Below are 60,358 nucleotides of genomic sequence, written 5' to 3'. Positions count from 1 at the left end.
AAGTTCATAGAATAAAAATTTATTTTACTTATAGGCTCGACCGAAGGACACGACATTGATATTAATTTTTAATATCAATCCAAATCTTAACCGTTTATTTGGAATGAGAGAAAAAAATAAGATTTGAAGGGATTTAGAATTAGAAATTTCATTTCGAGTGTTTCTCCCCCTATTTCAATACCATTAAATCACGTATAACCCTTATATTTTTATGAAAATTGACATGTGTGTTAATGATCCAATGATTGACATTTGACCACATCATGGGGGGAGAAGTACTCCAGGTGTAACATAGAATAATCCATTTTTGTAAATGAGATTGATATTGGTGATATTTTTTTAACTAAATGAAATCTTTGTCAAATTGAAGAGATTTCATGGATTTCAAATGTAGATAACATAAAAATAATATTTAAATATTAATTTTATATACATAAATCATAATTTATTTTTTTTGAAACCAAATCTTAAATTTTTTAAAACTTAATAAAATGTGATATTGCTAAAATTATTTTTAAAATTCATTTAGTGACTAGTGATATACAATTTTTTGATAAATTTATATAAAAATCAAATAAAAATATTGTATACTTAAAAATTTCTATTAATATTAAAAAAACTTCGTTGTTTTAATGTAAAGTTTAATTTATTAAATTTTAATAAAAATTCCTTAATAATATTTTTTCAATTATAAAAAATACTATTATTTTTAATACAAAAGTTTTATTAAAGTTTGATCGAAATTTCATAATGATTTTTTCCATTCTTAAAAATAATATTTAATAACGATATGAGTTTTTTTTTGTTATTTTAAATATAATTTTTTCTTTATTATGAAAATTAAATGAATGTTTATAAAAATGTTATTGATGAAATATATTTAAAATAAGTGAAGTATAATATTTTTATATTAAATAATATCATATTTATCTGTCAAATCCAATTTTTAAATCACATTTTAGCAATACAATTATCCAAACATCACAATGGAATTCTAATACATGATTTAAAATCTACTTCCAATTCCAAATTTTATTCCAAACATCACAATGGAATTCTAATACATGATTTAAAATCTACTTCCAATTCCAAATTTTATTTTCAATTCAACCATGTTAATTTATTTTTATTTATGTTTATGTTTATATTTATATTTATTTAAATTATAATATAAAATAAATGAAATATAACACGTGTGGGTTGTGTATTGCTGCTTCAGCAAAGAGCTTGTTAGGGTTGAGTCGATGCTACCCGTAGGATAGTGCCCTGCGTAGGATAGTGCCCTGCGGATGATGTGACGGTTCATGCTTGGTTAAAATCAGTGGGCTCAACGTGGGATTCATTGATTTTGACCAATTATGGGGTTAAATGTCATCCGACGAATAATGCCCTGCGGGTAACATGAACTACTGCGGGTAACATGAACTAAACCGCCTGTTAGTTCGACAAAGGACGGGCCCAATCCACATGACCCAAGTGATAGGCCCGATTTACTTTGTTTCTCTAAACGACGTCGTGCGATGAATTTATCTCACTGCAGAAGAGAGAAGTAACAAGAAAACATCAATTGAAAAGGAAAGCAAGACAACTATCTCCGTTGCCGCCGATCTTTTCTCGATGCACAAGCGCTCAGCAATTCTCCCATGTCACCCGATCGCGTATGCGTACAGCTGTATGTCCCCTCTAATTAGGTCTTTGTTTTCGACGATTTGGAACGGATTGAGAGAAATCAAGGCGTAGTATTTCCAATTTTTGTTCTTTGCACTTCTGAGTTTTTTCTTTTTATTTTTTTGGCGGGGTGTTAAATTATTTGTGGTTGACGTACGTGACATTGTTACCTTGAGTTAGTGAAAAATTCCGGGGTCTTTTTTTCGGTGTATGAAGATTTGGTGTTTTCCTTTTAAATGCTTTGGAGTAGAAGACGAAGAGGATAATCAAATTGATGCTGCTACGAATACGATATACTTTTTTGGTGTTGAAAAGGGGACAGGGCCGATGAAGGAGAACTGGAACGAGCAAATGGCGAACGATGACTCTGAATTAGGGTTTTGGCCACCTTTAGGGAATGTCGGTGATGGTGACGAGGGAGAGGGGTTAGGGCTAGGGTTACGGGTGACCGATGCCATAGGAAGAGAGAATAATGGCATGTTACATCTCGAAGGTGATATCGGTGAGAGAGGTGAAGATTTCTTTAAGTGGGTGAACGATATGGAGTCGAGATATACTTCTAGTGGTGGCATCGGAAGTCAAGTGGACGTTAATTTGAAATTAGGGTTTAATGGCGAGCCTTCTTCTTCTTCATCTTCAGCTGCGGATATGGGCACAGAGAAATATAATCGCGATTTGCCAAATAAACGGCCAAAATTTCATTCTTTTGCTCTGTGAGACCTCTCTCTCTCTCTCTCTCTCTCTCTCTCTCTCTCTACATGTGTGTGTTCGCCTGTGCCTGTGTTTTCAATACTGAATAGTATTATGTTTTTCGATCACCTTTGATTAGCTTGTCTGCGCATGGTAATTACTAATTTTTTACATTTTTTAAAATTTTAATACAATATTTTGTGACCGTTTTTGTATTAGGTTGTAAACTCCCTCTACAGATGTAAATTTTGGTCCCAATTAAAAAGAGATTCCTACAAATAACTCAGTTGTGTGATCTTTGTACACGCAGATTTGAATCTTTAGCAGCCGTTACCTTATTGAGAATGTCATTGGTTTGCTCTTACTTAGTCTGTATTAGGCATGGCGAGGACATGCAGGAATAGAAGCCTTTTAATTGTTCTGCAGTTTGGCTACTATATGTTTTTGGTTGCTTCATAAGATATCAGTGATTTTTTACTCATGGTCTGTGTCCTTGTACGGACTGTGTCCTCATCCACACTTTTCTTGTTAAAATTTAAATTTTCTTTTATCACAGTTATCTGTGTCTACAATCCTTTTTCAGTATATTTTATGTATTAACTTGTAGCCACCTGATTGTGAGACAGCAAGTTTAAAATATTTCTGTGATACAAGTAGCTGCCATTCTGTGTTGGATATCTGGGCATATCTGAGTACACATTTTTTTCTGAATTATTAAATTTCTTGTCAACGGTTGGCGTCATTCTGTCTTCCACGTGGATCATCTACTTTCTGATTTTTTTAATAAGCATTGATTGTTCATGAATTTCTTTGTTCCTTTTTCAATTTTTGCACGGTTTATCTGGAGTCGATGCGAGTGGCGAATCAATCATTTCCTGTCATCACTGTCCTTAGCTGGATCGTATTAGTCATTTCATGTGAATCATGTGATTCTGTATTAAGTTAACAATTTTAGTCCTACCATAAACTTTTGTCTTGCAGGGATTGGGACTCGAATTTGGGGAATGAAATGCATTACCTTGCTCCTGTGCATGAGAATGTTGGCGATGAAAATTTGTATGATTTAAGTGGTGCATCTGAGAACGCTGCAAATGATCTCGATCCCTTAAAAATGGATTATTTAGAGGTTCGAATGGATCTTACCGACGACTTACTGCATATGGTATGTATTATAAATGAACCGAAGGAAAGTAAATTTATTTTCCTCTGTTCTGAATGATGAGGTTTAAGTGTTAATGTTTTGTTTTAGGTTTTTTCTTTCTTGGACCAAATTGATCTTTGCCGAGCTGCAATGGTTTGTAGGCAGTGGAAGGATGCAAGTTCTCATGAAGATTTCTGGCGGTATTTGAATTTTGAGAATCAGTTCATATCATTACAACATTGTGAGTTTGTTCCTTATTCCCGTTCCTTATTTGTTAACAGCTTTCGTAAACAAATTTTGAGAAACAGACATATTGAATGATTTCGTGATACAGATCCTCGTAACCTGTTAGCTTAACTTGTTTGGATGTAGCTTTAAAAAATAAGGTTAATTTATTAAGTATGTCTGGTATCCCAATTGCCTGAAACGGCCTTTACAATTGCTCACGAACAATAATAATTATCCTTGTACACTTGATGGATTCTGCTCTGCCGCTCCATGTCTTAATTTTTTTTTATATCAAATGGAAATTGACTTGGATTAGTTTGACGTTTCAGTTGAAAAGATGTGTCAACGATATCCAAATGCTACTGCTGTAAATGTTTATGGTACTCCTGCAATCCATTCACTCGCAATGAAAGCAATCTCTTCATTAAGGTAATATCAATTTGATCATGTTGGATAATTCTTTAATTTTGAGTCCTATATTTTGTTTCCTGATATGATTTATGTGCCTCAGGAATCTTGAGATTTTAACTCTGGGTAAAGGCCAGTTAGGCGAGACTTTTTTCCAAGCCCTAACAGATTGCCACATGTTGAGGAGTTTGACTGTCAATGATACTACTTTGGGTAATGGTATTCAGGAAATACCCCTTTATCATGATACGTTGCTCGATCTTCAGATAGTGAAATGCCGCGTGCTTCGTGTTTCCATCAGGTGATTAAGCAGGGAAACAAATTTTAAATTTAATCGATCTTTTCTATATTATGAACCATGTTTCCTTGTCAGGTGCCCCCTGCTCGAAACCTTGTCTCTGAAACGCAGTAGTATGCCACAGGCTGTTCTCAATTGTCCCCTCTTACGCCAACTTGATATAGCTTCTTGTCACAAGCTCTCAGATGCTGCAATTCGTTCTGCTGCAACGTCATGCCCGCTCTTGGAATCCCTAGATATGTCTAATTGTTCATCTGTCAGTGATGAGACAATACTAGAAATATCTAGGTCCTGTGGGAATCTCCACATTCTTGATGCTTCATACTGCCCAAACATCTCGTTAGAAGTAATATATCTTTTTAAATTTTGTTTATCTATGTTGTGTTTTTTCATATATTTGTTTTCTAACGTTGTGATTCTCCCTGGAAGTCTGTAAGACTGACGATGTTAACAGTTCTTAAGCTTCATAGCTGTGAAGGTGTAACATCAGCTTCAATGGCTGCTATATCTGATTGTCATATGCTAGAGGTTTGACTTAACACTTGTCTTGCGCATTTCATCATTTGTTATTCCATGTTTTGTGAGTAAATTAATCATATATTATCATGTCTTCTGATAGGATTTATATATCCGTTTTAGGTTCTTGAACTTGATAACTGCAGTTTATTGACATCGGTATCTTTGGATCTTCTGCGGTTGCAAACCATAAGGCTTGTACACTGTCGCAAGTATGCCCTCTTGCGCTCTGAATATGAATATCCTTTTTCTCCCAAGATTAAAATTTACTTGCCTCCTTGCAGACTTGTTGATTTAAATTTGAGAAGCAGTGTATTGTCATCCATTACAGTTTCGAATTGCCCTTCTCTTCAGAGAATCAGCATTACCTCGAAGGCCCTTAAAGTATGTAGTTTATTCATGATTGCGGTACAACTTGTTAAATGTGTGCAAGGAAAGTGCCGTGTTCTTAAATATATGTAACTAAATACCTATGTGACAAAGTTTCCTGAATTTTTCTTGCAGAAGTTAGTTTTGCAAAAGCAAGAAAGCTTGACTAGTTTAGTGCTGGAATGCCCTTGCTTGCAAGATGTAGATCTTACTGAATGTGAATCTTTGACGAATTCTATTTGCGAAGTTTTTAGTAGCGGAGGAGGCTGCCCTATGTTGAGATCATTAGTGCTTGATAGCTGCGAGGTTCGTCATTGCAAATTTGCAATTTACTTTTTTCGTGGTTGTATATTTGTAAAACTTAACAATAATCAGCAATAACCTTATATATCAATAAGCTAGTCACACCCCCTTTTTGACAACTCCTCCCTGGTAGGACAACTTATATCATGCCATTCTTCTTACTTTTTGACTATATTTTTGGTTATCCGTGTGGAGCATCGCATGGGTCTGTCTGTCTATTATCAAATTCCCTAGTGTGGATGGATGTGGTAATCTATCTCTCTTTGCGTTTGAATAAGTGCTCAGCTATAATCTTGTCAGTTTTATTTTCAAATTTTATCTTATTTCGTCATCCCTCTTTCTGTAGTTTATGAAACATCCTTTTCAGATCGCCAATTTTTATCTTGTGAGATGTTACGTTTTCTGTATCATGTTACTTTATCTTCATAGTTTGATAAGGTTTTTGTTGTAAACATGATGATCATGTCCAATTGCAACTATTGCTCTGTGCAGAGTTTGACAGCTGTGAGTTTCTACAGTACATCTTTAATCAGTCTTTCGCTTGGTGGTTGCCGATCAATAACCTCTCTTGAACTTAGATGCCCTTGTCTTGAACATGTCTCTTTGGATGGTTGCGATCATCTTGAAAGAGCTTCATTTTCACCTGTAAGTGAACATCTTCCTTATTTTAATCCTTTGTATTGGGCTTAACTCCAGTTTAACCGACTGCTGCTTGTAAGCATACATCTTCCGTACTTTAATCCATTGTATTGGGCTTAACTCCATTTTAACTGACTGCTGCCTGAAAGCATCCTGTGAATTTCCATGGAAAAAATTGATATAGGAAATAGTTTTATTTGTGTTTTATATCTTTTTGCCAGTTTGTCAAGATCTAATACTTATGATTGCTTGCTCAACCGTCTGTCCTGACAATTTTGAAAATTATGGCACTCTGTATTATTTTGCTTAGCATACTTTTGGATTTATCATGATTCTGTCACAGGTCGGTCTTCGGTCCCTGAATCTGGGCATTTGTCCTAAATTAAATGTACTATGTATTGGAGCGACACATATGGTTTCCCTTGAATTGAAGGGTTGTGGCGTGTTGTCTGAGGCATTAATCAATTGCCCTCTTTTGACATGTTTGGATGCATCTTTCTGCAGGTGATTCTACTTGTAATTGTTCAGCCTAGCAACTTTTACCACAACATTGAACTTGATCTTCATGTGTCTTGACTGATTCTTCTTGTACCTGACATGTGCAGCCAACTTGAGGATGACTGCTTGTCTGCGACAGCATCTTCATGTCCTCTCATTGAATCATTGATATTGATGTCGTGTCCTTCTGTTGGCCCTGATGGACTGTTATCCTTGCGCCGCCTTCTAAATTTAACCTACCTAGATTTATCCTACACTTTTTTGGTTAACTTGCAGCCTGTTTTCGACTCCTGTTTGTATTTGAAGGTGATATTTTTCGTCCTATTATTTCTAGTATTTTTCACCATCCGAGAAGGCCCAGCGTCGTTGCTACCCATGCTTAGCCATGGTGCTGACTGATATTATGCTTTTTTCCTCATTGCTGTTGTTTGAAGTTAAGAGTGTTGTGTTTTTATCAATTATCTGAGGGAGTATATATGATCACATGAATTGTATCTGAACATGCTTTGTATTGTTGATTCCTGCTTTATCTAGGTTCTAAAACTGCAAGCCTGCAAGTATCTCGATAACTCATCACTGGAGCCTCTCTATAAAGGCAATGCCCTACCAGCTCTTTGTGAACTGGACTTGTCCTATGGAACGCTCTGCCAGTCAGCAATAGAAGAGCTGCTTGCTTGCTGTACACATTTGACACACATCAGCATGAATGGTTGTGTCAATATGCATGACCTGGATTGGGGCTTTCACAGTGATAAAAGATCTGTAGTTGACACTTTGTATGGGTCGTTTGAGACTCATTCAGAAAATGCCCCCTTCCAAAAAGATCAAACGAACCGTCTACTGCAGAACCTCAATTGCGTTGGTTGTCCAAATATAAGGAAGGTGGTTATTCCTCCTGCAGCTGGATGTTTCCATTTATCTTTGTTAAACCTATCCTTGTCATCAAACTTGAAGGAAGTTGACTTATCATGTTGCAATTTGTTCTTTCTCAACTTGAGGTAGGGTATCCAACTTTATTTTGTTGCGCCGGGTTTGACCCCAAACATCATTATCGCTTCGTTTGATAACTTTTGTCATCGTGTTTTCTTGTTCAGCAATTGTAACTCGTTGGAAATTTTGAAGCTCGACTGTCCTCGATTAACCAGTCTTTTTCTTCAGGTACATTTCATGTAATTCTACAGCCATTGTAATAAATATAGCTCAATGGCAGTTAACTAAGTTTATGCTTTGTTTGTGCATATAACATCGATTAGTCTTGTAACATTGACGAGGAAGCTGTTGAAGCTGCAATAAAACAGTGTATCATGCTGGAGACACTTGATGTCCGCTTCTGTTCCAAGGTTGGAGAATTTCATGCTTGATCATTTTGGTATTGTTATTTTCCATTTCCAGGTGAACTCTGAGATGATGATTTTTTTGTGCTCTCAACAGATATCTTCATCGAGCATGGGAACATTTCGTGCAGCATGCCCGAGTTTAAAACGAATCTTCAGCAGCTTAGCGACAATGTGATGATCATTCGATCATTATTTGCATTAGTAGGCAACAAATAGTGTTTGCATTGGTGAATTAACTTCCGCATGACTGTATGGAAGTATCAGATCTTGGTTGCAAGAAGTATTCTGACTTATTTTCTTGGATACATTTCCTTTTGATGTCAACCAAATGCATAATCATTAAAGGTTCCCAAATCTACTTCTTTGCTTAACCAACGTGTCTACAAATTGAAAATTTGATTTACCACAGTTTGAATGTGTTGTATGTTGATGGCGAACGAACGTGTTCGAAATAGTAGGTCATTAATCTTCGTTTATAAAATATTGTTGCCATGGTACGTGCTGATGAGTTTAATATCAATTTTAACCCGTTTGAATTGAACCGTGTGCTCGATTATTTTGTATTTTAAGGCCATATGTTATTATTTTATATCTCGTTTTTTTTATTTTTTAAAATGAAAGGGTTTTCGTTTACGTGACACAGATAACAAATCTGTTATGCCTTGTGAATGAATATGCAAACATCTCGGAATCATTCTCAGAATGGTTTTGTTGTTGTTTGGAAAGATGCTCTTCAAAGGAAATGTGCACTATCTCCATGATCCTATGGGGTATTTGGAAAAGCCGAAATGAGAAGCTATGGAACGGAATTGTTAACTCGGCAAGCGTCACCATCTCTTTAGCATATGATTTGCTCCAGCAATGGATAAATGTCCAATCATTTTCTCAAGACCCACAGGTTTCGTCCTATGCACCAAAGGAAGTCCTTAGTTGGCAACGTCCACCATCTGGATACTTGAAATGCAATATTGATGCTGCCATATTCAAGGAAGAAAATATATTTGGGGTTGCAGCAGTAATACGAGACTTAAATGGAGATTTTATGGTGTGTAGAATGCATAAATACAATGGACATATTGAGGTCCGAGAAGCTGAGGCGAAGACGCTGTATGACGTCTTAAATTGGGTCATCTCACTGGAATTGCAACGTATCATATTTGAATCAGATTCCAAATTTGTGGTAGATGCCACATTGTCAACAATTTGATGGATCGCAGCGAATTTGAAACAATTATTGAAGAATGTCAGCACCATCCTTTTACAGAAAAGAACTTATAAAGTTCAGTTTGACAAACGACAAGCGAATACGGTGGCTCATAAACTTGCTAGAGCGACCTATTCTTATGCTAGTCCTTGTGTTTCTTACAATGCTCCTGTTTTTATTTATGATGTCTTATTCCAAGATTGTAATGACTCTATTTTAATTCAATAATGATTTTCGTTGGTAAACTAAAAAAAAAAAAGAAAACTTAAAATATATTAAATTGTCATTTGTTGTCAAAATTTGGAGGGCAAAACTGTACTTTTCTTGAACTTGCGAACAAACAGAGACAAACGCAAACTACTCCTCAACTCAACTTGATTCCTTGCTGCAGCTAAATTTTCTCAGCTGTCTCTCTCTTTTTCGCTTCAATCACAGCAATGGTAAATACCGTACTCCTTCTTCTTCTTCTTTCACTTTTCTCCATCCCGGATTTTGCCGCTGTTCAAAGTAAGTTTCTTTGGTTCTTTTCTTATTGCTTTTTAAAAAAACAGTAATCTTGCTTCAGTTTTATCAATGCATGCCCAACTATATAATGATTCAAAAGGTGAAATTCGGCATGTTGTCTTTATCTTGGGTCTCTCTGTACTCGTTTGATGACTGGGGGAGTCGAATCCTTCTTTCTTGTTTTTTTTAGTGGCTCGCTTTCAATTTTCGAGAACGCATTGATAATGGGCTGATTTGATTGTTTCTACATTAGCTATAAACTAAGCAACGAAGTGGGTGGTAGTTGGTGTTTAGCTCAAATATGGTCTCTCTTTCGATTCATTTAAAATTTTTGGATTTAGATCTGTGGATAGATCGCTAGTAGACTGCTTGATTCTCTATGCTACTGCGAATGAGGATCTTGTTTTTCTCAAGGCTTCTGGGTTACTTCTATCACGGGCTGGGATCTCAAAACTTGGCCATTGAAAAATTTCAAGCTTCTTTGCTTCGCAAACTGCAAATCGTGAGGTTACCATGGGGGCCCGGACCTTTGATCTGTTTTTTTAGTAGATGATCTCCAAACTGCAGTATTTCTAGTCTCTAGAAAATAAGTGATTTATTAAACTGTTAAAAGTCTGCATCTGTAAAGTTTGAGGAACAAAAAATTTGGAAATTAGGAATGTCTCCAGTTTATCTAATTTCTATCTATTCTGATAGTTTCCAGAGTCATAGAGCAGGATTCATGATGATTTTCCTATTGAAACGCAGATAAAGTTACGGATAATCCTGCTGATGAGTTGGTGGCTGCAATCAACAACAATAGAACAGCTAGCAAATCGTCATCCTTATATAGCAACCCCGGCCTGGCCTGTATTGCCCTCCAATACATAAAAGCATATAGTGGTGACTGTAGTTCTGTGGGTGGGCCAAATGCCAAGAAACCATCTGACTCTAAGTTTGCTGAAACGTTTGCTCCCAACTGTGGTGTCGAAGCCTCGACTCTCACCCCAATTACTGGTCGTCTACTCGGATGCCAGTCGGAATATGTAGGTCCTGTACAAGCATTTTCGGGAATTCTGATGAATAACGATAAGAGCACAGGAATACTTCAAAGCAAGAATCACTCAGAAGTTGGTGCTGCCGTTAGCAGCTCGGATGGCGGTTCTCCTTACTTCTGGTGTGTGCTGTTTAGCAATGGAAACTCAAACCAAAGCTTTGTTTTCGAGGGAGGTGTGCCCAAGATTAGCAGGCCTGGATGCTTCAGCGGTGCCAACGATGTTTGTAGTAGTGGTAATGCTTTGGATAGAGGAGAATTTCATGTTTTGCAGGTTGTGGTTGCAGGTATGGTCGCATTAGGTTATGGATTCATATTTTGATTCTTTTTTTATGGGTAAGATTGTATTTTGGCTTGCAAATATCCTCGGGCTTCTTATTTATCATCTTTTCCTGAGTTGGGAATAAATTTGTGATACGATGATTGAAAATATGCACACATATGGTTCTCGTTTGTTGGCTGCGTGGAAGTATTGTTGTTTAGCTGAAGATAGTTGCGAAAAAACTACGGAAGAACGGGATAGTGTTCTTGTTCTAAATTCCGAGGCGAATAAGAGGAAAACCATGAACTCAATGTATCTTGGATGATTATGTTTTCCGAGATTGGCCAAGATACGATTTAATGAATAAAGTTGGTTAATAAATGACTTTTGAAATGGAATTTATATGAAAAAAACAAGCATGGTAAATATTTATAAAACATTTTGCGGTATCACGTAGTTGAAGAAACAAATCAAACTATTGACTTGTGAGAAGTAACAAAAAATTGCAAGCAATTCTTTAGTGAAGATGCCACCTAACATATCTGAAACGTCGATTCGAAAGTTGTGATGTTTGGGGCTGAGGAGGCGGGGAGTGATCGCCGGTGCCAAGAGGTTGTACGGACAAAAAGCGGGTTTTTGTAGGCTTCTAGGCGGGTGGAGACATGAATGAACCGATCATGCCGGAATGAGAAGGATTTTGAGATTGTGTAGGTATGGGACTACATAATTGAGGAGAGCTTAAAATATTTCATATGTACTACTCATATAAAGAAGGTGCATCTTTTTTTCAGGAGCTCATCACATAAACTATTTCAATTTAGTATACAAAAATAAATAAAAAGATCAAAATATTAAATGCTTCTTCTTTCTTTCTTTTCTTTTTTTTTTTCTAGTTAAATGGTATTTAAATTTAATCTATTGTTGTTTCCGGCAAAGCTATTGGCTGTGTACTGGTGATCCACCCAGGCCACCTTCCATAACCGGAAGTTGTACTTGTACAGTCAAGGTTTCTCTTTTTGGCGGAATTTGTATGCTTTGGCTTTGTACGCTCCGACTGGAGCACAAGTCTTCGTCAATGAATTCAGATTCCCCAGTGCATACGCCTGCCCATTTCTTTATTCATATTCATATTAGCAGCCGCAACATCTTCGCTCTCACTTTACATAAATACCCTCACGAAACCCAACCTCTATCAAATTATATACTTACATTTCGAATCCTCTTTATCATCTCCACTGCTCTTTCATGACCCTCCTAATTTATTTATCATTCTTTTTTTTTTCCCTGAGTTTGAGTGCGATATTTTTTTAACGCATGCTTTCTTTGTTTTTCCTGCAAAGCCTTGAATTTTTTATTTTTGGGTTTGATTGAGCTTCTGATGAGGTTTTCTCTTGAGGTGAGGAGCCCTGGTATTCTTTATAGGTTCCTTCCGCTCGTTCTTTGGTTTTATGGCCAAGCCATGAAGTTTTTGAATCTCTGATGTGTTTTTCTTGGTGAAGTGCTCTGCTAATCTTAATGGATTATCTTCTTTTAAAAGGAAAGCACTGTGTTTTTATGGGTGTTTTGTTTTAACTTTCACTCCTAATTGTACTGGGAAGGGTAAAGGTTATCTTGAAGTGGGGCCGGAATGAAAAGGGTGAACGAAAATGTTAAGGGATTTAACGAGAGCGTGGGGTTCAAGAAAGGTAGATTCTTCACTGGGATTGATGATAGTGATGGAGTGTCAGAGAGAACCCAAGGTGGGCAAGAGATGCTATTTAGTGATAATAATAATAATGGAATAGTAGATGACGCAGAAACATATAGAACTGGGTTTTTTTTGGAAGATGAAGCTGCTGGAGACTTTGGTCGTGTGATTTTTGGTGGCCTGACGCTGGCAAATGATTGTGATTTTGATATAAACTTTGATCTGCTTTTTGGGAATAAGGAACAGCAGAACTCTCTGGGTTTTGACCTCAATGTTCCCGTTTTTGAATCATCGGTTGGTGTTACAGAAACAGGCGTTCAAGAATTTACTCAAGAAAGGCCCTTGATGAAAGAAAATAGAGTGGAAATTATTGAAATTGTATCGGATGATAGCGATGATGAGGTGGAAATTGTAGGTTTTAACTATGGCTGTAAAGCAAATGGTGAACAGAAAGGTGTCGGGATGTCTTATGACAATATACAAAATTCAAACCTTGGATTGGAAATGGATTGCTTTGCTGGTGAAAGTGATTTGTTGGTAGGTTGCGAGGGGAGATATACTAGGGAGGAAAAGGGGAAGGCACATGTGGATGATTCATGGTTAGCACTCGACAGTGATCATCCGATACTTTTGGATTTGTGGCCTAAAAGTCACTTTCCTATGGACGTCATTGAGGGCAGAGAGGATTTGGAATTTATATCGTGGCAGCCAGCAGCATCCCCTGCTACACCTGTAGTGGCTGCAGACTTAGAGGTAAGACAAGAAGAACAAGTATTAAGACCCAGAGTAACATCGAATGGTGCGGTCCTGAGAGAAACTGCTAGACGATTTGCGCGCGTAAACTACGTTGTCGAAAATGGTGGAGATGAATCTGCTAGTCAGGAACCGATGCCACCCTCTTTAAAAGCTAATGAATTATTAGGAAAGATGTCTGGCCCTTTTGCTGAAGCTCTAAAGTTGGTTAGACAAAAAACTTCAAAGAAAGAAGCACAGGGTTTAATTGACTGGAAACCATCTGAAGAAAATCGGGGCCATAGCATTACCATGGCCGTTGTTCCTTCGCTGCTGGATCTATCTTTGAAAGGTCTTGCTCAAAATGCTGAGGGCATATTGTCACTTGAATTGGTTCCTGATCAGCTTTGTAGAAGATTGACGGACATGTTGTGTGATATGAATAGAATGAGTGTCCATGTTCTGAAGCTCCTGGTAGAAGGATATCCAACAGAGATAAGCATAAAGAACAGTTCTTGGCTGACAGAAACACAATTTCAGCAGATATTCGGGAATTGCCTGACCAAATATTTAAGGGTAACCCTTTCTTGTTTTCCATTTTTATTACTTCCGCTTTGTAAATGGTATTCTAAGGTAGTCATGTTTCGATCTTTTAGGCACAACTTTATATTTGGAATTTTGTGTGGTATATAATTGCATTCACCTCACCATATCTCTATGCATGCATGGTCCTTGGAATATTAATTTTTTGAACATTACTAATAATGTTCTATGGTAGTGTGGAAAGTGGATGTGGATTTGGCTAACTAATGGTATGGGTAGATTATTTATTATACTATTTTCTTGATCACACCACTACAACCCAAGGCGTCAAGTCTTTTTATCGATGTTCTTTGGGGTGTTACATGGTTTGTTTCAGAACTGTAGAAAGAAGGCTATTCATTTAATGTTAAAGTTATTATTTTCTTACGGCTAGTTTTTTGTGTTTAAATTCGAGAAACAAGCAATTGATGATGTAAAGTCTTTTTATCGATGTTCTTTGGGGTGTTACATGGTTTGTTTCAGCGCTGTACAAAGAAGGCTATTCATTTAATGTTAAAGTTATTATTTTCTTACGGCTAGTTTTTTGTGTTTAAATTCGAGAAACAAGCAATTGATGATGCAATATGGATGCAGATTCTAAAACTTGACCTTTGTGGTCAATGCATGATTGATGTAGCATTCAGGGATACATTTGCTCGATCATCAAACGACTTTTCTAGATTAGCTATTTTATCCCTTAGAGGTGCTTGTCGATTATCGGATAGTGGGCTTAAAGAACTACTGGTGGCTGCACCTGCTCTAAGGTCTATTAATTTGGGTCAGTGCAGCCTTTTGACCTGCGATGGCGTCAAGTTTATAGCAGATTATTTGGGATCAAAATTAAGGGAGCTCTATATAGATGATTGCCAAAAAATAGATGCAATGCAGATTCTACCCTCTTTCAAAAAGTTCAGATATTTGGAAGTTTTATCTGTTGCCAACATTCAGACTGTAACCGATCAATTTATCAGTGAAGTGATTGAAGCATGTGGTGAAAGTATTAAGGAACTCGATCTCGCAAATTGCTTGTAAGTTGATTTGAGTTGCCGGGACAGATAGACAAAATAGTATGTATTTCAAGTCAGTTTAGGTTCTGACCATTCTTTGGCTACAGGGAACTGACTGATTACTCTCTTAAAACCATTGGAAGCAGCTGTGTCGATTTATGCTCATTGAACATATCAAATCTGCATAACTTGACAGATATAGGAGTTGAATATCTTGCCAATGGATGTAGATCAATTCAAAGGCTCAAACTTTACCGCAATGGTTTCAGGTTTCTGTTGATGCTCTCCATTTCTTGCTCGCTTCACGCTAGATTTTCGCATCCTCGTGACCGATGCATGCAATGCAAATGCATAATGAATATTTGATTGAATTTAGTGAGTTTGATTCTTTCGGCTATTTGATGATGTAATATATGGATTGCTCCCATTATGACAATGCGTACATGATCATATCAACATTCAGCTAAGCAACTGTACTGACAATCATTAATGACTTGAAATACCAGAAGCCACATGAAAATTCACTTGCTGCTGCTATTACTTTCTAAATCGTGGATACTTGTGAGTACTGAGTAGCTTTTCTCTCATCTTTCTGGAAGAGTAATCCACTATTCGTATTTCTGACATGCCAGTGATGAAGCCATGGCGGCGTTTATTCAAAGCTCTGGAGGGTTTTTGACGGAGCTTTTACTGAACAATGTGCCAAAGGTACAAGTATCATACACGTACCTTTAAAATTGTTTCATATAATTATTGCTGTATTCTTTGTGTTTTACTCCACATCTACATAAAATGTAGTCACCATGTGAGATAACTCTAACAAGCAGTTGTATCAAACACGGTCATGACAGATCCCCTGTCAATGGCCGTTCTCAACACCTTAGGAGCTCTTTTTGCTAGGCTTTTGTTCCCCTTGTTTCTTTTTTTTTCTTTGTTTTCCGTTGATACTTGAATCTGATTCTGAAGTTTATAGGTTGCATCGAACACGGCCTTGTCACTCGCGAAGTATTCAAGAAAGTTGTTGAGTTTAGACCTTTCATGGTGCCGCAGAATCACAAACGAGGCTCTAGGATTGATTGTCGATAATTGCTCATCGTTGAAGCTTCTTAAAATATTCGGTTGTAGGCAGGTGTGTTTGCCAAAGCAACGACATGTTTTGTTCTTCACAGAAATATATTTTCAGCTTGGTATTGATTTGATTTCAACAATCTTCCGTTTCTGCAGATCACCGGTGTTTTTATCAATGGACACTCCAATCCACTAGTGCGGATAATCGGATTGAATATGACTCCAATATTGGAGAACATAGAGCCCCAGGAAGTTTTTTTATGCTATTCACCTCTCCCAGTTTGCACAGCTCCTGAAGTCGACTTGTCCAATGACAGTTAGACGTTATTTCTTCTGCTGTATAGATTTTCCGACATACCCGAAGAAGAAACATTCAAAGACTTGTGAAATTCCAAGAAAGGAGATTTTCATTGATTGTTTTGGACTTTTTTTTCATTGCTCGAACTTAGTTCTTGATTCCATCTTTTTGAGTTCCTTATTTATCTCAAGTGCACAATTACAAAATGTTCAATCATACAAAATAAAAATCTTTAATTTTCTTCTTAGTACTTGTATCAGTCCTTCCTAATTTTCTTCTAAATTTCCAAGTTAGAATGAATAGAGGCTAGACTCGAAAAGAAAGTCAAGAACATCACATACACGTAAAGATCATGATATACATTACACCTAGGATAGGTTAATCGGCACATCAATCAAAATTTAAAAATTGGGGTGAAACAACTTAAATATCGCCATTGGATCTTGTTGACTTGTTAGCAGCAAATCTTCTCATCCATTTCTTCTGAGATGCCGTTGTCTGAAATGTAATGTCTGCTGAAGATACTTCTGTGGGCGGGGGCGGAAGTTCAGCAGGCAGAGCAGAAGCTGTACTTGTGAAAGCATTCAAAACAAGAAATGCTAATATAGGTGAAAGATCCAAAGTCCCTCCAAGTGGTGGAATGATTCCACGGAATATGTTCAAATATGGATCACAGATGGTGCTGAAAAAGAAAGAAATTTCAACATTTTCAGATTTGATTGATAGAGATTTATGCATTCAAAAGATATGGCGTCCATTACCTGAGAGGGCTGACAACTGCTGGTGGGGCATTAGGAAACCACGTCAAAACAAGCCGGACGACCAACAAAGTGTTGTATATGCTCAAGAAATTCAAAATACCGTTAGCAACCACGATTCCTGCAACTGAATCCCCTGGTAAAATGGCTGCAAAATTTTGATTCGACACCAAATCCAACTTCCCCTGGTTTCTGAGGGGAATCTGATATAAATGTTCAAGAAACAGCCGTGGTGAATTACATGTCAACACTCTTGGCGAGCTAGAACAGAGCATCCCAAATATCTCAAAACTTCAAGTAAATTCATATGACTGACAGTAATCAAAGTTTAATACTACTAATGTTGCCCTATTCTATGATTGATACCATAAAATCAGACTGAAATTATACAAGCACTAAGAATGAAATAGAGAACAAAAAATGTTGCCCTCTTCTATGATTGATACCATAAAATCAGACTAAAATTATACAAGCACTAAGAATGAAATAGAGAACAAATGTTGCCCTCTTCTATGATTGATACCATAAAATCAGACAGAAATTATACAAGCACTAAGAATTAAATAGAGAACAAAAAATGTTGCCCTCTTCTATGATTGATACCATAAAATCAGACTGAAATTATACAAGCACTAAGAATGAAATAGAGAACAAATGTTGCCCTCTTCTATGATTGATACCATAAAATCAGACGGAAACTATACAGGCACTGAGAATGAAATAGAGGACAAATGTTGCCCTCATCTATACAAGCACTAAGAATGAAATAGAGAACCAAAGGATTGTACAAAAAGCAAATAATTGACACATAATGAAGCTTACATAACCAAGCACATTGTTCACCAAAACAGCAAGTGAAGAAGCTTTTTATACACCCCACCCCCAATCCAACTACGAAAATCATTGTTTGAAATTTGGAGAAAGAGAATACCTGAAGAGAAGTTTGAAGATGAGAAGAAAGGGATATGATGTTGTCAAGTAGCCCATTTGGATGCAGCATCATCTGGATGCATTTGTGGACATTCGAAAAGATGGATCTTTGGACTTGCCCAACAGCATCGGAGAAAAAGTGGAATTTGGGTTTCAAAGTGGAAGATTGTCTGAAAAATGGGGCGATTTGGATGAGATTAAAAGGTGGTGATGAAAGCGGGAGTATGAGCAAGTGTGAAGCTGCCTTTTTGGAGTTCATCTTGATGGATTGGATTGGATTGGATTGGATTCGAACGAAGATGGACAACTTGTTCCATCGGATTGGATAAATGGACGAAAACATATTCGCCATTTCACCCTCGTCTTTTCAGCAAATTCCTGAATATACCCATTTCACCTTTTTCAGCAAACTTCTCAAAAAAAAAAAAAATTCTTCATGCTCGTACACACAGTACTGCATCTCTTGTATTCTTGATCAAGCTTTGCTGATTCAATAAAAATTAAATGAAAGGATCATTGTCCTCTTTCTTGTTGCTCTGATCTCTTAATATTTTTCTAAGACATTTTCTTATTTCTTATTTTATCTCATCTTAGCTTTCACTTGTTTGCATTTATTGTGTTTTTGTTCTCCAAATCCCAATGCATTGTCTTCTCGATCTGCAATGCTCAAAGCATCTTGAGTTTCCGTTTACGTTCCTATATTTAATTTACTTTGTGTTTGCCACCGACTGTCGCGCATATGAAGATTGTATTGTATTTTGCCTATCCCATCAACATAAGAAGAATTTGGGTCATTCTATGCTGCACCGGATGAATTTGTGAGATTCGCGTCAATGAATGGCCCAGATCCACTGGATGAATTTCACCCGGTGGATCATAGAAAAACTCGGAAAATTTTGTTGTTTGTGTTTATACTTGAAATGATCCACCATGATGCACATGAATATCTTATTCAATGCATTAAATATTTTCGCTTCATTAAAATGAATATTTTGGCGTGCTATATAATTATTAATCCTAGGAAGCATTTTTTGGTAAAATACCACATTCTTGATTAATAACACAATTTTAGTTCATGTTTAACTAAGAAGAAAGGAACCTTAATTTTCAGCATGCATCCATATATATGTGATCACTTATATTCAAGGCAAACCTGTTCTGGCACATACACACACCTCACCTAGCTACCTATCTATGTATCTATTGCATTTTACTTTTAAAAAATATTCCTTGGGTTATAATCAAGTTGCTTATATGTAATAATCGAACAGATCAAATGATATATGTGCTGCAGTGTTGGGTTGTGAAAGATAAACAATCTTGATTTTGATGATAACAAAAATTGTTATTGTGTTTCTAACATATTTATTCTAGTGTGGAGTTGTTAACTCAAGACAGAAGCTGAAACTCAAATTTAGTCAAACTGAATGTCTGGCGAGCTTTAGTATTTTGATGATATCTCACAGTTCAGTGATTAAAATGACTAGCCATATAGATCATTGCATAGAAAACTCAATTTGGAACATATCGTATTTCACGACAGTTGGGATAAATCGGATGTTATCTAGATCAAACTGACGTTTCAATACTGAACTAGATGAACTTAAAATATACATAAGTTAAGCTTGAGCAGTTTTGGTATTTTAGCCATGTCTTGCAGCTCAATTATTCAAATGGAACGATTCATTATGTGTTACGAATAAGGATGAGCATTTTTTGGTTAAACCGAATTAACCGATCGAACCGAATGAATTTGAAAATTCGATTTGGTTAATTCGAAAATTCGATTTTAGTATTAAGAAATTTTGGTTAAATCGGTTAATTCGGTTTGGTTTTTGATTTTTATCCTCGGTTAATTCGGTTAACCGAATTATAAATACTTAAATTTTGAATTTTTTTGTTAGGCTTTATATATAATTTATAATATTTTTAATGGGTTTACATTTAATATTGTATTTAATTTTTTATTTAATTTTTTAAAGCTTAATGTGTTTTATTATGATAAAAATATCATATTTCAATCATTAAGTTTATAAAATTTTTATTTTTTAATTATTTTTGTAAAAATTTCGATTAATTCGGTGACCGATCGAATTAACCGATTTTAATTCGGTTCGGTTAAATCGGTTTTAGCATAAATTCGGTTCTGTTCGATTGGCCTAAAAAAAATCGATTGATTCGATTTTGGTTAATTCGGTTCGGTTAACAGAATGCTCACCCCTAGTTACGAATATAAGACAATTATAGACATATCATATTTACAAGTCAAAGTCTAAATAGGAGCATAAAAAGTTGATAAACTGCATTGAAATATCTGGTTTTGCACTGGAATTCTGCATAACATAATTTCTGGCATAGATAAGTTTTTTGAACATATATTTCTCATACGAACTCGAAATCGAGTGATTCTTGATTCTATGGATATCTAATAAAAAATGATACAACTTTTGCGTTGATCATGTTGCCCAAAAATTAATAAATCAAGATCTACAATCAAGAAAACAAATTAGCTATAGAACTGAATACATTTGAACGAGTCCAGTTGAGCTCTATAGAAAATTAAATATGTTGGTTCATGTCAGAAACAATACGAAACATTCTTCAACGATCATGTTCTTGTGTCTAACGTATAAATCACTCTTGGAGGCTATCTGAAGGGGATCGGTTAACTCGTGCCCGGAAACGCAGCGGAAATATAAAATTTTTAACAAAAGAGATCCGAGCACTTGTGTAGCATTCAAAACATAAACAACCATAGGGTGTTTAGAATTTTACCTATCAATATCAAAGATTGATTTATGGCTCCAACTAACTTGATAAACAACTAGGCTCTTAAAACGGTAGATACAATCTACAAGCTTCCAAGAGCACTCCTTGCTCAAAATGAATTCAATACTTCGAGCCTCCGAATTAGGTTCACGACTAGACGATCTAGATCCGCTCTAAATATGCACTAGAATATTTAGAGAATTTTGCATTGAGATTTCTTTTCTTTCTCCCTCAAAAATGAAAAGAAAACTTGGAGAATTTCTTGGCACAAGGTTCGGCCACTTCAAGGTGTTGGAATGGAATATTTTTGTGTATGTGTGTATATTATATTATCTTGGTCAAAGCACAGAAGAGGTCATGCATGGAAAGTGCAAAACATGCATGGAAATTGTGCCACTCAACACAACCCTTCATATTCCATCATACACACACACACATATATATATATATATATATATATATATATATATATATATATATACACATTTATATATACATATATAATATATATATTTAAATGGTATTTGAACTTATTTTAATTAATTATTAAACCTAAACTCATTTAAGTTCAATCAATTAATTAAATTCAACTTGAACTCATTCAAGTACACTAGTAACAATAATTATATAACACTATTTTATTTGAGCTCTACTAGACTCAATAGTGTTTAATTATTTGTACATTAAAATGACTACTAGTGTTAAATTAATTCAACACTTGAATTAATTAACTAAGTTCAAAATAATAGTTTAGAAAATCACCATTTTCATAGACTAATTATTTTAAGTCAACTTTTAATCTTGGAACACATTCACAAATTAAAAGTTACTTATTCCATTCATTCTCCAATTTAGAAGTCAAACTTTTAATTTATTTTACTTATAAACTCCTTTATAAGTTGTTCAACACATTGAACTTATTTTAATCTCAACGGGATCTAGAAAGCTAGTACTTATGTGACCCTCAATGGTTCACTGATACAACTAGCAGTGGGTTCACATCTCCATGTGATTCGGGATCAACAAGTCTCTTACATGAGCATACCCTATATAGCTCCATTCTTATTGATCAACTCATTGATAATCAGAACGTCAGAAAACTCAAGTCTGATAGTACCCAACCAGTCATGTGAAACGTCTAGCAGCATCGCTTACATGACTCCCTAGGTATCAAATGATAGTGTCTGCAAGAACCAATAAATTATGGTTAGCGTACAATACGGTCCCTTCAACTCATATATCTCGACTGATTCGACAACCATTGGTTTATCGAGAGTTGTTATTGAATCGATAACTATGTGTCATGCCGTAGTTGCATCGAAGGTGTAATTCAAGAAACCCCTTTCTTAATTACCACCTACTCTGATAAGAGATTTCAAGCTACGTATGCATGAGATTACATAGGATATCCATACCCGTAGGTAAGCGGTGAATCCCCGACTACAATGCATTGACTCCTATATGTTTCGTTACAACACCCAACATTGCCACCTGATGACCCCAGATGAGTCGGTAAACAAGTCAAAGTGAAGCACTAGCATATAGAGTCTCCATGTTGTCTCGGGTCATAAGGACTAATGGTGTACAACCATAAACTAGGACTTCTCCACTCGATAAGTGATAACCACTTGAAAAGTCCTTTAGGGAGGGTTGTTCAGTGCACTCTACAAGGAGCATCTATTTGCATGCTTGGACATCTCCATGTCCCCTACCAATGAAACATGGTACTCACATCGCAAATACTAGTCTCAAGCTCGAGCGGCCTTTATCCTTCTTTATGGCGGCTGAATCGACTAGGAACAATTTAGAATATACAGTATTCCAAATATGAGTTTCATGATAGTCATCACATGACTATCTCATATTCTTTCTACTATTTGTATATTAAAGGGCTTTATCTATGCAGCTAGCATGTGTATATAGATAAAGATTTGCCAAATTAAATAATGTGAAATATTTTTAAAATAAAGATTGTCATACAAGAGTTCTCACAAGGACCATCATCCAACACATTGGCTCGACGGGCACCTACTCTAACAATGATTACAACATCTTGAAGATCAAACAAGAGATTTTGGATGTAGATCAAAAGTATGGGCAACCTACTTGAATAAATTAGTTAGAATGAGAGTAAGCTCAATGTGTGAGAATACATTTGAGAGATAAATATACTGTAAAGGGATTAAATCCTCACACACAATCACTTACACATATACAAGAGATATGAGCTTCAAAGATTAGTTGAGTGAGTCATCACACAAAACATTAAAGATTGTGTTTGTAGTCTTGACATTAGAGACGTTAAATATTATGCGAAATATGAGTTTGATGCCTACATTCGAGTGTGATAGGAATTCCAACTTATTAGTGGGATAAGTCCTAACTGTGGAGTGTGTTGTATTCAAGAGTTGTATAAATCAAAGTCTTCTAATATATCATTCCAAGTGAAAGAAATGGTGGTGTGTGAGTTTTTATCTCCGAACATCCATAAACAAATTCGTATATATTTATTTATCGCATTTATTTTACTATTGCTGCTATTTTTAAGAAGAATGTTGAATAATTTTATTTGTTCTTTAAATACCAAAATGTTGCATACAAAGTGTTTGATAAAATATTTCAACCAAACGTTTTTACACATTCAACTTGCATATCTTTTAAAATGATTTACAAATTATTTAATCGGTTTCTACGAAAGATTATTTCGAATGTCTTCTGTTTGGCTTAAAAACCAAACTCGATTTAATTCATCGGTGTTCAATATTTCAAGAATCGAGCTATTGTAACTCAATTATTATCCCCAAATCGATCCTAACAATAAGGATAGATTGATAAAGAATTTTTATGTGTGGTATCTCCTGAATTCTTGTTTCCTCATTATCTAGCTAGTACATGTATATCAATATATTATATAACTAAGTATATGCATGAGTATTGCAAACACGACTATCCAGGGTTTCACTTTGAGAGTGGACTTCGATTATTTATCTATATAATTTTAACTGATTACAAAAAAATGATAAAATAACTTGAAATATTTTCATGACAAGCACATACAACCTTAAAGTTCATATCGTCTTTCATTCAATTTGTTCAAGGTTTCTCAAAATTTTCATATTCCATTTTTCAACGTGTTCACCTATCCCACACATATTTATTTATTTATTTTATTTATAAAAATCATTTAACTAAATAACATCTGTTTGACCATGATTTTGAAATATAACCTTTTGTTTTTTTCCTTTCGTTTAGTTTTGTATTTCTTGTGTTTGAAGATCATTTTGTAAAAATGAAGGTCATATATAAATCAAAAAAGTTGTTTGACCAAGTTCATTTTTTAAACTATCCCTCTTTTTATACATGTTTGAATTAGGTCTATTAGTTTAAATTAGGAGATTAGAGAATCTAATCGTGACATAAAAAATATTTTTTTCTAATTTAAAATTATTGAAATCTTATTAGAAAACAACAATAAATCAATACTATAGAGATTGAATGGTTGAACCATCATTTGCATTAAAAAACAAGTTTGAGGATATTTCAAATGACGATATATTTGAAGGCTTTGTTTTAAAAATATAAAAAGTGTGCATTTTAAATAATATTGGCTGATGAGTAAGTTATCTTGAGAAATTAGGTAAACCACTAGTCATGACATATCATTGAAAACATGTAGTTTTTCAATTACATATTATGGTTTCTTTGATTATGATATTTAGTTATTATATATATATATAGAGTAATGATACCCTGCACACCCTTACCCTGCACACCTGTGGGCACCTGCCTACGTGGCGCGCCCACAACCACACAATTGTTTTTTACAAAAACTGGCTGACCAATCATGGACCGCCACGTATGCGATGTTACCCTGCACACCTAGGGTGCAGGGTATCATTTCTATATATATATATATATATATATATATATATATATATATATATATATATATTTGTTGCTTTTCAAGTTAATCCGAGAAGCTCATATTTTTTACTCGAGGTGGACGAGCCCTTTGCTTCAACCCCGCCTCAAGGGTGAGGTCACACATTGAACCACCTTAAAAAGGCGAGTCTCAGATGAACAAGTGCGTGAGTCTCATTCACGTGTTCTCCTACTTTCTCCCCTATAAATACCAGTTTGTTGACTTCATTTGAACTCATTCACCTTCATTTGAGGGGCGTCCAAACTCTCCTCTTCATTTATTTATTTTTTGACTATGACTTGAGCGTCAGAGAAGCTACGTCGGGACACCCTCCCGGTCCCTCTAACACTTTTTGCTTGATCTCAGGTTCATTTCGAATTTAAAGCTTTGAGCTTAAATTAAACTCGGTTCTTAGATTGAACCCTTCAATTTTAACGAGTATCACCATGCATGCAATGGTCTTCGTTAATTCTTCTTTCTACCAAGGCTTTTTCCCACAACAATAAACAGTACTCCTGTGGTCAATTATTGAATGGGGACAGAGAGAATGACGGGGATCAATGGCCATACCCGCATTAGTTAATTAATTGGTAAAAAAAAAAAACGAAACAAATTAATTAATTAAAAGAGTTGAGCTTAATCTGGATTGGCCGGGAAAGAATCTAATTACTAGCAATAAATCCTTAAGAACGTTCAATAAATGGGGCACGTGATGAGAACATTTGTTGTTGGAACCATTTTCATGAAAATACCATTTGCATGTGAACCCTTGGCCCTACCCCCTAACTCATTATTAACATTCCTTTTTTTTTTTTTGAGTTAATCTACTTTATTTCTTCTTCTTCTTTCTGCTGCTGCTCTTGTTTTTCTTCATTTCTTTATTTTTCTTAAAAAAAAATCAAACTTTTCTAATAGGAATTGTTTTGCTTTTTGAAAATTAATAGGAATTGTTTGAACAAGTAAATACTATATAATACATTGTTTGCTAGCCTTCAAATTGGAAGCCAAGATAATTGATTTGTGATGTAATTAAACTTCGAACACGTGGTGGGCCCTTAAGGACGGGAGAAAATATAGGCCCACGGGCTTGACATAGGCCCAACTCCACTGTCCATTTACAACAATAATTTCTTTTTTTATTTTTTTATTTTTTTGGTGGGGGTTATGCTACGTGTGAGTGCGTAATGTCATTTCATCTAAAGTATTTTTTTGTTTTGCTTTTGTTTAACATCTTATTTAATAAGAATGGAACTCGTGTGGATTATATTTTATTAATTAAACGTAGTTGTTTATTTAGAGGTAAAAGTTTGAAATAATAATATCTTGGAAATGCCACGTGGTAATTAATAGAGGCATTCTTGGAACAAGGGAACATGGGCTGAAATTGACATTTCATAAATGATGTCATTCATGTCTTTGTACACACACTCGCACCAACTTTTAGCATGAAAAATCTCCAACTAATAATAATCCGATAGGATGATTAATTAAGGTTAGAGAGAAAAAGAGAGATTTAATGCCATTGTGGAGTTTAAATCCAATGCCTTAGTTATATGCAATTTGTAAGGATATTATCTTGACATACCTCCAACAATTGACATTTATCAATATATGTAAGGTCTATTATTTTTAGTGGACTTCACATGAATTGAATGATTGATCATCTTTAGATCTATCATTAAGACAGTATCCTTATAGATAGCATGAAATATTCTCACAATATAAATTTGTAAATTGATTTTACAAAAAAAAAAAATTGATTTAATGTTTGTTATAAATAAATATGTCGTCGAAAAAAAATAAAAACCATAAACCCTGATGAGTTATTGAATTAATAATATAAAACAAATATATACCCGACAGAACTTTGGTAGTATATGTTGAAGGATGAGATCAAATCAAGCAAAACATCAAGATTTGATTGACAGTTAATATTAAACATTCCTTTTAATCCCGTGTTATAAAATATATATTATATATTGGATGGTGACGTTAACGCCGTTAAAATTTCCGTTTAGTCTGATAAGTAGTCAGGAGGAGATACGGGCCCCCCCTCAATTAAATAATTCAGTGTCAGTAGTGAATAGACGAGTGGACTTCCCGAGGTATCAAAAAGTTGACGGAAGGGTTAAAAAAGACATTTGGGGGTTAAACTGGAAAACACTGTTTTTTTTTTTGTGGGGCCTATTCTGATATTTAAGGACAATCTGCTCAACCCCATCCCTTAATGGCCACATATGTATTTTAAAATGAGAGTGTGCAAAGGTCATTGCTTTAATCGAGTGTCGATTTTATTTTTATTTTTATTTTTTGATTTTAAATTAAATTGTTGAATGATAAATAATATCTTAATTGCACGTTTGTTTTACTTGATTGGTTAATCATTCAATATGTCAATGATTGCCATGTTTGTTCGTATTTATAATATGCTGATAGGAAAAAATTATTATTGGTTAAATATGTTGATTTTGATAAACATAGAATAGAGAATCCAAGACTCCAATTTGGAATCAAGTGTGGGATTAACCAACAAAATCAGGTAGGTGAAACGGTATATATGAGACGCATATACATACATACATAAATACACATATAATGATGAGATATCGAAATCTAATCCTCTATCATCGTACAATATACCCTACTCCCTACTCTGTTGAATCAATGAATTTGATCCAAATGGACTTTTTGCTTGTTACATTAGATATTATCAAGTTTAAATTATATTATTTATTAATTATAAGTATCCGACCAAAATTTTTCCAGAGTCATGGCACACATTACTCATATTGGATTTTACTAGGTATCCATCCATTCGGTAATAAAAGAAAATTCAGACGCAAATCCCGCATCTGGGTTGCAACAACAAACCTGGAAAAGATAGATTAAAGAGAAATACAATAAATTTTTATCCAAAGTGAATGTATTTTTCCCCTTTCAGAATCCACCCACTTAACCAAATGCATTCAGAATAAATTTTTATACTGCGTGGATTCCTACCTATTATGTGCATGATATGAACTTTACATAGGAATGGAAGGCTTGGTTTAATGAGAAGAAAAACAAGTGTTATATTGTCCACTAAAGAAAGGATTGCCTTCTTTAGTCCTTTGCTCTCTGTTTATAGACAGCGACCGGTTATGGGGGATGAATTGAAGACTCAGACAACTCCAATAAAAAGGAGAAAAAAGTTGAGGGCCCTCTGTATTTACTCACTCGTAAAATTATTATGTGGTGAAGGCTAGGGAAACTAAAAAAAGATTCAATCTTGATTACATTTTAGAGATAGTTATTTGTATTTAGAGTTGGAGGAGAGCATTGAGAGAGAAAGCTGTCAAATTGAGAGCTGTAAATGTTGTATTGATGTAGCAGGGGCAGGGCAGGTCTACTATCAGAGGCTTGGCAGATGGTCTTTTAACGTTTTCTTCTTTAAATTAAATAATTCTCCATTCTCTTTCCTCCATTTTACAATACTCGTACTGTTCTCTTCTCTTCTCTTCTCTCTCACACAAGGGCCTTGTGGCAGAGAACGATGTGATTGAACATTGCATCAAGCCATTGCTACTGCTCTTTCTTTCCTTTGTCACATTTTTCAACTGGTACTAGGACTCAATTATATTTCTCTCCTTCCCACCTCTTTCACACTTTAAACTCTCCGCATCCCATCCATTTTCGTTTTCTACTCCTCCGGTCAGCTGAACTTTAATAAAATAATCATTCATGGTAGTAGTGATTATTATGGCTAATTTGTGCAAACAATTCCTTCTCGTTGGATTTCTGGTGATGTGCTTCAGCTTCGCTCTTGTGGACTGCGATGATGGTAAGAGTAGTTTGCGTTTGGCCTTTTTCTATTCTTGGTTTATTGTGGCATTTGAAAGTGGAGTGGAGTGGAGTGGAGTTTCGCAACTCAACTAATTCTTGACTTTTGTGCAGTTTTCACCCGGTTTGTTTTTTAATATTTGGTTCCGGGACGTACCATAATCGCGTCGTTCTCTCTACCTTTTTCTTTTTTCTTTTTTTTTTTTTAAAATAATAAGTTTCGTTCAAGTTGTCAATTTCAAGCTGTTCCTTGAGTTAGAACATATAAATTCAAAGCTTCATCGAAGTATGCACTTTTTTTTTTTTTTTGAAAAAATAAAATAAAATTATGAACTTCTCTGGAACAGGGGCTACTTTGCTGGAGGTGAAGAAGTCATTTAGAGACGTGGACAATGTGCTTTATGACTGGATAGATTCTCCATCTTCGGATTACTGTGTGTGGAGAGGGATTACGTGTGATAATGTCACCTTCAATGTGGTTGCACTGTAAGTTTTTCTATTCTTTTTCCTTTTTCACCATCTCCCTTATTTTAGTATCTCGGGGATCTGTCCTCTGATTCATTTTTCGCCCGAGCGAAGTAATTTGTGGCAGTGATTTTGGTTTTCTTCGATTTGTCCTTTATTCCAATTTGTGTTCATATTTCCATTCGCAGTAATCTCTCCGGTTTAAACCTCGACGGGGAAATTTCGCCTGCCATAGGGCAGCTTAGAAGCTTGCTCTCCATGTAATTGACATTGTTTCTTACGTTTTCCTCTCATAATGAACTTTCCTTGAAAATTGCAATGTAATCAAATATTGTTTTGCTGTTGCATGTATTTTAAATCAGCGATTTAAGAGCGAATATGATTTCTGGACAAATCCCAGACGAGATTGGGGACTGTTCAGCTCTGAGAAGCTTGTAAGTTTGTATTGTATTATTTCCTGTCAAGGATTATGACTGTCTTATAGGCGACATATACGGGAAAATGTTTTGGGATTTATTTATTTGTGCGATAATATATGGGCTAATTCCCATCCTCTCCAGAGACTTGTCATTTAATGAGCTCTATGGAGATATTCCCTTCTCAATTTCGAAGCTAAAGCAACTTGAGAACTTGTAAGTTAATCTGGAAATGCAGTTTACTACCTTCATTTAGGTTCTTTCCCCTCGTGTTCTGTAGAAAGTTTTGCAAAACTTCTGTTGTATTTTTTGGAGTCATTCTTTGTTTAACTATGCTTGACAGGATTTTGAAGAATAATCAGTTGATTGGTCCGATACCTTCAACATTGTCTCAGATTCCGAACTTGAAAATTTTGTGAGTGTGACCATTATGTACAATTTGTTTTGATATCCTCGTTGATGATTAGGGTTTTGAGAGCTCAAGTTCTTTCAAATGGATAGGGACTTGGCTCAGAATAAGCTGAGTGGGGAAATACCAAGACTTATATATTGGAATGAAGTTCTGCAGTATCTGTGAGTTGGATTTATTTTCATGAAACTAGCCAGTCGTTGAATAACATGTTATTCTTATATGAATTCTTACTTTTGTCAAAGGGGTTTTCGGGGAAATAACTTGCAAGGTACACTGTCCCCCGATATGTGTCAGCTAACCGGTTTGTGGTACTTGTAAGTTTCCAAATCATCGCCATTGTCTCTTGAAGTTTCAAATTTACGTTTTTGGATCATTGGCAAACTAAGACTCAGTCATCTGGTATATGCAGTGACGTGAGAAATAACAGCTTGAGTGGAACAATTCCTGATAGCATAGGCAACTGCACCGCCTTCCAAGTTCTGTCAGTACCAAAACTTGCTCATAAATTGAATCAAGAAGTGTGTGATACAATTGTCTGAAGCATTAAAAATTTGTTGTTAACAATAGGGATCTGTCGTATAATAATTTTTCGGGTGAGATTCCTTTCAACATTGGATTCCTCCAAGTTGCTACCTTGTAAGTTCCCTTCCGTTCTCTTCGTATTTAGCTGTATATGCATAACTGTGATACAAATTGAATTCTGTTGCATACTAGGTCTTTGCAAGGTAATCGGTTTTCTGGGCAAATTCCATCAGTCATAGGCTTGATGCAAGCACTTGCTGTGTTGTAAGTGGTTTTTCCTGTTACTTGGTAACCTCGAGTTTACGAAAATAAGTTTCTTACATTTAGTTTTTATTTTAATCATGTCTATGTTCTTTGCGTTCAATTCATTCCAGAGATCTAAGTTGCAATTTGTTGAGTGGAACAATCCCGCCAATTTTAGGAAATTTAACTTACACTGAGAAACTGTAAGTAACACAACTTTTTTCTCCCCGATTCTTTTAGTAAAAAGTGAAAGCAAGATGTATCATTCTCAGTTTCCATTTTCCCTTGCAGATATCTTCACGGAAACAAGCTAACTGGGTCCATTCCTGCCGAGCTTGGAAATATGACAAAACTTCACTATCTGTATGGAAATCTTAGAGCCGCTTCAACTAACATCTGAATATTCAATTTCAAAATTTATTATCTAGCGTTATCCACTGTCTTTTTCTTTATATCAGGGAATTGAATGACAATTTGCTCACGGGGGGCATCCCGCCAGAACTTGGGAAGCTCACTGATTTATTTGACTTGTAATCGTTTCCTTCACGACATCTTTCTCATGCTGCTCTTTACAGAACTGCAAAGTCATGTTGCTTTACCTGTTGCAGAAATGTAGCCAACAACCTCCTAGAGGGGTCGATACCAGATAATCTTAGCTCTTGTACAAATCTGAATAGCCTGTGAGCTTTTATTGCTGTCCTGTATTTTTTTCTTTCTCAGTTCGATTTCTTTCTGGGCTATCATTCACTTTATGATTTGATGACAGCAATGTGCATGGAAACAAGTTGAGTGGAACCATTCCTCCAGAACTTCAAAAGCTTGAAAGCATGACCTATTTGTGAGCTCCTCCCCTTTGATTACCAAGAAATTTGCCTTTCCTGATCCGAGTCTGCTTTCTATTCTCCCGTTCTCAGGCCTTTAGCTAAGTGTTCATTCTGTCAAATCCATTTCCGCAGGAATCTATCCTCAAATAATCTCAAGGGTCCAATTCCAGTTGAGTTGTCACGCATAGGGAATTTAGACACTCTGTAAGTGATAGGTTGTTATATTGAATAGCAGTATCACACCATATTGTTACACATGAATAATACACTTTTCACCCGTTGAAACAGAGACCTTTCGAATAACATGATCAGTGGTTATATGCCTTCTTCTCTAGGTGACTTGGAACATCTCTTGAAACTGTGAGTTATCGAATGTGCAGATTTTGTTTCGTAATGTTTTTTGTCTCATCTTATTTTCATTAGCCATTTGACAGGAATTTAAGCTATAATGGTTTGACTGGAGCCATTCCTGCTGAGTTTGGGAACCTGAGAAGTGTGATGGAGATGTATGGAGACTAACTTCATGATCTGGACCCTTGGTTTATTTTTTCTTTCTCGATGAATTTGCATGACATAGAATTGTGTTCAATTTCTTGCAGAGATCTTTCAAGTAACCATCTCTCAAGTTCGATACCCCAAGAACTTGGGCAGCTTCAAAACTTGTTTTTGCTGTAAGAACTATACACACATGTACATACACATGAAGCGAGATGCTTTTTCTCTTGATGATAATGTAGTATTTGTTACGCAGGAAGCTTGAGAGCAACAACATATCAGGGGATATAATGTCGCTGGCTAACTGTCTCAGCCTTACTGTGCTGTAGGTTCGCCTTCAAACTATTTTTCTCTCATTGTCGATGTCTAATCCTGTTGAGTCTATGCAGGAATGTATCATACAATCACCTTGCTGGATATATACCAACAGGCAATAATTTCTCAAGATTTTCACCCGACAGGTGTGCTTCCCCTCTGATTCTCTATTTGAATACACGGACGAAGTTGAAGTTTACATCAGTCTAATTTATTTGTACCAAGTCTCCTTTTTTTATTTTGGCCTAATGTGAAATGTATCTTTCTTTCCCTCCTAGCTTCCTAGGAAATCCAGGTCTATGTGGTTACTGGCTTAGTTCTGCTTGCCACACACCTCGTCCCACTGAGCGAGGTCCGTATGGAAATAGTGTGCTTTATTTAAATAAAGTTGCACGGCTAATTTACTTTCGTCTGGTGACCGTATTTTCCTGTGTTAATATTTCCAGTCACATTATCTAAAGCTGCTATACTTGGAATCTCTCTGGGTGCTTTGGTTATCCTTCTTATGATTTTAGTTGCGGCTTGCCGACCACACAATCCAAAACCGTTTTTGGATGGGCCTTTTGACAAACCAGGTGCAGTGAGCTAGTGTTGTTATTTTTCCAAAGGGTTCTTCTCATTTTTTTCATGTTTTCGAATGACAGTGAGCTACTCGACTCCAAAGCTTGTAATCCTCCACATGAACATGGCTCTTCATGTATATGAGGATATCATGAGGATGACAGAGAACTTGAACGAGAAATTTATAATCGGGTATGGAGCATCGAGCACTGTGTATAAATGTGTTCTCAAGAACTGCAAGCCTGTGGCCATCAAGAAACTCTATTCTCACCCTCATTGCTTGAAAGAATTTGAGACCGAGCTCGAGACTGTTGGGAGCATCAAACATCGTAACCTAGTCGGTCTCCAAGGATATTCCCTTTCTCCATTGGGAAATCTTCTGTTTTACGATTACATGGAAAATGGGAGTCTCTGGGACCTTCTCCATGGTGAGTACCATTTTGTTTAGTGTCTAGTGATTGTATTTATTATATTGTCATATGAAATTCCGAACTCCAGGAAATACGAGGAAGAAAAAGCTTGACTGGGACACACGTCTTCGTATAGCCATGGGGGCTGCACAAGGGCTAGCTTATCTGCACCACGATTGTAGCCCCCGAATAATCCATCGAGACGTTAAGTCATCCAACATTTTATTGGACAAGGATTACGAGGCCCATCTCACGGACTTTGGCATAGCCAAGAGCTTGTGCACGTTTAAAACCCACACTTCTACTTACATAATGGGAACCATTGGTTACATTGACCCGGAATATGCCCGTACATCCCGGCTCACTGAGAAATCCGATGTATACAGCTATGGAATCGTGCTGCTGGAGCTTCTCACAGGGAGGAAAGCTGTGGATAATGAATCCAATCTTCATTACCTGGTAGGTTTTTTTTTTTGATTTGATAGCATCATTTCAACGGAATCAAAGAGTGATGGATGAGAGTTTTTGATTACTTTTCTGTTGCAGATTTTATCAAAAGCAGCCAACAATGCGGTTATGGATACGGTTGATCCAGAAATACTAGAAACCTGCAAGGATCTGGGAGAAGTTAAGAAAGTATTTCAACTAGCTCTTTTGTGCAGCAAGAGACAGCCATCAGACCGACCGACGATGCACGAGGTTGTTCGAGTACTAGGTACCATGGTGCCTACCCCGGAAGCTAAATTAATTCCCTCTGACTCGACCAAAGTCCACCAGTGTTACAAGGACGAGTATGCAAATCTGAAAACGCCGACTCCCCACTTGCTGAATTACTCGTCCATGAGCACCTCAGACGCTCAACTCTTTCTCAAATTTGGAGAAGTAATCTCTCAGAATAGTGTCTGAATTAGACTATTATTATTGAGTAAAACAATTTGTATAAAAAAAGAAGGCAGATAAATAGTAGTTGCAGTAATAGAGGTGCGTGCCCTTTTTTCCATGAGATTGAGAATTAAAAGCATTGCAAATTGGACCAAATGCATTGTGTTGATATGTACAAATGGGCCTTGCTAACTTAAGATTTGGCTTCTTCTACATGCGTGACCTTTTTTGCTTTGTTTGTAAATATATCTGATTTTTGGCTGTTATATTATGAGACTGGATTTGAGTTTGCAGAAACAATAATAGACGACACACTGTTGCAGAGATCAGCCAAAGAAGATGATCTCGAATGGAACAAGTGAGTATTGGTTGTCACCCGTTTATTATACCACCCTCGAGATGCCTCTCTGTATACTTCCTCGATGGTTTTCACATGCCCCTTCTCCTCCTCGACATCTCCATAATACTCCGAATGATCAGTCTTTCCCTACAGAAGATAAGGAAGGAGAACATATTTGAATTATCTTGGTAATTTTCTCGACCAAGATTTTTAACTTAACACCCCTCATACAACCCTTGCTAGACAACAAGATGATAAATTCATCAAAGTTTACATCTTCAAAATATTTTGGGTCCTTCTCGCCAAACTTTTTTGGGTCTAGAGATATTTTTCTTCTAAAGAGTGGAGATAAAGAAAACACCAGATGCAGAAAAAGTAATAGATACATAATGCTTTCATTGAAGAGCTGATCAGCTGAACAACATTCAGAGTAAATGTTTCGAATTTGTTCGCTAATATTTCCAAATGTATTGTTAGTCGTTAGACCCATGCATTTACGGATATCAAAAGCATGCGTGTTTCGCCATTCACCATTAACCAAACTGTCCAAGCCAAAACATATCATACATTTGACCCAAAAAAACAGATGAATTCTTGACGGTCGGGTCGGTTAAATGCATATAATTGTACACATGCGAGTGAAATCTCATGCTTCTGAGAATGAAGAAAAGAATAATAACCTTTCTCTGTATAATGAGTTTTCAAGTATACAAGATGGATGCCGCTTTTGCTATCTCCTCTCCAGAACCATAAAGACGGGAGGAGAAATCTCGTGACAAATAAATGAAACCTCAAAGCACTGAAATATCATCTACCAGCATGATTATGCATTCAAAATCAATATGGATCACTAGCAAATAGCCATTTAAGGTATCTCTATCTACTCAATGGTTCCAACTGGATCTCCATTCTATTGGAAGAATGTGATTCCTTGTCTGTCGCCGCCCGACTTGTGTTCAAGAGATCAATATCTTCCTCATCTCCATTTTCCATCACAAAACTGCTTCTTCCAAATATACTTTCCCGCCTTCTCTTCATCTCACGATACTCCAAATACATTACAGTTAAAGCACCTATCAAGAACCAAACTATCAGTGCCCAGCTCAGGCCATGAACATTTTCATCTCCATATCTCTCCCCTAAATGCTTCATTCCGCTAATAAGTGCAGCAATTCCAACAAGTATCGCACATCTGCCAATTATAAAATGAGTATACTCCCAAATCTCTCGCTTTGAAGATACCTCCTCACTATTTGCTGGCTTCTTAGGTCTCATGTAAGCATTCACAGGTTGTGCTACCGCTAGCAATATGGCCAACATTCCAAACTTTACGTGCAATGAATCGAAAGTTAAACCCCGGAGCTCAGCAACAGCAAACAGAAAACCAAGGAAAATTATAGCTAATCCAGAGTACTGCAGGTAGACATGAATCTGAAACCAACCATCCCCTTTTACATGCTTCAAGTACCTAGCTGCCAGAATTCCACCAGGAAGCAAAATACCCCAGGCCAGAAACATCATGAAGCCATGTACAGCTAGAACAGGCCGCAAGTCCTCCTCTGCCTCCGCAGAACCATGCATAAGCAGCACACTCATTGGCCTCTTGCTTGTGGAAAAATGCATATTTCTCACACTTAAAGCATCTGACCATTGGGTGCCCATTGCCCAGATAACTTTTAGAGGAGTCGAAGGATCGATAATGTTGTTGCATTCTTGTCTTTCATTCCGATCACATGAAGGATTAAAAGGACGAGTGAACTCCAGGGTGATAATACCATTTTCGGATTTGCATCTCACATGCGTCAAATTCTCGTTAGTTGGATGCACACTTGAAGCTTCCCTTCCATCGATCCAATACGTATTCACCCTTCCTTTGCCACTTTCATCAACCCAACCCACATAAGTATAGCTGTTTACCATTCCACGACCAAAACCAATTGCTAGATAGCCACTTTTTCTCTCACCTCTAGCTGCAATAGATATAGAGTTCTCTGACAATGTCCAGAAAAACATGACTTGCTGATCATCCAAAGAAACACTACTACTGTACATATCTGGTAAACCTCCATCGACCACTTGAACTTTCCAGCCCATCTTTGGTGTGAAAAGAGACTGGTAGTAAACAAGATCAGGCGTGTTGCGGTCAGGTGCCCAAGTCAATTCAGTAGGACTGGCTTGCACTCCTTCAGCTTCTGGTCCACCGAAATATATAACCTCGGACATGTTTCTTGAAGTCGCGTTACCACCGATAGGATCAGATGTGATATATAACGCCACATCGTGCCCAGCCTGTATTGAAAATTTTACAGGAACACCCCTCTCTACCCTCAGAAGAGGAGCTTCTTTCTTGTTAATGTAAAGAACTTTAGGAGGATTCGGAGGATTTGGGTAATGCAAGGCTGGACCCGTTGCTACAAGAAGTGGCTCCTTTTTATTGGCGATGACAAGATCTTGATCCTCCTTCTCTTCAGCATCCAATGGTCCCAAGCATTCATTTATATTCTCAGATAGGTTGAACCTCAAGTGACCATAGCTCCCACCATGATTTTGTGGAAGATAGAATGGCCGTATACTATCAGGTGGCTTAATTGGTCCTATTGCCCATATAACATTCATCGTCTGATTGGGATCAACGTGTAGATCATATTTGTGATCGGTGGAATTCAATGGTCTCCTATATCTAATAAACGACACTCCATCCTTCCTATGCCCATAAATCATCATTGTATTATTGATCTGTCCAGGATCATTAGCTTCATACATAGCATCTGGACAGACCCCCTGAACAGTCCCGTCATCATTTGACATACATTCACTATACCTTGTAATATAATAATCATCAGCAAATGGCATACCATCCCCCTTAAATCCTGTGACTGCTACATCACCACCAACCATAAAAGAACCCGAAGCATTGGGGTTCGCCCACCCAAAAGCCATATAATCCTGAATTCCAATTGCAGCCTCCAACCCAATATCAACAGTATCCACCCCTTCCTTATAACTCCACCTAATCCTAAAATTATCAGATAACACTCTACAATTGTTGAACATGGTTGGCTGCTCGTCATATGATAAATTCGAGCTTTCCTTTACAGAGTGATTAGTGAACAAGACATGTCCAAAATCTGAAGCTGTGGGGATATCCCAAACAGCTAGAACTTTAACTTGATCCCATGTAACGTTTTTCCGCAAACTAACGATGAAGGTATCGTTTTTGTAAGTCTGATTCAAGCTAGAATCAGAAACGGGAAAACCCTTGGTGAGATTGTGGAGATCATCCCCTAAAGCTCCCCACCAGTGGACGTCGGATCCGGATAGCATATCAAATTGTGAAACCCTAAAAGAACAATCATCAATAAGGGAAAATACACCGCGCAGCTGGTGTTGGACCATGGTGAATTGGGATGTGAAGTTGACAAGGGAAGTGTTGGTTCGGGGGCAATCCGGGCCCGGATCCGAGTATGAGAAATGCATAAAAAACCAAAAAAGGAGGAGCCTTGATGGGGCCATGGAGAGAGATCGGGAAAAACGGACCTGGGCAAGCAAGCAAATGTATATGGGATTGAATATATTATAGATGTTTACACAAAGGATTCAAACATAACACTGTGTGTGTAGATAAAGAGGGAAACAGAACGAGAAACACAAAACAAAGGGGGCGAGTGATCTTGATTTTCAGTTTGAGAGTTTGACGATCGACTTCGAGGAAGGAGAGAGGAGCTAGGCCTGGCTTGGCTTGACTTGGCTAGGGAGGGGTTTCATCTGTATTCCAATTCTCTAAATAAATTATTGGTTTCTCATCTCAAAAAACGTTATTCAACTCCTTGCTTTCTTACAAATAACTTCTACTTTTTTTTTTTCCTTCTTTTTTTAAAAAAACATAAAAATGTTTTACAAACAATTATGAATTAATAAAAATATTAATTATAGAGTTCAACCTCTCTTTAACACATTTATTCTCGACAATTGGATATATCTGGTTAACCTAGCATACCAGAGTTACGAGAAGAGGTGAAATAATTTAATAATTGCTTTTCTGTATCATGGGAATTGAATGAGAAAAATATTGATAGAAGACATCACATCTTTTTTTATGCAGATTATAAGAAATTGATTGATTAATCATTTTGTTTGTCTAATGTTTAGCTCAAATATTATAAATGATTATTATGATACAACATTATATTATCAAAATATGTTGATTTATTATATTTATATTATGTATCGTGTATCATCACATAAACCAGTCAAACGATTTACAAAAGTCTTAATATAAAAGTTGACATTTTTGTTGGAATATGTCGACAGAAAGAGAGTGAACAATAAATGTTTGCTTGTAGTCAAATATAATTGGCTTGCTTTGCCTTTAAAATGAAGGAACTTAGTGTCAAGTTAGATTTAAAATACACAGTCGTTCAAGAACAATGAATAATCAATCACAAGCCAGCGATTCAATCAAGGACTATTTAATTTTATTATTATGCGCATTTGCATAGTTTCCGCTTTTTTCTCCCACGCATGGCATTTAATATTAAACAACTTTTACAATAAAACAACAAATTTTGAATAAATTAAAGTCCTACTTTATATATTAAAAAAATATATATTGGAGGTGCGTTTTCATTATTTATTCTTTGACAAATTTAAAACCATCACCACTCATCCAAAGAGAGATATACGGTCAAATTAATGATGAAAATATATGTGATTTACACAGGATGAATGTTAAAAGATTACAAATTTTTAAAGTGTCACTTCATCCATCCTCCTATTCAAAAAAGCACCTGAAAGGTTTTCAAGCAAGAAACTCATTAACATCAATCTTAACTGGGATTTTAAAAGATGAAAAACAAGCGGGCCAACCTTAAATCACTCTCTACTGTATGGAATCGTGAAATCTTGAAGTTGAGTTTGTCATTACAATAGACCTGCTTCAAATAGATTTCTTCGTTTCAAAGTTTCATCGACAAGCTTGAAAGTTTTCTTCACAAGTTTCTGATCTAAGGCTGTTGTTCTATAGATCTTAAAGACCCGATCTACCCGATCAGGGGTCGTGCTCTGGAAATACAGTTCCTCGAATTTTTTCTTCACGAACCTGAATGTCACGCATCACGAGTTGAATGAATGCTAAAATATGACAGATCAAGTAATTTTAATGTGTTATCCTAGTGTATATCAGAGTTCAAATGAGGATCTTATGCTTTAAGGGAAAGACAATCTCATATTAGAGCCCAATTCGAAACCTCATCCGAGCCTCAAAGAGGAGTTAAAGAAAACACTTACTCATACGCGTTCTCAATTTCTTGTTTTCCAGTTGAAACTGGCTGATAATCCTTGAACCACCCACATACATTCAATGGGACCTGTATACAAGAAAATTATGATCACAATCACATGGATGCAGAGCCAACAGAGGTTGTGGACCTCCACATTCACTTACCTTCAGAATCTTCTTTTCAAATAAATCAAATTTGTTGAGAAATAGCATGAAAGAAGTTTTCTGCATTGAAGAGGAAAAGGTTAGCCAGCGGACCAGTAGTATATACCCATTGATGGAATTGTGATATTAAAGGAACTCTCTGAGCATACGCAACAAAATAATATCTTGTAATTTGTCATGGAAAAACCTCGAAGCAAGGCTGCTTTAGGACCCACTCAAAGAGTTCTTTTGTCTCCATCATCCTATTCTTGTTATCATCCTCAAAGAGAGTTTGATCATAACTGAAACAAAGTATTACAAATTGTGTAAGTAACAATATTTGCATAACAGCAAATGAGAAAACTTAACAGATACAAACTTCTCAGTAAGAGCTGTAAAATATTGAAGTAACGAGGAATGATAATTAAGGTCACAATCCTAAATAATGTTGATGCTTCAACAAGGAAGCCATCAAGATGTCAAAAACTAGTTCTTTCTGAATGGTAACCGAGGTGTAAAATAAAACATACTCGCTAATAGCTGCACAAAATATCACAGCTGCAACACCCTCGAATAGATGAATCCATTTTCTTCTTTCATTTCTCTGGCCCCCGACATCAAAGAGTCGATATACTTCACCGCCTTTTTTGTTCTCTCCAACTGGGCTGCAAATGCTTAAACGATTAGACACGATGATATAAACCTTTTTACATCATTGAAACTATCTACTTTATATCATTCTTTTTTTTTTTTCTTCATGTTGAAACTCCTCCCATGCATTTTCAACACACAATTTTTCGTTCCAATAAAATATTTTTAAATTCACTTAAATAAATCGCATGCCATAATTACAAATAGAGCATGAATTATATCATATCACCAAATCGCTCCGATTTGCTAAAATAAAGACTGATAACGGTTGATGATGATATGTCCATAAGTGAAATGTGAAGAATTTTCACTCATCTCCTCATCTTAAAATAAAAGTCAAGTCAATCTATGGATAAAGAGTAACTCAACACATTGTTACGATAACTGCTGCTTTTACCCCAGGAAATGAAAGAACATTTTATTTACACATAGATATGGAAAACCGGTTCATCCATCATCTTGAGGCTAAGTTTTGTATTGAGGGTTAAAAGAGAAGTATTTTGTCTATTCTCTAGGAGGAAAAGAATCACTTATTACCTGAACTGGATTTCTACAACACCAGTTGTCCGAACCCTGGCATGAAGAACATCCTCCTATTTCAAGACAAAAATTAAATTAAACATCTGGAACGTGTTGAATTTGAAATAGGAAAATATAGCATAGAGAGTATAAAAGCCAACACTGGTTTGGTCATAAAGACCTACATCCGCACGAGACAATGTCCACAGGAGTCAGGACTAAAACTCCATTATTCTCTCAGCTCAGAAAATAATAATAAAATTAATTTGGAATAAATATGGTCAAATACTGAGTCGCAATTATGTCAAAGCTATCAATAATATCAAATCTAACTCCATAGAATTTCTCCGATATTCTAAGAAAACAAGTCAAACACAACACAATAGTCATGAACGGTCAAACAAAGAACAAAATGAATGGTATACAACACAGCCAGAATGACAAGAGAAGATAAAATTTTACCCTTGTTGATTTGCTGCAGCAGAGGTTTATAAACAGGGGTGAAGGTTTCTGAAAGTGGGACAGGGGAGTATGGAGATTATGTAAATATAGAAAAATATCTTTCACCAACTTGACATAAAAAAAGGTACTTCGTTTTTTATAGCAAAAAATCTATTGTTGCCACTGCTGGAAAATTTATACTTAAATTACCAAAGCTAAAAGGAAGAAAGAGGTGTGTAAGAGCTTGAGTTTTCGCTCACCTTTGTAGGAATGTAGTCTGAATCTGACAGTCGTTCCAAATTTTCCATAAAATAATGCGCACAATCTGGAACCTGAAGTTCATGGCCATGGGAATATGTTTCCTGCAGACCGCATTCAAACATTAGATGTAATAAAACTCTTAACAGATTCAGGTAATCCAAAAAGACATCAGAATCTAGCAAAAGATTAACCTAGCCATTTGGATGAAGGAAAATTGACCTGTATGGCACTATCTTTCCAGATAGCTTCTATCTCATTAGCAAGTTCTTTTGTAAGAGTTGGGCAATCAAACCTACTACCAATTTCTGAGAGTTTCTCCCCAATTTGCTAATGCAGGAAAACACCATTGAAAGTAAATTCCATCACTAAAACCGGATGTTTGAAAAATAACAAAAATTTCATACATGGGCATTTGAAATAGTCACTATCAAAAAAAACTTTTGCAAAATCTATGAAAAACTGATTCAGACCTTATTTTCATCAGATATAATGAACTTCGAGGAATCTGATACCGTTTGAGACAATTCCTTTGATCCATCGTGTAAAATCTGCGAGCATCAATAATCAATTCAAACTAATATATCGTGCACATGCAACTTCAAGTACTACATTATGTCGTTTGAAAACTTCATTTTCTCAGGCCATCAACACTGGTAAAAAAGTGTGTGTTCCCTAAAGGGAATAAACCAACATAACCTTCCAAGTATTTCATACTTTTATTGTCTGATAAACATTGGCATGAATTACAGGGATGTATCCTTTGAGCTCAGCCTCATCAAACCCACTCTGAAACAGAAGTTTTATCTGCACGACATTTAACATGCACCTGATAATAAAAAAATGTTTGCATAAAATAATTTGTGATGTTCAGAGAGTAAAAGTAAGGTGTCTTACCTGCTTGAAAATAGTGGACTTCCCAGAATCTCCAGCACCTTAAACAAGCGCATTCCAGTGAATATCAAACAAGAATGGAAAAAGGTAAAAACACATACAAAGGCAAAAGAAGATACTCTTATGATGCGTGCTTATATCATGAGAACAATTTTAAACAAAACTTGGAAGACCTTAAACAGACACCCTTGTAATTTCTGTTACCAGATTATCCACTAATTTGTGATTAGGCGGATTGTGGAAAGAGACATCCCAAACTATGAGAGAGCCAAAAGAGATTTTTTTAAACATGCTATGAAATAAAGTATACATAGCATCTTCTATCCAAATAATCAGATGAATGACACAGCCAAAGCTTGTGCTTAGAAGGGTTCCGCAAGGATTGTACAGAAAGTAAGTTACATTTTAAAAGTAGCCAATGAACTGTTACTGGTTGTGTTGGCGGTGACATAAATTAGTAATTCCATGTATAAAAACAAAAGTAGCCACTAAAGCGTCTACATATGAACCTTCCTTAGATCAAACCCTAAAAACTAAGCGAGAAAACATGTATGTCAGTATATTTGGTCAGATCGTCTAAATCAATGAACATATGGCAGAATCAATAACCAGTTTCCCCGTATGGATACCTAGTAGCAGCAGTTTCTGAATATGCTTCTCTGCCTTTGTTTCTCGGTCGATTCTCCTCTCTATTTCAGCAGCCTGGGAATCAATGCGACAGACATGTATTAATGCGTAAATAACAAAAGATAATTTTTTTTTAAAAAAAAAACAATAAGCATGTGAGGAAAGATTTGGGTAGATATAGAAGATGTACCTGCTCATGTTCTTCAGAATCAGCTTGACTACGTTGCTGTTTACTGCAGATTAACCCCATAGTGTCAATCAGAGTATACCACATAAATACCATGTAGAGTCAAACTGCTGCGAAAGATGGATTTCTTCTAAAAAGTGTCATTGGCTTCCCTAATAACGACAGAAGAAAAAAGATGATTACAGTCATACCCCAAAAGTAGAACATTTCATTAAAGCAAATGATGCAAGTGTTTCTCCATTACACAAGTCACACCAAAAACAGGATCAGGAGCCGAATGAAATGTATTCTAGACTCAAAATCAGCATAAAGACAGAAGTCAACGAGCAGAAAGATAAAATGTACATAGCATTCAGATCATGAAGAGAATAAATTCGGCAAATGCAATTGCTACAGCGTGGGGTCATTATGTTTGACCAGCATACGGAATAAGAAAAGAAAAATGGTATGAAACAAAATTCCCTGATAATCATTCTTTAAGCTCCATCGGCAATGGTGTAAACGCTCAAGATTGAAAAATACTATACTAAAAATCAAAAGAAAGGGACAGACCCATGATGAAACCCTAAAAACAAGTGAGAAAAAGTAAATCGAGTAGAGCTTTTACATAGGAGCAACACAGTAGAAATGATAGTCACCAGCTAAGCTAACACACTGTGATTGAAGCAGAAAGGAGCGTGGATCTGAGCATCACCAACGAACACACAGAAAGCAAATCAAAGCAAAGGGAGAAACAAATACAAACATGAAACGTAAATTAATATTTTCTTTTTTCTTTTTTATTAATGTTGTAGAATTTTTTTTTTTAAAAAAATAAAATTTACTTGACTATTATTATTATTATTATTATTATTATTATTATTATTATTATTATTATTCTTTATTTATTAATAAATAAATAAATAATCTGAATGTCTGATGTACACTTTGGGGGTATGTCTCCAGCATAGGCTATAAGCCCTATCAGACGAACGCGCCCACCCATATTAGCGTCTTCTGCAGTCCATGTTCTCTTATTCTTATATATATATATAATCTTGTTATATATATAAAATTATTTGATTGGTTATAATATTTATATTTAATTAAGCAAATACATGCATGAGACTTAAAAAACTAGATCGAGATCAATATCTTCTTTATAATTTAGGGATTGTAAATACATGATTTCTAGAGACCATCTTAATTATTCTTTTTTTAGGCATTGTAAATACATGAATGCTTTCAAAGGAACAAGAATAGATTACAAGCCATACTACATATTTTTTTTTTCAAAAAAAAAATAAAAAAGATTGAATGATGGATGGATCATAACATTCCACATAAGAAATTTTTGACAATGTTGTTGAAACACGCTGGATTCTCGAGTTGCGGGACATGCGATGCGTTTTTTATAACTTGTAATCTCGTCTTCTCCCCCACCAATCTGCAATGTTACATCATATCATAATAATAATAATATAAATATTTTATTTGACAAGTTATCATAATTAGGAGTAAGTAATTATTTATTTCATACTTGCTGAGTTCTATGGCTTTCTCCAATAAGAATATCTTGTCATGCTCTCCCCACACAATCAATACATCCTGCATATATGCATTTCATTAATTATTAATAAAAAATCAGAGAAATATAATTTAATTAATTAATTAATTAATTACCTGTGAGAGGGGAGATATATTATTGACAGTATTATCATCTCGTCCAAGCCTCAATCCTCTCAAGAGTTCCAACTTCTCTTTCCTGTTTTCTGAATATAATTTCTGCACACCAACCATTAATTTGTATTGCTTTACTCACACAGACTTGATGTCTCCATCCACTTCTACTTTGGTAGTTGATGTTTTAATATTCTTCTCTTCCCAACCACCAATTAAATTAAATTAATTCATCATGCTATTACTACCTAGAACAACCATTTTTTTTTTTAATCTAATAATAATTTTTATACATGGTTCAAAATTTATTGGATAAAACCCAACAAAACCAAAACCACAATATTAAATTTGGGGATTGCAAATATGTCCTGAAAGTTAATTAAATAGGTGAATAAAATAATTTAGAAACACACCAATTGTTATTTGTTTGTTCACCCCCTTTCAATCAATCGGAATTTTTTTTTTTTTTTAAAAAAACCGAATTATACATACTTACGTCAAGGATATCATTGAGGAAGAAGTCGGGAAGATATAGACGCCGGAAAACACACAATCCAAGCAACGTCCGCAGTTGCCCGGCGGCGCAAGGCAGCATCAGATCCTCGATGTTCTCGATTCCCGCTCTCTTCATCAGCTCCACGTTGTCTCTCGGCCGCAAATTCACCCCGGAGCTGGCGATCACCACCTTCTCCACCCTCTCAGGCCACATCTCCGACATCCGATACGCCACAAATCCACCGTAGCTAGTCCCCACAACCGAGTACCTGCAGCAAATTAAGTAAAAACGACATACTATATACATATATATATATATTGTGCAATAAAAATAAAAATGAAATGAAATATATATATACCTGCGAATCCCGAGCTTTTGGAGGAGTTTAGCTATACAAGCTGCCTGGAAAACCTCGGATCTGTCGGAGGAATCGGAGTAGGAATGGCCGAAGAAAAGGAGGTCGGGGACGTAGACGTCGAATTCTCTGGCGAAGAAGGTGATTTGGGGGCGCCATTGCCAAATTCCGTGTGGGCCGAAACCGTGGATGAGGATCAAGGGAGGTTTGGTACCGCAGGCGGCAGAGGGGCCCCAGAAGAAAATGGTGGTGCCGCTGTCTATCTCTAGTGACTGAGAGGAGAGGCCGGCGGAGGCTAGAGAACGGCGGAGAAAAGCGCCGTACAGGGAAACGATGCTGAGGCAGGGGATTCCCAATCCCATCCTACTATTCCTGCTACGAAAAAGTAAACAAAAACAGCTTAATCTTTAATATTTTATATTTTATCATTACTATTCATTACTATTTTATTAAGGCCGAGGCCCTAATACAAACTGTTTTGGTCTGTCATTGCCACACCAAAAATTTCACTCAATTCTACCCTTTTATTTCTTTTATTAATTTAAATAACGTCACCTTTATCCTCCCACTTCGTCCTCAACTACCCCCGCATTTTCTTCGTTACTTTCATCGTGATTTTAAACATGATTTCAAATATCTATTTCACACTACCATTGCACTTTGTGCTCTCAATTCCAGATCTTTGCGCTCAACATTTTCCCATGAGGTAAGGATTCGAATGGCTTTCTTCCAATATCTTTTGTTTTTGATATTTGGTTTGCATATTCTACTCTGTATGTATTCGATTTTCTGAAAATCGGGATTTGTTAAGGCATCACATTCAGATGTAGATGTTTATATAAAACCTTGCTTATGATCTTCATCATATCTGTAGATGTTGATATAAAACCTTGCTTATCTTCATCACGTTCTAGGAAAGCATTGCATGTGATGGTGAGCGACATCAATCCCTGTTATCTCAGCCGCTTCCTCCCCTTCAGTTACATGCTTCAGAATGAAAAAAAAAAAAAGCTGTGATGAGTTATAGGAAATTTGGCAGTAAATGATGGATCCAGAGTCCAGACGAAAAACTACCACACTGTTATTACTTTCCTATCATGAATTCTTAATGACACCAGTCTCTCTGTTGCGGGGTATTTTGATTTCTTGACTGCTAGGTAAAGTCGATACTTTTTCTGTAATTAATATATTGCAATCAGTTTTAGATCTCTTGGCTTATCCTTGGTATTTTACATTCGGTGCATTTGCCAAGATTTATAATTTGTTTGTTCTTTGGAGACAATGGATTGACTTTCTTTCCTACGACTCATTGAGAAAACGGATGGAAATCTTGAATTGTTTTTAGGTCCTCGGTTTTTCGCCAGAGAAGAGATATCATAGATAGGAAGGAAAACGATGTATATGAGAAATACCTCATATTTACTTCTTTATGGAAAATTGGAAATGTGTTGTTATATTATTTTTATTTGCAACATTTTTTTTCGATTGGTTAAAACACATCATTCAACCAATGAAATCTTCTTTTTGTCTCTTACTCAGGTGTTCCTATCTTTTTATTCATAATCTTACTTACAACTTAATTGCAACTAAAAAACTATTAAATTATGATTTATATATAAATCATAATAATTAAAATTTTGTAACAGAAACAAAAATTCTATTGAAATTTCGCACGAATGTTTAGTATTTTTTCAAGACCCATATTTATTTTGGAAATAAATTATAAAATGACTCACGTTTTCCTCCAGTTTCAGTTGTCTTCTTTTTCTTTTTTCTTTAAAGATAATTGAGAATTGAACAGTATGCTTGCTTCTTTATTTGAAATTCGAATTGGTGGAGTTTTTTTTCCACCTAAATTGATATATGTTTTGAATTGAGAACGTTTATGAAGGTATTTATTGTACTTGCTTATTGGTTAATCATGTTCTTCAACTGTTTGATGAATTACATATTTGTGTGTGTATTTGCTTTTTCTATGTTGAGCAGAGTGTTATGTTATTGTGCATTTACCAAAAGTGTTTAATATTTTCTTGCCTCCCTTATTTTGGGTGAACTACATTTTATTTCTCAGAGATGAAATATTATCTACAAGAATATCAAAAAAGTATTTATCATTAGGCTACCTTTTTTTAAATGCAGAATTCCAAAAAGAAATTGTCGGAAGAGTGGAGGAGAGAAAAACATTGAAGGTTGACGGGGAGTTAGGCAAAGGTATTGAAACTGTTGAGAGGATTGGACACTAAATACTACAAAAATGATAGCTCGGGTTTTTTTAATTATGATGTTCTCTTTGATTGGACAATTTGTATTTGAGGTTCTGAATTCATGTGGATGCCAAGGTATTGAAAATGTAGAACGGGTCGGGCACTAAACACTACGGAAATGATAGGTCAAGCTTTTCTTTGTTCTTTTGTTTTTAATCTGTTGTTCTCTTTGGTTAGAACAATTCATATCTATGTTTTTGAATTCATGTCAATGTGATTAATAATATATTGTAAATCTGTTTTTAAAATTTTCAGATTGTTTATCAACATTTGAAGGACATTGGTATTGCATACTTCTTTCAATCTATGTGTTTTGAATAATATTTCATGCATTTTGCCCAGCACGGCAGATTAGTGATTGTGCACTCCATATTAAATATGTATTAAGTTACACGGGAACGTGTTTACCATATTTTTTTGTTTCACACGCAACGCATGTGCCACAGTTGCTAGTATGTATTAATTATCCAGGAATTTGTGAATGACTGCGATGATTTTCTAAGTTTGGCTTGGTCCTAGTTGATTAGTGATCGACTATGCTAGCTCATGGATTTTAAGTAAGCCAGCGGTAACGGATTGACATGGGGTTAGCCTAGGTGTTTTCCTAGGATTGACCTAATTAGTCGTTCGACTGGGTTAGTGCCAGTGATGAGGTGATTCATCTGGGGGCATGGAAATTTTGATCTTGTTTGAAATTTTGAGTTTCGTTCTAGGTTGTTTCCGTAGAACAGTAGCCTGATTGACCTTCATAGGTTGGGAATTCGTGATGATGGAATTTCATCAGGAACCAATTGAGTACATATCGATAGTTGTGGACTATGATCATGACTAGACATGATGGAGCGCGACCCTATGCCAGTATTACTCTGGGAATCTTTTGTACTTCGAAGAATACCTGGAAGCCTTCGTGCTTCAGGATTGGCGGTGGGAAGGCTACCTAGTCTAGAGTTTTGGTAACAGTCACGATGGGGTATGACATTGGATTAGATTCCTGGTTAGGTATCAGCGGTTTAGATATCGACTGACTGTCGTCAGAGATATTGGTTTGTAGTTTTGTCATAAGGACCAGTCTTGGAGGGATTTCCTTGACAAGTGCGTACTTTGAGCAGATATTTTTAGCCTATTGGATACTGCTAGACTAGTGGATCTAGTCGGTTTTTGGATGCTCTTGTGATAGGGGCTATCCAGGAGATGGTTTGTGAACTTCCTGTAATATTTGACTCGGGGATGAGTATTTTCCGGCAAAGATAGTTTTCTTCAGTGATAGATTATATCTGATGCTAAGGATTGTACATGACTATTTGAGGTGTGAGGAAAGCGTGACTTATGCCAGTGTACACTTGGTGGTGATTTCAGGTGGGACATCGTGGCAAGTTACCTCAGTCTCGATTTGTTGCCGTCTTAGCAAGAGATATAGTTATCAGGAGCATGTTCAGCGATAGCTGAAATCTTTCGGACTTGTATTGCGGCTTGGGTTGAACAAGTCCTTATGATCATCTTGAATGAATATAGACAGTGGATAGTATGTCTAGACTGGTGCAGGTTTAGCACTAGTGATTACTTGTAACTGTTGTCTGACTCTGTCAAAGATGAGTGATTGAATCAGCTGTGATTCTTTTGATTTCAAGTATTTGGGATCTGCGGACGTGTGGCAGTGAGATCATCGATATTGATCGGCCATGAGAGTTTCATCGATCAATGATTGTTTGATTAGAATTTGTACCGTCAGGCATGGCGAGAACTACAGTATATCGATTTGATTGATCAGATTATTCCAATCGGTACTGATTGGGATATAGTGAATGAAGAAGATCTGGGAATAGTACTTAAGTATGATATGCTTTGATATAGCGATTCAAGTGCATTTAGGGAATTCTTTAGTCGCTAAGGAATCTCCAGGGATGCTAGAATCGGGGATTTTGGATTCTGCAGATCACGAGAGTAGCCATAGGATGGCTCTTGTGATCATTTTCTAGTTAATAACATTACTGAGATTACCATTGACGGATTTTGATCTGAACATTGTTTGGTTTTAGCAATGATTTATCCAGTTTGCGGAAATATGATTCATTGATTGTCCCAGGATTGTCAGTGGACAAATTTTGGGGACTGTTAGTCAGAATGTTTAGCTTGAGAGCTTCCAGCAGATTTCTCGAGATTTGTTCTTGAGAGGCGATTCGACAAGTGCTCATGGATTTCAATGAACATTAGCAGGTTAGCATTAGTTGTTTCATGGGATGAGACAACAACTGAGACTTGTGTTTCTGAGTCTTGCAGGATTGTTGTCACTGATATCCCAGTGCGTTTTGATATGCTGTGTCATTGAAAGGATTAGATAACGTAATTGCCACTAGTATTGATAGATTTTGTGCGGGATCAAGGTGAATCACTTTGGTTATCCCCGCTAGTGAGCCAAGGGTTTGGTTATCTGGAACAGGATAACCGGAATCATTTTCGTCGATACTATCTCTAGTTCCGAGATAGAAGTAAGCATTCGATATAGGCTACTAATGCTGAGGGTGGTGTTGGTCCATCTGAGGGTTTCAGCAGGATGGTAGTGAATTTCGAGGCGACGACCTCGAAGGATGCATTTAGACAAGAAATTGTGTATAAAGATTTTGTCATCTGTTTACTTAGTTGGTGTTCTTTGGGAAACATTCATCGGGCAGAGTGAGTACTAAAAATACGTACTATGACGACAGGAATTGTTAGGATTTTGTTTTTATCCATGGAAGGATGACTAATGCGATCGAGTAGATGCTATCTACGATAGCGGGATTCGGATCAAGGTTTATCGCAATCAGTCTAAGGATTTCAGATGGTTAGAGTGGTGGCAGTGATGCAATTTCTTTGCGAACTGGTGGCCGGTAGTTGCCATTTCTATTCGCATAAGGTACTGTTTTGGGAAGAAATATTTTATCCTTAGTGATAAAGAGTAACTCACATGAGTTCTTGAAAGAAGGATATCTAGGATTTGGCCGAAAGTCAAATCTAGATCAATTTGTTTAGAACTTTGCGATAACGTCAAGGGATGCGATGTTACCGTTAGACCAGTGAAATACAATGTGTTGTATCTGGTTTTATCGTGGGCAACGATGGAGTTCGTGCATGTCTAGAGAATAGCTGATGGCTAGTTACGATCTTAGCAGGAGTGTCATCGCTAAGATTTGTAGGCAGTGGGGCTGATACAGTCGGCAATTTGGACCGAAGGTGCCGTGTTGTTGCGGTTACCGATGGATAACTGACGATAGTCAGTAGTGTTACTCAATTCTCGCAGGATTGCTGATAAGAAGGCAGTGATTTCCAGAGTGATCGTTAAAAGCGTGCGAGTTTGAAATCAGTGCGAATTATAAATCGAGTTTATGTTCTGATGTGGTTCAGTGAATGAACAGACCCTGCAGGTTTAGCGAGGTTTGGTATTGTCGAAGGTTATTTGACCAGATGTTTTGAACCGGAACTACTAATGAATTGGACGAATGGTTTATACTATAGTCCCGAGGTTTACCTTAGATTTCGAGGACGAAATCCTTTTAAGGTGGTGGGAATATAGTGGCCCATATCCAGAATTAACGATAATGAGTAATTATCGTGTGATCATGTTAGATTTAGTAAAACGTGATTAAGGAAACTTCTAAATGGATTAACGGATCCCGGAAATAGACCCAAAATGATCAGAAATGGTCCGGAGGGTCAGACAGATCGGAAGCTCCGATGAACGATCGGAAGTTCCGATCGAATTACGTCATCCAGGACGTGTGGTTGGTCGGAAGCTCCGAACAGGATCGAAAGCTCCGATCACCCCTATCCGAAGTCAATCAGTGAGATTTTGACACGTGGCAGATGAGGATGTTTGGAAGCTCCGATCGATGCCTATAAATATAAGGTCCGAGGCATTCATTTATTGCCAATTCCGAGTTCCTCTCCTTCGCCTGCAAGGCTCTATTTAGGGCTTTGGGTACTCTTATTTTAGAGTTGGAGTAGGGAACATATTTTAGTATAGTCAGACAGTGTCTGACACAGTAACAGAGCAGTGCTCATGTAGCGGAGCAGTGCTCGAAGCGATGGAGCTGCAGCAGGAGTGTACCCCTATAGTCTCCATCAGTGGGCTGACGACGGACGCAGGTATTGCTATGGTCTACTTAAATTATTTAGGAGTATGCAATAGCTTAGTTAAGGCTTTTAGAGCTTATTGAATGATGCATGGGTGTTTGCATTGTAGACTTGACGATAGGCTTGGAACCTAGAGTGGGACTACTAGGACTGCCTTAGAAAGGTACGTAAGTACTGACTGAGATTGCCAGCAGATATGCATGCTTATATGTTGCATTTATGTGTTTGCATGTTATTGTTATTAATATATGACATATACATATCATCTTGTGCCTGTACGTCTGTACATCTTTTAAGATGAGCCAGTTAGGGTTACTCAGCCCTGTTTGGACGTTTGATATCGAGTACCCTTAGGTACTGATACCTAGAGGACTCCGTGGTCCGCGTCCGAGATTCGGGAGTGAGTGGTCGCACACAGTGGTTAGCTACCCCGATGTGACGAGCTCGTACTCCAGGCGCCAGTCTGAGCAGTTTGTATACAGTTATCCCAGATATGGATACCCTGTCATTTTCATGCATCATATTTGTATGTTTATCCTTGCTTTCGTATTGAGCTTAGCGCTCACGTCCAATATTTTCTGTGTATCTGGACACCTCATTCGACGGGGTAGGTTTAGGTGTGAGATTGAGCACCAGGAGCTTGGAGAGGCCAGTAACCATTGAAGACAACAAGATTAGCTGTAGGTTTATTTAAGTAATTCGATTGGGTTGTATAATCGAGTTTGTTTAGCCGGTTGTATTCTGTCGATCTTCTTGTATTTAAGTCTTCCGCAGCGATTTTATTTAATGCATGCTTAATTATGCTCTTAACTCTGATTAGGTAGTGGATCCGGGATGGGTCGCTACACGTCATTCCTCAGGGCACAACAATAACTTAGGATTTTGTCTTAGTACTAATACTGAATCCCAACGGTCTAAACACTTACTATACGGTTACGAACCAATTCTTTACACAAGAAATCGAAATGATAATTTGAAACTATGATCCACTCAAATAATTCAATATGATGGATCAGAAAAGAAAACAGACATACAAGTAATGCTGCTTAATATGAAATGAAATAATGCAAGCATTACAAACGAGCTCAAAATAAAAATCTAGATAAGTGAAAACAACTCACTCATAATTCAATTCTAGGGATGAATGAATAATAATAGAGGCTCCATGAATAATAAATATGAGCCAACAAGATACAAATCTTGGGATCATTCACCCATGGGTAATGAAGCCATGCTCAAACAATTAAATCACAATCAAGGCAATCAGTGTGACTTCAGTTGAGAGAAGTTCACACAAGTTATCAGGGGAAAAACAACGATCTCAAAGTAAAATCTGATGTCAGCCACAACATAAGTAGATCACTAAAAATAATGACAAGGTGAATCTTACTCACATCAACATGTGGCTCTATAACCGAAGAAAAATTTCAAGAAATGTAAAATATAAACAAGATTTTACTAAAAAGTTCAACCAATGCCAAAGTGATAGAATTCAACTGTGATTAATGTCATACGAATCCATAAATGAACAAAAGACAAGCAAAGAAATTTCGGATGCTCAAAATTATATGTTGCAATAGATACAAGCACGATTGAAGAATAAGAAAATAATGATAGGAATAATATTTTACAAAATTGAAAGACTCATAATAACCGATTTACTAATCCTCGAAATCAAATTTTTCCAAAAAAAAAAAGGAAACTCAAACTATCCAGAGTAATATAAAATAAAGTACGTATCCCAAGTCTTCACACGAGTCCGATTCACTAACATAACTGACAAACACACATCTATCAACTTCTAAGCAAACTATGCACTTAGTTACATCTGACTAGAATCTAATGTAAGAAAATAACTTACAATAACAGCACACAATTAAAATATTCCAATACGCAGGTTTAATATTTCCCAACAACTCCTACAATCTCAAAAAAATATTAGCACTACAGAATAACTCAAACAACACTCACGTAATGCCTAAAACTGGAAGGAATATTGGTACATCAACTCCGTTTAACATGGAATCGCATGCTACAAAATAAACAGTCAAATAATACACTTTAAATTATAAAAGAAGTTTTAAACAAAAATAAACTCTAAACTACACACTTAAGTAAATTAAACATCTAGTTTTTGAAAATATTTTAAAAAAAGAAGGTGACATCAAAATATTTAAAGTAATAAATCAATTACGACTACCATATAAAATTCATTAAAACTTACAGGCTTTGAGGCGAGATTTCTCGAGCTTCTTGCAACCGGCAATAGACACAACCCAAACCAGAACCATGCTCTGATACCAATTGAAACGACCCGGACTCAACTTTTAAATTAAACTAAATAAAATACGGATTTTTCAAAAAGAATCAAAATATTAAAAAAAATTTATTAAAAATTTCGGCATGATCTCTCTGTTTATATTACAACCAACCTGTCTCAGACAGCAACCAAAATAAAAATAAAAGAAATAGATACTGATGACACCAGAAACTAGGCCGAGACAAGAACGAGGCTCAAGAGAGAGGTTCGACATATCAAATATCCACACGATTAGAAATCTAATATTTACATGCTCATAAACAATGTTATCGAAACATTACACATGCATTTGACAACTGAGCAAAATAAATGATCCATAACATAGAAATTCTAATAACTATGCGGAAGACGAGCATAGGTCGGAGGGAGGTGCCGTGCCCGCATCGCAGTCCACTCTATAGTCTTGCCTCTCGAGCTCAATGAAATACACCCCACCTGAAAACAATAAGTGTAGTGAGTCTAAAAGACTCAGCAAGAATATGGGGGAATAACGAGTACTACATAAATACAAGCACACACAGATTAAAAATAGCTGATACTAAAAATACCTTTGTTTTGTGCCCTTACTTTAAACAAGTAAATAAACTTCAAAATGAATGAAAGAACATGAATGAAACATATGCATAGCTAAGTCAAACATAATCAATGAACTGCATAATCTGGATCTGTAACTGTAACTGTAACTGTAACTGTGACTGTGACTGTGAACTTAGATCCTTGATTGTGACTCTGTGATTACCATCATGATCGTGGCTATAGTGCACAATGCCGCAAGGAGGTCGAGATGAAACTCAACCCGTACTTGCCCTATTGGTAAGAGAGACCAAAATAGCTCCGGCCCCACACGAACACATGCTAAGGTAAGGTAACCCATAATGAATTGGTAAGAGAGGCCAAAACGTCTTTCAGCCCCACACGAATACATGCTAAGGTAAGGTAACCCATAATGATAGTCACAATTCATCTCACTTCATTCAAAATATTTTCTTTCCTTCTTGAATATGGGACTTATCATGCATATGTAAATATGACGTACATATAAATGGTAATAAATAATCATGCATATGACTCACACATGGATGATCGGGATGGTGATTTAGGGACTAAACCAAAGGATGGAGAATTTAACCCATAAATTGCACTTACGACAAATTCGAGCGGTTTGCCTTTAAAATTAATAACTTGCTCGTTTCTTAACCAAAAAGGATTCCGCTTGAAACCACGATTCCATGACACTTAGAACTAAGCCAGAAAATCAACCTCGGAATTTATTTTCTAAGCGATCATTTTTCAAAAGTACGATTTCCGGGCAGCAGCCCCCTTAGCTTAAAAATTCTGCACGCACCTAACATTCAAAAATCTAGAACTCAACCGAAACTTAACCGAATTAATTTCCGCTTGAACCGAAGTTTTCCTAACATCTTGACCTAATTCCAGACCCGAGCCCATGGTCAAATCATGATTTTAACCCTGCTTTAGTCAACAGTTTCCGGACAGCAACCTCATTCAAGTACCAAGTTCTGCACCTAAACCTTCATAAGCTTATAACCCGACCAAAATTTAACCGACTTACTTCCCGCTTGAAACAACGTATTTCTAACATCCTAGAACATTTCCAAACCCGAGCCCTTAACCAAAACCCGAACTTGAACCCTATTTTAAACCAGCTTCCGGACAGCTCAAACACTAAAAGAAATCTGCTCACATATTCTAGCCCATTCTTCCTCCTAAGCCTTGACCATTGGACTCCCTTTAACCCAGCCTATAAAACCAGACCAAGGCCACATTTTAGACTCACTCGATTTAAACCAGCCACTTCTTCAGCCTATCACAGCTTGCACATTGACACCTAAGCTGCCCCGGAAAACCACAGCCAACGAGACCCAACTTCGATAGCCTTTCACCTCCAGTTTTGCTAGCTAGATCCCAACACACCTAAGTGCTACCATGTGAACTACATTTCACCCATGGTAGCCCCTAATCCACCATCCAAACCAACACAAATAAGATCATGAAATTTTCGAACCAACATGCTATAAAAGAATCTGAAATTTTCGAAATACAAGGCATAAATTCTTGAATAAAACGTAAACTTCCTAGCACCATTTCAAATACAATTTCAATCCAATCTTCATCAAGAAATCATAATATCACGTTTTTCTCAAGCATAAATGAATGAAAAATTCACGGCAGAAAGAAAAAAAAAGGAAAAGGGATCGAACAGGGCACTAAGATTTTTCAGAAAGGAAATTTAAATGCTAACTCAATAATCTCAACACAATGCATAATATTCTATTTGATATGAGAAGGAATCCATATCCTTGCCTAATTTACAGAAAATCGAGGGGTAGGATCTCGCTTGAGCTGAAGTCGAAACAAGGGGGAATGGGGCTGCACGTCGCACGAGCTGGAGTCGAGCTTAATGGAGAAGGGAAGGGCTCGCTCAGCCTGCTGTGGTGGAGTTTCGCCGGAGAAGAAGAAGAGTGGAGAGCTGCGGTGGCTATGGGGAAAAATGGAAGCCGATTGCTTTCTATGAAGAACAGGGGAGAAGTCGTGAAGTTGAGTGTGTGTTAGGCGTAAGTATGTGTGTTATTTTAGGGATTAGGGTTATGTATTAAAATAGAGTGTGTAGGAGATAGAAAAGTGCTACACACTTTTTTTTAAAAAAAAATTGCTACTAAAACTTAGCAAGTAAGATTATGAATTAAAATGCACTAAATAAAACACAAGCTTGAAAATTCTAAGAATTAAACACTTTAAATATTCCGATGTCACGACAACGAGTAAAATATTTAAATATCAAGCAAATCGATTTAAAATAATTTAAACTAACTAGGCAAACGTTTAAAAGCAATTTAAATAAATACACAAGCGAAAATAAAAATCTTTAAAATGATTTGGGCAATTAAAAAGGATTTAAATAAATAAGCTAAACATTTAAAATAATTTAAAATAATTAACCGCTAAACTTAGGCTATTAAAAATAAATAAGTTGGACACTCGAAAATATTTAAACAAATAAACTAAACAATTAAAATCATTTAAATATGCAAGCCTAAACCTTTAAAATATTTAAAACAATTTAAATTGCACAAAATAAAATCATTTAGACAAATAAACTTAAACAAATAAAAACATTAGTTAAATAGTTGGTAAAATAAAATCACTGAATAAATAATAAAAATATTTATTAACACATAACTCACATAAAGAATTTAAATCAATCCAACATAAAATAATAATCTTAATATTTATTAAATTTAATGCATGAGATTTAGTAGATTGGATTTTAGGCGTCACAGTCAACATAATGGTCAATGGAATTTGCCCAATCCAACACATTGTCCATATTGTCAAGCTTTGTTGTTCCATGGTGAAACATCTCAACTATGCTGTAGAAATGGGCATACCAAATTACATCTGATACAATCTCCAAATGAATTGCAAGAGCTATATAATGAGAACAATGAACAGAGTATGCATTTCAGACAGCATATTAGAGCTTATAATCATGTTTTCTCTTTCACATCGATGGGAGTCAGTATAGATGAATGTTTGGCAACCGGTTCTAATGGAATTTATACATTTCGTGCTCATGGGTCAATATATCACTCAATCGGAAGTCTTCTACCAAATGAAAATTCTAGGCCGAGGTACATGCAGATGTGGATTGTAGACACAGATCATGAAATAGATAATAGACTTGAAGAAAATCAAGGACTACGACGAGAGCTGCTCATAAAAATACAAAACATCATCGATCTATACAATCCATTTGTGCATGTATTTTGGCAAATTGGCAGACGTGAAGACATACCTAGCTGCAAGCTCATCATAAAGGAACAACAACCTAATCAACGTCAATAAAATTTACCGACGGCATCTCAGGTTGCTGCTGTTATCGTTGACAATGAATGTTCGTATAACTTGAGTAGTCGTGACATTATTATACAAGAAATTGGTGGTCATCTTATGAATATCCAAGATATCGTTGGTTATTATGATCCCCTGCAGTATCCTCTCCTTTTGCCATATGGTACATATGGTTGGGATACAAACAACACAAACAACGATGGTTCCCGGGTTACATGCTTAAACTACTACGCATATATGCTACAGGTTAGCAGAATAACATACCACCCTATGCTTAATCAACAAATAAATTATGTATTAAATTCAAATATTGGTATATCTCTAAAGTTATGAAAACCATCCTTTTGTACTAGATACGAGAAAATTCTTCATCATTACTACTTCGCGGATGCCGGCTCCTACAACAATACGTAGTTGACAACTACGTAAAGATTGAAACACATAGACTAAGGTGGATCCGTACAAATCAAAGCAACATCCGTTCTGACCTTTATCAAGGGCTACAAGATTGTTTAAATGGGGGAGAGAACAACGCAGGTATAAAAAACTAATTTCAAACTAACATATTTTTTTAAAAAATATTTGCTGCTTATGCGCTAACAAATACATTATACAGGAAATGTTGGCCACAGAATAGTACTACCATCAACATTCGTTGGAAGCCCACGCGATATGTATCAACGATACCAAGATGCAATGACTTTGGTACAAACATATGAGAAGCCAGATTTAATGATTACAATGACATGCAATCCTAATTGGCATGAAATAAAAGAGCAACTACTTCCCGGGCAATATCCCAAGATCGTCCAGATTTGATTACAAGGATATTCAAAATAAAATTCGATGAATTTAAGAAAGATGTGGTGGATAGAGGAGTTCTAGGAAGAGTTCGGTCTTACTCATATGTCATCGAATATCAAAAGAGGGGACTGCCTCATGTGCACATGTTGGTTATATTTGACAACATTGATAAGTTGCATACTCCAAACGACTTTGACTCAATTGTGCGTGCTGAAATACCTTCAGAAAGAGATGAACCCAGTTTATATGAAGCTGTTATACACCATATATACATGGACCGTGTGGTTTAATCAATTATCATAGTCCATGTATGAAAGATGGTAAATGCAAAAAGAACTTCCCAAAACCATTTGTCGCATATACTTCTCGAGGTAATGACTCATATCCTTTGTATCAGAGACGTGAAGGTATGCGAGTTGTATCTAACAACAACGATCAAGTCATCATTGATAATAGTTGGGTTGTCCCTTACAATCCGTGACTTCTATTGAAATATGATTGTCATATTAATGTTGAAGTATGTGGGGGTATTAAATGTGTCATGTAGTGACCCTGCATGGAATCACCTACTAACTGGCAACTAATAGCATGCATTAAACTTAATACAGCAAAATACTTAACAGAGTAAAAACGTGCGGAAACATAATCCATAATGTACATATCAGCTTAGTAATATAATCCAGGCTTAAATCTGTAGTGATACAACCATATCGAAATTCTTAAAAGTAAACATTATACAGCTAATAAATCGTGCTGTATAAAGACTTTCAAAGCTCCTGCTCCCTAGTCCTGCCTTGAACTACCAGCTCCGTCCATCCTGCGACCTGCCCCATGGAATAGGGTGTCCAAGATAACAACTAGGACGTGAGCGCTACGCCCAGTACATAGACATGAGTAAACATATGTATATAATGCATGCAACA

General features: G+C 36.2%; 9 protein-coding genes across 13 annotated transcripts; 5 read left to right on the top strand and 4 right to left on the bottom strand.

Annotated features, from left to right (window-relative positions):
• The first annotated feature begins 1,530 nt into the window (after positions 1-1,530).
• Positions 1,531-8,530, top strand: LOC140870936 (F-box/LRR-repeat protein 15). Its single transcript, XM_073273354.1, has 17 exons — positions 1,531-2,381; positions 3,340-3,520; positions 3,608-3,740; positions 4,057-4,156; positions 4,239-4,436; positions 4,509-4,779; positions 4,863-4,961; positions 5,073-5,161; positions 5,234-5,333; positions 5,454-5,624; positions 6,114-6,266; positions 6,604-6,764; positions 6,866-7,064; positions 7,293-7,756; positions 7,853-7,916; positions 8,012-8,098; positions 8,190-8,530. Exons 1-17 carry the CDS (start codon positions 1,879-1,881, stop codon positions 8,268-8,270), a joined length of 3,054 nt encoding a protein of 1,017 aa, XP_073129455.1. The 5' UTR covers positions 1,531-1,878; the 3' UTR covers positions 8,271-8,530.
• Positions 8,531-8,837: 307 nt separating this feature from the next.
• LOC140870961 (uncharacterized) lies at positions 8,838-9,302 on the top strand. The gene has a single exon (XM_073273388.1). The coding sequence runs from the start codon at positions 8,838-8,840 to the stop codon at positions 9,300-9,302; it is 465 nt and encodes a 154-aa protein (XP_073129489.1).
• Positions 9,303-9,653: 351 nt separating this feature from the next.
• On the top strand, positions 9,654-11,399 carry LOC140871023 (uncharacterized). The gene is made up of 2 exons (XM_073273475.1): positions 9,654-9,806; positions 10,551-11,399. Exons 1-2 carry the CDS (start codon positions 9,737-9,739, stop codon positions 11,156-11,158), a joined length of 678 nt encoding a protein of 225 aa, XP_073129576.1. The 5' UTR covers positions 9,654-9,736; the 3' UTR covers positions 11,159-11,399.
• A 633-nt stretch (positions 11,400-12,032) lies between these two features.
• On the top strand, positions 12,033-16,654 carry LOC140870937 (uncharacterized). 4 transcript variants are annotated; one of them, XM_073273356.1, is made up of 6 exons: positions 12,033-14,093; positions 14,694-15,127; positions 15,214-15,375; positions 15,739-15,814; positions 16,113-16,235; positions 16,331-16,654. In XM_073273356.1, the coding sequence occupies exons 1-6, from the start codon at positions 12,726-12,728 to the stop codon at positions 16,493-16,495; spliced, it is 2,328 nt and encodes a 775-aa protein (XP_073129457.1). In that variant the 5' UTR covers positions 12,033-12,725; the 3' UTR covers positions 16,496-16,654. The 4 variants fall into 4 exon arrangements, 2 of the variants coding, with proteins under 2 accessions (XP_073129457.1, XP_073129456.1); XM_073273355.1 differs by having other exon boundaries at positions 12,034-14,093; positions 16,080-16,235; XR_012147577.1 differs by lacking the exon at positions 15,739-15,814 and having other exon boundaries at positions 16,080-16,235; positions 16,331-16,555.
• A 130-nt stretch (positions 16,655-16,784) lies between these two features.
• LOC140870938 (ylmG homolog protein 2, chloroplastic) lies at positions 16,785-18,443 on the bottom strand. Its single transcript, XM_073273357.1, has 3 exons — positions 18,162-18,443; positions 17,234-17,433; positions 16,785-17,154 (listed from the first exon to the last, which is right to left on the bottom strand). Exons 1-3 carry the CDS (start codon positions 18,417-18,419, stop codon positions 16,896-16,898), a joined length of 717 nt encoding a protein of 238 aa, XP_073129458.1. The 5' UTR covers positions 18,420-18,443; the 3' UTR covers positions 16,785-16,895.
• A 9,625-nt stretch (positions 18,444-28,068) lies between these two features.
• Positions 28,069-34,428, top strand: LOC140871014 (LRR receptor-like serine/threonine-protein kinase ERECTA). The gene is made up of 27 exons (XM_073273461.1): positions 28,069-28,671; positions 29,018-29,156; positions 29,324-29,395; positions 29,498-29,569; positions 29,696-29,767; positions 29,895-29,966; positions 30,053-30,124; positions 30,206-30,277; positions 30,373-30,444; positions 30,531-30,599; positions 30,678-30,749; positions 30,860-30,931; positions 31,020-31,091; positions 31,187-31,258; positions 31,337-31,408; positions 31,495-31,566; positions 31,685-31,756; positions 31,841-31,912; positions 31,987-32,058; positions 32,152-32,223; positions 32,304-32,372; positions 32,437-32,508; positions 32,641-32,714; positions 32,809-32,937; positions 33,007-33,351; positions 33,422-33,792; positions 33,880-34,428. The coding sequence occupies exons 1-27, from the start codon at positions 28,572-28,574 to the stop codon at positions 34,237-34,239; spliced, it is 2,952 nt and encodes a 983-aa protein (XP_073129562.1). The 5' UTR covers positions 28,069-28,571; the 3' UTR covers positions 34,240-34,428.
• Positions 34,429-34,540: 112 nt separating this feature from the next.
• Positions 34,541-38,312, bottom strand: LOC140871015 (cytochrome b561, DM13 and DOMON domain-containing protein At5g54830). The gene is made up of 2 exons (XM_073273462.1): positions 35,236-38,312; positions 34,541-34,702 (listed from the first exon to the last, which is right to left on the bottom strand). The coding sequence occupies exon 1, from the start codon at positions 38,066-38,068 to the stop codon at positions 35,432-35,434; it is 2,637 nt and encodes an 878-aa protein (XP_073129563.1). The 5' UTR covers positions 38,069-38,312; the 3' UTR covers positions 34,541-34,702; positions 35,236-35,431.
• Positions 38,313-39,157: 845 nt separating this feature from the next.
• Positions 39,158-44,328, bottom strand: LOC140870943 (guanine nucleotide-binding protein alpha-1 subunit). 2 transcript variants are annotated; one of them, XM_073273363.1, is made up of 15 exons: positions 44,193-44,328; positions 43,558-43,706; positions 43,370-43,442; positions 42,744-42,781; positions 42,564-42,653; positions 42,320-42,397; positions 42,069-42,176; positions 41,849-41,950; positions 41,166-41,221; positions 40,508-40,642; positions 40,186-40,279; positions 39,999-40,058; positions 39,842-39,921; positions 39,422-39,653; positions 39,158-39,342 (listed from the first exon to the last, which is right to left on the bottom strand). In XM_073273363.1, the coding sequence occupies exons 2-14, from the start codon at positions 43,648-43,650 to the stop codon at positions 39,476-39,478; spliced, it is 1,185 nt and encodes a 394-aa protein (XP_073129464.1). In that variant the 5' UTR covers positions 43,651-43,706; positions 44,193-44,328; the 3' UTR covers positions 39,158-39,342; positions 39,422-39,475. The 2 variants fall into 2 exon arrangements, with proteins under 2 accessions (XP_073129464.1, XP_073129463.1); XM_073273362.1 differs by having other exon boundaries at positions 44,162-44,323.
• A 315-nt stretch (positions 44,329-44,643) lies between these two features.
• LOC140871012 (uncharacterized) lies at positions 44,644-46,473 on the bottom strand. The gene is made up of 5 exons (XM_073273459.1): positions 46,068-46,473; positions 45,710-45,977; positions 45,217-45,318; positions 45,074-45,141; positions 44,644-44,980 (listed from the first exon to the last, which is right to left on the bottom strand). Exons 1-5 carry the CDS (start codon positions 46,424-46,426, stop codon positions 44,863-44,865), a joined length of 915 nt encoding a protein of 304 aa, XP_073129560.1. The 5' UTR covers positions 46,427-46,473; the 3' UTR covers positions 44,644-44,862.
• Positions 46,474-60,358: the final 13,885 nt, after the last annotated feature.

The sequence above is a fragment of the Henckelia pumila genome, unplaced genomic scaffold (assembly GCF_033568475.1).
Source record: "Henckelia pumila isolate YLH828 unplaced genomic scaffold, ASM3356847v2 CTG_298:::fragment_3, whole genome shotgun sequence".
Lineage (NCBI taxonomy): Eukaryota > Viridiplantae > Streptophyta > Magnoliopsida > Lamiales > Gesneriaceae > Henckelia > Henckelia pumila.
The sequence above is the reverse complement of the archived record's forward strand: the minus strand, read 5'-3'. Positions and strand labels throughout refer to the sequence as shown.

Bases quoted from the DNA above. Each gene is read 5' to 3' on its own strand.
- LOC140871012 (XM_073273459.1), bottom strand. From the start codon at position 46,426: ATGGGATTGGGAATCCCCTGCCTCAGCATCGTTTCCCTGTACGGCGCT. The intron at 45,978-46,067 runs GTATATATATAT...AATTTGCTGCAG, and splicing joins CAAAAGCTCGGGATTCGCAG to GTACTCGGTTGTGGGGACTA. The intron at 45,319-45,709 runs GTAAGTATGTAT...GTTGGTGTGCAG, and splicing joins TCCTCAATGATATCCTTGAC to AAATTATATTCAGAAAACAG.
- LOC140870943 (XM_073273363.1), bottom strand. From the start codon at position 43,650: ATGGTATTTATGTGGTATACTCTGATTGACACTATGGGGTTAATCTGC. The intron at 40,280-40,507 runs GTATGTTTTATT...ACTTTGTTTCAG, and splicing joins TTTTGTGCAGCTATTAGCGA to TTATGATCAAACTCTCTTTG. The intron at 39,922-39,998 runs GTAAGTGAATGT...TCTTGTATACAG, and splicing joins TTGAAAAGAAGATTCTGAAG to GTCCCATTGAATGTATGTGG.
- LOC140870938 (XM_073273357.1), bottom strand. From the start codon at position 18,419: ATGAACTCCAAAAAGGCAGCTTCACACTTGCTCATACTCCCGCTTTCA. The intron at 17,434-18,161 runs GTATTCTCTTTC...CATTTATATCAG, and splicing joins ATCTTCAAACTTCTCTTCAG to ATTCCCCTCAGAAACCAGGG. The intron at 17,155-17,233 runs GTAATGGACGCC...TTTCTTTTTCAG, and splicing joins GCAGTTGTCAGCCCTCTCAG to CACCATCTGTGATCCATATT.
- LOC140870937 (XM_073273355.1), top strand. From the start codon at position 12,726: ATGAAAAGGGTGAACGAAAATGTTAAGGGATTTAACGAGAGCGTGGGG. The intron at 15,815-16,079 runs GTACAAGTATCA...TGAAGTTTATAG, and splicing joins TACTGAACAATGTGCCAAAG to GTTGCATCGAACACGGCCTT. The intron at 16,236-16,330 runs GTGTGTTTGCCA...CCGTTTCTGCAG, and splicing joins AAATATTCGGTTGTAGGCAG to ATCACCGGTGTTTTTATCAA.
- LOC140871015 (XM_073273462.1), bottom strand. From the start codon at position 38,068: ATGGCCCCATCAAGGCTCCTCCTTTTTTGGTTTTTTATGCATTTCTCA.
- LOC140871023 (XM_073273475.1), top strand. From the start codon at position 9,737: ATGGTAAATACCGTACTCCTTCTTCTTCTTCTTTCACTTTTCTCCATC. The intron at 9,807-10,550 runs GTAAGTTTCTTT...ATTGAAACGCAG, and splicing joins GGATTTTGCCGCTGTTCAAA to ATAAAGTTACGGATAATCCT.
- LOC140870961 (XM_073273388.1), top strand. From the start codon at position 8,838: ATGTGCACTATCTCCATGATCCTATGGGGTATTTGGAAAAGCCGAAAT.
- LOC140871014 (XM_073273461.1), top strand. From the start codon at position 28,572: ATGGTAGTAGTGATTATTATGGCTAATTTGTGCAAACAATTCCTTCTC. The intron at 29,570-29,695 runs GTAAGTTTGTAT...CATCCTCTCCAG, and splicing joins TGTTCAGCTCTGAGAAGCTT to AGACTTGTCATTTAATGAGC. The intron at 32,509-32,640 runs GTGTGCTTCCCC...TTTCCCTCCTAG, and splicing joins TCAAGATTTTCACCCGACAG to CTTCCTAGGAAATCCAGGTC.
- LOC140870936 (XM_073273354.1), top strand. From the start codon at position 1,879: ATGAAGATTTGGTGTTTTCCTTTTAAATGCTTTGGAGTAGAAGACGAA. The intron at 4,157-4,238 runs GTAATATCAATT...TATGTGCCTCAG, and splicing joins AAAGCAATCTCTTCATTAAG to GAATCTTGAGATTTTAACTC. The intron at 4,962-5,072 runs GTTTGACTTAAC...TATCCGTTTTAG, and splicing joins CTGATTGTCATATGCTAGAG to GTTCTTGAACTTGATAACTG.